The sequence below is a fragment of the Dipodomys merriami genome, unplaced genomic scaffold, assembly GCF_024711535.1.
Source record: "Dipodomys merriami isolate MVZ:Mamm:240054 unplaced genomic scaffold, mDipMer1.0.p SCAF_201, whole genome shotgun sequence".
In the NCBI taxonomy this organism is placed as follows: Eukaryota; Metazoa; Chordata; class Mammalia; order Rodentia; family Heteromyidae; genus Dipodomys; species Dipodomys merriami.
Window position 1 is genome coordinate 1,991,968 of NW_027203394.1, and position 71,381 is coordinate 2,063,348.

Genomic DNA, 71,381 nt, shown 5'->3' on the forward strand with positions numbered 1-71,381 from the left:
AAACTAGAGTGCTTATACAATATTTCTTAAACATGACAAATATTAGGCAATTTGAATATGCAAATGCCAAGTATATCTTCTGAATTTACAAGCAAAAGAGTTTGGATGAAAAAATGGCTGTATAAGTGAAAAATATACTTTGGCCAGTCTAAGCACTAGAATAACTATGTATTATTTTCATTACATTAATTCACAGCTTAATATGTTTTGGTGAAGCTTCAGATTTCTCAAAACATTTAAATTTTATTTTGTTCATGATATACCCATAAACATTGTAAGTTGAATTTTATGTAACTATTTTCAATTGTTTCCTAAAACCACAACAAAAATAACATTTTTAATTAAGTAAAAATCAGCTTTTAAAAATGTGTTTTAAAAAGTCATGTCATCAAAGTGGGAAATATTAGTATTAGCTTTTTACCAAGACATGTCATTTTTTTAATTGAATCTTAAATGGTTTGCTTTTTCTAAGCAAATCCTCATATATATAATTCAGTGCATTTGTAATAGTATTGGACACATATATTGCCATTATTTCTAAAAGTTCCCCTAGGTAAAAACATTTTCATTATTTCACCCAGGAACTGTAGTGATCATAAGTAATAGTTTTTTGATAACAGTAACTTACATCTTTATTACTAACTTCTATGAGATTATTACTGTATCCTACCAGAATTTTAAGATTCTATAATTTTCCTAGATATAAAACAGGCCAGGCCCCGGTGGTTCACAACTCTAATCCTAGCTACTCAGGAGGCTGAGGTCTAAGGATCATAGTTTGAGGCCAGCCCAGGCAGGAAAGTCGGTAAGAATTTTGTCTCCTATGAACTACTAAGAAAAAGCTTGAAGTGGTACTGTGTCTCAGATGGTAGAGTGCTAGCCTTGAACACAAAATGACTAAAGGACAGTGCTCAGGCCCTGAATTCACAAGCACGCCCACACGTGTGTGCGCGCGCGCACACACACACACACACACACATGCATGCACACGGTAGTTAACTTTTACTACACAACCTTAAGCGTATTGTTTGCCTACATGCATACGTTTTGCTTTTTTGTTTTCTTAGTATTATTATAGATAGTGCACTCTGCCAATAGCTCGGAATGCATTCTGACTTTGAGAAAATCAGAGCTACTGAGAAAATTAAACAAGTATACAGATAAATAAAATAAGAAACAGGACCCATAAGGGAGAGGGTTACATATGCTAGGAATCTGCAAGGAAAGACAGGTAGGTTCTGGCTAAGGGGGAAAAACAGGCAAGTCAGAACTCACCTCAGCAGAAATCAGTTGATGAGAAGAACATAAGACATCAAGTTTAAAGAACTCAAACATGGAAAAAAAATTTTTTAATGTACTACAAAAGCTTCATGGTATATACTTGTTATTAAAAGTGTAAATAGCCTTCTTTAAGTGTTACACCAAGCCTTAAAATGAACATTTTCACTTGGCTTTAGAAGGACAAAAACATGGCTTTTCATTTATGCATTGCTTATACAGATGTATCTTGCTTACAGTGGTTACTCAACAAATTACTGCTAATTTAATGAACTGCCCAAGAAACATATATTTCAGGGAACATTTATTTAATGGTATAAATACATAGAACAAGGAATTCTAAAAATGTATGCTTTTAGTGTAGTTATATGTTTATGCTGCCAAAAGCATGTTAGGTGAGTAAAGTAGTTGTCAGTTGTTGTATGATATCTAATAACGGTTCCACACCAATATATAGAATTCCATGTTTAATAAGAAAATTGGAAGCTTAATAATTTGGGCACTGACATTTTATGCTACAATGTGTTTTTTAATGGAACTGTAAGCTCTCATTCCATTTTGGTAAAAAGACAACTAATTTTACTTCAAAACACAGGCTTCCATGTCTCCTTTGTCCCATGTGTCACAAATACAGAAGAATTGCAGATGTGACAAGAATGCTAACATTGAAACAAATAGCAGCAGACCCCAACTCAGAAGGTACTAGACAGATTATAAGAAACTTACACTCAATCACACCAAATTCTCCTATGAAATATAAAGTTTTTTGTTTTTTTTTTTGTCGGTCGTGGGGCTTGAACTCTGGGCCTGGGCGCTGTCCCTCAGCTCTTCAGCTCAAGGCAAGCGCTCTACCACTTGAGCTACAGCGCCACTTCTGGTTTTCTGGTGGTTTATTGGAGATAGGAGTCTCACGGTCTTTCCTGCCCGGGCTGGCTTTGAACCGCGATCCTCAGAGCTCAGCCTCCTGAGTAGCTAGGATGACAGGCGTGAGCCACCAGCGCCCGGCTGAAATATAAAGTTTATGGCAGTCTCTGTATTATTTTTCAAGCACAATAAACCCTTCATGGTGAGTTCAATTTTTACTTTTAAACATTTGCAATTTTCTACTTTTAATAATATTTCAAGAGTAAGAAAAAGGACATCAGTTATTAATTTAGCAATAAGGGAACATTTTACTCCCAATCAACTTTGCTATGAAATAGCCCATTTTTGTGGTAGATGATTTTCCATCTTTATTATTTAAATCACTTGTTTATTTTTCCTGTAATCTGAGAAGTGCTGCATTTTGGACAAATAACCTTTTCATTATCTTTTCCTCAGGACTGAGTACTCAAATTAAAGACTTAGGTACCACAGCTGACTTTCCTACTGAAATAAATTTTCTAATGTGGGTTAAAGCATTAGAAATATTTTTTTAAATATCGATTTAAGACCTTGAAAACCCAAAAGTTGAAAACAAACACTGGGTAGGAATGGGAAAGAGGAACTGTGAATGTAAGCACTCTGCAAGATCATTTGCCACAGGTGGGCTTTGAAATGTGATTGTCTTTGTTCTTATCCCCATTTTAGAGGGCACAAGAAAACAGTAGGACTCCCTTAACATATGGCTATCTAATCTACTTGCCTAGTAAAATGGAGAAAATATTTTTTTAATTTTGTATCATCCCAATTAATTTTCATCAAAGAACTGGTATTAATATCAGTCATTTGAAAACTTAGCTTTTTTGGAACAACTTAGGCAAATCAAAACTGTATAAGTTTTAAAAACTATAAACAGATGTTTTGTCAATAATCAACAATTTATTTTAATTTTCAACTCATAATATGTAGCAAAGGCTTCCATAATTGTTAATAACTATTGAGAAGTCACACTGAGCCATGTAAAGATAACAAGTAAACAGCAAACTAGCTTGTACACTGGAAACTGTGCTTCAACAAAATCTCTACAGAGATCTTGATCCCTGTAAAGCCAGAATAAAAATAAACCAAAACTTTGGAGAGTAAAGCAATGGTTCTAAAACTTTGCTGCACATTATAGTCACCTAGGGAGCTCTTCAGATTCTCAATCCCCAGAAAAAAGCTAATAACAATTAAGTCAGAATGTTGGAAATGAGAATGTAGCTTCAGTGGTGCGACGAAATGTACAGCAAAATATGGAAACCATTGGTGTAAGGTGGTTTTATATTCACCACATCTGCTTAGGAAGCAACTATATAAGAAAGTTGTTTATGAAGAGATTATGAGTGATCTACTGCTACATAGCCCCACTAATTCTAGGACACTCCACAATCTAACCTATCTGTGGTCAAGAGAAAATGAAGACTAGCAGAATACTGAGCGGTTTGTACTCAATCAATATAGTGGGTATTGAGTATTATAAATCAATTGCCTATGGTTTCATCCACAAATTAGTTTATCTTAACACTGTTGTTGGAAACTGGTTCTATCTCCCATTGTCTCTAGGCACAAGAAATCCCATTGAAGTGAAAATGAAAAACTCTAGGGTACCAACTTTGAGCAGCAGGAGAGACTAGAATAACATTGAAAGAAAGGAGCCTGTCAGGCCCTCCCTGCAAGCTTCCAGGGTCTACTATCCCTCTCACTGACTCAGAATCTTAGCTTCATCTTGTCTACAGTTCTTCATTTTGCTGTGGGAATCTCTCTTGTTCTCATTAGCTACTGACAGGAGCTTCCCAAGAAATGCAGAGTGAGTTCCAAGTTTTTGCATCTGAGATCTTTTCTAATTCCTACAGGTTAATTCCTGTTGAACCAGTATGTTTAAAATTATGTATTTAAGAATAAACAAAAAACAACAGGCCTGGGGCTGGGAAGGTGGGTCAGTGGTAAGAGTGCTTGCCTTGAATGCATGAGGCCCTGGGTACAATTCCTCAGCACCACATAAGCAGAAAAAGCCAGAAGTGGCGCTGTGGCTCAAGCAGTAGAGCACTGGCCTTGAGCTGAAGAGCTGAGGGACAGAGCCCAGGCCCACGACTGTCAAAAAACAACAACAAAAAACAGGATCTCCTATCTATTTTACTACTCTATCCTTTTAAACTTTAAGATACAATTTTACCTATGTATTTTGATACGTATCTTTAAAGCATTTGATTCATGATGCCATGTGTGTCTCCATAAAGGCTGAAATGGTTTATGTACCATTTACAAAAATCTATGAGAATACACAGGTCTCTATACACAACACTATGTCTATTTACATTTTGTTTCCAGTTAGGGAACTGGGCAATAATGTAGCTTTGTTTCATGTTTATTGGCTCTTGAAATTCTTTTTGACTATTTTTCCATTACTGTGTCCTAAGTAGTTATAACAATAAAAGTCATAACTATTATTAGAAACATCATTATGTTCAAAGTACTTTCTTTCTCCTTTTTTTTTTTTTTTTTTCAAAGTACTTTCTAACTACATGTATTTAACCATACTCTCCAGGGCAGTTCCAGGAGGAAACATATTACTGTCTCCACTTGACAAATTATTTTTTTCCTTAGGTTTCTGATCCTTTAACAAAAAGCACATTTAACTTTTCTTGAAGCTGGGCGCTGGTGGGTCTCACCTGTAATCCTAGCTACTCAGGAGGCTGAGATTTGAGAATCAAGATAGGAAGCCAGCCGGACTCAAAGGTCTATGGGACTGCTATCTCCAACTCACTACCCCAAAAGCCAGAAATGGAGCTGTGTTCAAGTGGCAGAGTACTAGCCTTGAACAAAGGAACTCAGGGATAGCACCCAAGCCTAGAGTTAAAGTCCAGAACCAACACAAAAAAATAAAAAAATAAGACTTTTTGAGCCCTAACTATCCATCTATTTATTTTGGCTTCTTTCTTAGGCTGATTCTCCTGGATTATATTCACATAGAACATTATTATTTTACTTTTCACTTTTTTTTTTCTTTTTGGTGCTGGTCCTGGAGCTTGAACTCAGGGCTGGGGTGCTGTCCTTGAGCTTTTTTGCTCAAGGCTAGAATGCTACTACTAGCCACAGGCTCCACTCCACTTTCAGCTTTTTGGTAGTTAATTGGAGATAAGAGCCTCAGACTTTCCTGGCCTGACTGGCTTCAAACCACAATTCTGAGAGCTCAGTCTCCGCTGTAGCTGGGATTACAGGCCTGAGCCACTGGCATCGGCTTTCACTTGCACTTTTAATTTGGGCTCAGCAATTGAACACACATATTTTGCCAAGGTCACTTCGAATCCCTTCCAAGAGGATCAACTATGGAAAGGGTACAAAAAAAAGAATGCTGAAGTCTAGAGCAAAACCTTGGTGTTCTGTGATGGTTGTTTACAGAACAAAAGTCAGACATCAAGACATAGGATGTGAGTAAATTAGGGTTAGGAAGTCAGCCCGCAGGAAAACTGAAACAGAACAATTGAAAACTGAGTGTCTTTGGAGCTTGGAAATAAATCCTGAGTTACTTTAGTTTTTATTATGTCCAAGTACTAACCTTTTAAACGGAGAGCGATGCCCCCGGAAGCTACTTTTATGTAATAATAAGGTACAGCGTTTCTTTCAGAAATGTGTAGTCATTGTTTAAAACTCATTTCCACATTAGACTACAATGTGACCTTTATGCTTCTCTATTTCTGGACGGAATTTCTAGCTTGCACGGCTGTTCAGCTTGTTTCCTCTGTTCTTGTGCTATGAATCTGTGATGTTCTTTTTTTTTTTGGTCTGTTCGTGGGGCCTGAACTCTGGGCCTGGGCGCTGTCCCTCAGCTCTCTACCACTTGAGCCACAGCGCCACTTCCAGCTTTTTCTGCTTATGTGGTGTTGAGGAATCGAACCCAGGGCCTCGTGCATGCAAGGCAAGCGCTCTACCGCTGAGCCACCTTCCCAGCCCGCATCTGGGATAATCTGCGAATGCCCGGGCCTTGGACGGTCCTCCTGGAGCCCTGTCTGTCACTTCTCCAGAAAAGCCGGACGCGGGCGCCGGCCAGGGGCGGCTCAGCACCCGCAAACCGCGGCCGGGGCACCCCGAGTTCCCCACGCCGCTGCCGGGGCTCCCCGAGCTCTCCATGCCCCTGTGCCCCCGCCGTGCCCCGCTCACCTCACAGCCCCGCCCACCCCACAGCCCCGCCCCGCTCACCTCACAGCCCCGCCCACCCCACCGCACAGCCCCGCCCACCGCACAGCCCCGCTCACCTCACAACCCCGCTCACCGCACAGCCCCGCTCACCTCACAGCCCCGCCCACCCCACAGCCCCGCCCACCTCACAGCCCCGCCCACCGCACAGCCCCGCCCACCGCACAGCCCCGCTCACCTCACAACCCCGCTCACCGCACAGCCCCGCTCACCTCACAGCCCCGCCCACCTCACAGCCCCGCCCACCTCACAGCCCCGCCCACCTCACAGCCCCGCTCACCGCACAGCCCCGCTCACCTCACAGCCCCGCCCACCTCACAGCCCCGCTCACCTCACAGCCCCGCCCACCTCACAGCCCCGCCCACCTCACAGCCCCGCTCACCGCACAGGCCCGCCCACCTCACAGCCCCGCCCACCGCACAGCCCCGCCCCGCTCACCTCACAGCCCCGCTCACCTCACAACCCCGCGCCGTCGGCCGCGGCCCGCACAGGCCGCGCTCCCTCCCGAAGTCCGGTCACACTGGCGAGGCGGCAGGCTCCGGCCCACGCTGACCACACTCTCCACACGGAAAGAAACAGGGCTCCACAGAGGAGCTGGGGAGACGCACAGGGCGCCCGCAGCGCCCGCGCCCCAAGCACCTTCAGAGCGGCGTCCCCGCCGACCTCCTGCGCATGTGCCCGCGGGCCCTGCCTTCGTCCCGCCCGCCTCCTTCCGGGACCTCGCGCCTTGCTGAGCGCGGATTGGCGGGTCCTGCCTTTGTCCCGCCCACCTCCTTCCGGGACCTCGCGCCTTGCTGAGCGCGGATTGGCGGGCCCTGCCTTCGTCCCGCCCACCTCCTTCCGGGACCTCGCGCCTTGCTGAGCATGTGTTGGCGGGTGTTGCTTTAGGCCCAACCACCTCCGCTCTGGACCGTGCGCCTCCCTCACAAGGGTTACACCGGCCTCCGCGGCCCTCGTGTCTCCCGGCGCACCGAGCCTGTGTTGGAGGGCTTGTGTTTGAGGCCCGCTGGCGCCGGCGCCTCCTTCCGGGGGAGGTCCCGCCTCTGGCGCGCCGGTGGGCGGGCCTTGCATTGAAGACGCCCACCTGGTTCCGGGCCGCGCGGGCTCCCGCGTTCCCCACAGCACCTGCTTCCGAGATGCAGCCACCTGAGGTACACAGGACGACCAGAGGCGCCTGCGGCTCCGTCCTCAGGGCTGTATTCGTGGACACCCGAAGCAGATCCGCAGCTCTTTCCATTTCCCTCTCAAAACAAGGCCTAGAAATTTTAGGTCCCGGGTAATGAATTACCCACCTGTGAGGTGGCCGGTCATGGCCCCGCCCAGCCGGGGCCCGAGCGTGGGCCGAGTCCGGGACAATCTCTAAATCGCCCGCCAAAGGCCCCGGTGGTGAGCGCCAGCCTGGGGCCAGAACCCAGACAAACAGGTAAAGCCGGGCTCAGCGCGGGCCTGCGCCCAGGCCCCGCAGCCGACCACGGGCGAGATAACCCGGTCTACAAACACAAGTGCCCTGAAACCTCTCACTGAGCTGCATTTTCTAAGCTTTAAGCGGTCCACTCCCTAAAAGTACTTCATGCTACTTTTTTCTTCTTTTTACAAGTTTCATGCTGTTGTGTCTTCATCATTTTCCCCCCCTATTCCCAAATAGTTCTGGCGGACAGGCCCTGTGCTGTGTGTCTCTCCAGCGTTAGATGGTAAATGGAACTGAACTTTGTCTTCGGTTGAATTGGACATTTAGAGCAGGATTTAAGTAAATGCCCCAAGTTGTACTCTGAAGATGTAGCAGGTGCCTGTGTTTGAAAAAGCTGTCCTTTTGGTTCCACACCAGAACATTTGTACAAACCTCTGGTGGCTGAGTCCCATAGCCAAACTGTGCAAAACCAATGGAACCACCAAATTCTACAAGCACAGGACATGATTCATGCCTTGCTCAATATCTTCCTGTCTGTTCCTCCGCCTTTTTCCCTCTTACAAGTGTGAGATGCATTAACCCTCACATCAGCAGCAACATCTTATGTGGGTCATGCTACTCTTTCCTTGAGTCCCACATAGTCAAACAAGATGAAAATCTGAGCTGAAAACCATTCCAGTACAGGCTTTAACAATGGAGTCTCACCCTGAAGACAGTTCCTACAACCTGAGGTCATTTTTCTTCCAAACTTAATATAATTCTTACATGCTGTTGGCTATATGTCTCTTACAGTTTTTGTCATTACAAAAATTAGTTTTTGTGCCAGGTGCCAATCGCTCACTCCAGTCATCCTAACTACTCAGGTGGCTGAGATCTGAGGATCGTGGTTCAAAGCCAGCCCAGGCAGGAAAGTCTGTGAGATTTTTTTTTTTTTTGGGTCCGGTCCTGGGGCCTGAACTCTGGGCCTGGGCGCTGTCCCTCAGCTCTTCAGCTCAAGGCTAGCGCTCTACCACTTGAGCCACAGCACCACTTCCGGCTTTTTTCTTGTTGCTTGTGTGGTGCTGAGGAATCTAACCCAGGGTCTCATGCAAGCAAGGCAAGTGCTCTACCACTGAGCCACCTTCCCAACCCCAGTCTGTGAGATTCTTATCTCCAATAAAAACCACTCAGAAAACTGGAAGTGGCATTGTGGCTTGAGTGGTAGAGTGGTAACTTGGAGATGGACAGTGCCCAGGCCCAGAGTTCAAGCCCCATGACAGTCAAAAAAAATTTTTAAAAAAATAATGTATTTGTTCTAAAGGAACATTTGGATACAATTCTGTAGATCATCTTTAAGATAATTTTATGTGTACTTAGATGAAATGTGTCATTAAGAGTATTTATTGTCATCGTTTACATCCCAATCACATCCTTCTTTCTATATATGCTCCTATCCCTGTTTTTCAAGAGTAAGGACATTCTTTCTACAGTATTGGTATAAAAGCATTCACTCCGTAAATGTTGGTATGTTTTTTATAATACACCTTAGTGCCTTGGATAATAAAGGTAGGTTTATCAACAGAATACTGGAGTCATGGTATTATCCAAATGAAAGGGGGATTCAAGAATTATGGAAAAGAGAAACAGAATCATTTGTAATTAGTTTCTTCCTTAAAAAAAAAACAATTCTATACTGTTTTCTATTTTTAAAAAGACTAATATGGGGTTGGGAAGGTGGCTCAGTGGTAGAGCGCTTGCCTTGCAATGCATGAGGCCCTGGGTTCGATTCCTCAGCAACACATAAACAAAAAGAAAAAGCCGGAAGTGGCGCTGTGGCTCAAGTGGTAGAGCACTAGCCTTGAGCTGAAGAGCTGAGGGACAGCGCCCAGGCCCAGGGTTCAGGCCCCAGGTCTGGACCCCACACTCCCCCCAAAAAGACTAATATGCACAATTGAGCCTGAGAGTTGTTTCCACAACAAAAGTATCTTCTGTTCCTAAGCCAGACCAGGAGAGTTGAGAAGGAAAGAAGACTCTTGGTCTGAAAACAGCCTGTAATTACAGCTTCACTTTTTAACTTGGAATATTCATTAACTGGCATGTCCTGTGTGCACGTAAAATAGACTTATGTGAACAAGGATAGGCTGAGGGATTGATTTCTATATGCTCAAATTGTACCTAAACAAGTGCTTTTTGTGAAAGCACATAACTATTCTTCTGTCCTTGCTCCTTGTTGGAAATTACTGTTAAAACTATCTATCCTCATTCTGCATCTTGGAAAGGTTCAAGAAGCTCCTTTAATAAGATATCATAACTCTTCTTCCCATCTATCTCATAGGTAAAAAGCATTTCTAACACAAGTTTTGTTTTCTGAAGTTTCCAAGTTTTTTGGTGGTGGTGGTGATAGTGGTATATGTGTGTGTGTTTAGTTGCTATAATTTTTCTTTTGATCAGAGACTTTCTTCACTGATCATTTCCAAAAACTTACGTAACTTAGTCAGTTTCTCTGATTTGCAAAGCCTAGGTGATTTGCCTAAACCTAGTTGCAAGACAGGTTCCAAAGATGAATTTTTGTAACTTTACCTTCTACAGTGGGAAATAACACTTGGTAATCACATCAAGACTTCAGAGTCTGTGAGGGTGATTCCATAAACACAATGAGTTCCAATGCTGCTTTTCCAGGGAGTAACAACTATCTACAATATAAAGTGGATGAATTTGATCTAGATTTTTACGTTTGTTTCTGAGATTTGTTTCCTGAAATAAGCTGTATGTCACAACTTTCTAATGGAAAGGGTATTTAAAATTGAGCTTTGATTGGGAAGGTATTGTAATTTCCTCGTTTTTTGGTCTTGCCTGTATTTCCTTGCTTAAATTTTCAATGTCATTGCTGTTTTTCTAGGTCAAACCCTTACCTCTTGGATTTTCCCTTTCCATGATATTCTTTTGATGTGTAAGAACTTTGCTGTGAGAAGTCCCCAGTGCTTCCCCAGGGCACTATTAAAAGCCAAGAGCAGCAGGATCTTCTCTGCTCACTCTGAGTCACTCACACGCTCGCTCATTATCTGCGTCATCAGCCTGAACTGTGAAGATAATTCATTGTGACAATGCCACACTAGTGCCAAGAAGTATTTGAGGCAAAGGGAGTTATAAAATATAAAGATTTAAAAAAGAATTGGCTACAAGAAAGTTAATAATGTCATGGAATACGTAAACTAGATGAGTGTATAGTATAAGTATATAGAGCATAATCGAGGAATATAATAGGGGAAATTAACTTTTTTTACTGGGCAAAATGTTGGTGCATATAAAAGCTACTTCTTGAAGTTTGTGAAAGACTTAGACAAGCAAAGTGAAGATGTGCCATGTGTGTTCCAAAGAAACAGGGGTTTTGTCTGTGAATGCTAAGGAAGACTAGTTAGGCCAGAATATTCAATGTACACGTAGAGTAAGAGAGAGGGGAAGAGTATCTTTTGAGTTTGATTACTCCCTGGTGAAAAGCTGTATAGGAACCATGCATAATCCCCAAAGAAAATGTGAGACTAATTGAGTATTATGCTGCCAATATCTCCCTATGTTTAGCAAAGTTTCAGTCCTTTGGCTATTTTTGAGCATTTAACTCAGTAGCTTTAAATAAGAAATTTACTATTTTGTTGTAAGAGATAAAATTATCTTTACATATTTTTCACAGTCAGAGAACTAAAAAGGTATGTAACAACTGTTGAATGGATGTTTTGAATGGATTTTAGTGAACTGAAAAATGGATTTCTCTGTGCTCTAGTCCTAACATCTTCCTGAATATCTTAATTCTGTCGTGACAATTACTTCAGAGCTAATAGGTCAGATAAAACAGCTGTGACAAGGATCAAAGAGGATCACAGCTTTAAGAACAACTGTGGTCTACTCTCTCCCTGATTTCTGAAATAAAAGATTTTTTTCCAGTGGTTAAAACAATGCCATTGTGCCATTTGCAAGAATGACAAACTTTTTAAATTAAGTAACTTAAAACAAGTTTATTCCAAATATATATGCAACCAAATGTGTTTCTCAATTAATTTTATACTACTCTTGTGCAAATTAAAATTTTCATCATAACAAATGTGGTTTGTAAAATAAAAATATACTTGAATTCAGAATTTTTTTTTTTTTGGTCAGTTCTGGAGCTTGAACTCTGGGCCTGGGCACTGTCCCTCAGCTCTTCAGCTCAAAGTGAGCGCTCTACCACTTGAGCTACAGCGCCACTTCTGGTTTTTCTGGTGGTTTATTGGAGATAGGAGTCTCACGGTATCTCCTTCCCCGGGGCTGGCTTTGAACCGCAATCCTCAGATCTCAGCCTCCTGAGTAGCTAGGATTACAGGCGTGAGCCACCAGCGCCCGGCTTGAATTCAGAATTTTTGACAAAGTGAACCATTTGTTTTTAAAATTAAAATCTGCTTATTAAAATTAAAGGGCTTAGCTCCCAAACAAATAATAATCTTAATTTTTAAACAATCTTAAAGACAAAGGAGAAGTGTACATTTCTATTACTTCAGGAGCATCTCTGTGCTTTGGAAAGTATGGATTAGAGAGTATTTTCTTTCAAATAGAACAGAAAGATATTCTCGTTCCCCATTACCTAATCACACATCTTACACACTGAGTCACTTTAGCCTCGTGCTGGAGCTATGTGCTTATTTGCCTGAATTTTATTTTACTTCTTTAAGCCCTTTTAATGATCTTTATTATCTTCACTGTATGAAGGGATTTTAATTTAACAGGTCCATTTATGTGTCCGGTGCACCCTCCATCATTCTCCCTACCTTCCATCTATCCCATCCCACCCATCCCTAAAGTGCCCAAATTCTATTGTTTTTGGCCGTGCATTGTAGGCTTCATGTCATCTAGAAATAGGGCAGAACTCAGTAAGTTTCTGTTTTTCTTGGCCAGATATTCAATTCCTAACATTCATATGCCTCAGAAGACCAGTTACCTACAAGTCACTCTTTGCTACCAAGATCTGCACAAAAATGTGTCATTTTATTGACAAACAGCACAAATTAACAACAAAGTGCAGAGGTAGAAAACTGAAATCAATGGAAATGAAAAAGAGAGGCAAAGAGAAAATTTCTGAAACCTCAGTAAGGGGATAGATGGATCTTTTCCTGGTAGGAAAGGTCCAAATAATGTCTAAGTGTCCAGGCAAGAGATGACAGACCTGAATGTACCAAGTTCTCTCCATAGCCAGCGTGGTAGGACAGAGTCATGAGAGGACACAAGTCAAACCTCACATGTTTGTCTGAGTCACTCTTGTGCAACCAGAATACCTGTATTGTCTACTTTTCTGGAAATTCAGATACTATATTGATCTCTCCTAAAGAATCTTCCAATTATTCTCTATTTCATCTTGGCCAAAATCATGATTCAGTCAGCTATTTAGGTCTTCCTTTTCTGGAATGAGCCACACCTTTTAGCTAATTTACTCACTGTTAAATATTTCAACACATGAAAATCCATCATATATGCATATTACTTGTACATACATAATATTAGATTACAATTTCATTTCATTTCCCTGAAGCTAACTTTGACTTGTCTTTTAAATTTATCACATGTATTAAGAACTGAAAATAATAATCCATTCTCTGAGATAAATATTCAGTTATATGGCTATTTGATTTATTTAGAAAGGATTCTAAAATTCTAAAAATTATGAGATGAAAATGTTTAGGCTAATAAACAGAACCAAAAGAATACAATTCCAGGTAGACACCCAATATCACTTTATACTTGCTCTTCTTTCTCAAGAAGACTGTAAAATGCATGGTGCATTTGTGAAAACTCTCATTTTTATTTGTAATGTAAAGAATGTTCTATTGTCAAAAGAAAAAAGTATTTTGTATCTTGTACAATTGAAACATTCATCATATGAGATCAAATGTCCAGTTGGGCTCCTACATCTTTAAATAGCATTAGTCGGGGGCTGGGAAGGTGGCTCAATGGTAGAGCACTTGCCTTGCATGCATGAGGCCCTGGGTTCAATTCCTCAGCACCACATAAGCAAAAAGAAAAAAACCAAAGTGGTTCTGTGGCTCAAGTGGTAGAGTGCTAGCCTTGAGCTGAAGAGCTGAGGGACAGCACCCAGGCCCAGAGTTCAGGCCCCACGACCGGACCCAAAAAACAAGCAAACAAACAAATGGCATTCGTGTTTTTACATCTTTATCATACTTCCTAGTGTTCATTTGGCTAAACGTGCTCCACAATTTATTTATTTATTTAGTTATTTATTTATTTTTGGTTCGGTCATGGGGCCTGAACTCTGGGCCTGCACGCTGTCCCTCAGCTCTTCAGCTCAAGGTAGTCCATGAGACTCTTGTCTCCAATTAGTGGTACACCAAAAGAGAGGAGGAAGAGGAAGAGAAAGGAAAAGGAGGAAGAGACAGAGGAGGAGGAGGCCAGAGGAGGAGGAGAAGGAAAAGGAGGAAGAGGAGAAGGAAAAGGAGGAGGAGGAGAACTCTGTGTGTGTGTGTGTGTGTGTGTGTGTGTGTGAGAGAGAGAGAGAGAGAGAGAGAGAGAGAGAGAGAGAGAGAGAGAAAGGAAGAAAGAGATGACTTGTCATCAAAAGACACGGAGGAAACGTGGAGGTGTATTATTAAGTGAAAGAAACCATTGTTTATAAGTTACATGAAGCAAGTATGCATCATTCTGTGAGAGCAAAACTGGAGAGAGCAAAAAGGCCAACTTACTAAAGCTGTGAATATCTTTCAAAGACAGTAGTTGCCAGGGGTTAGTGTGGGGATAAGAGATGGACAGGCAGGGCTTGTAGCCATGTTAGGGCATTGAAACCAGGCTGCATGGTGCAGTACCGCGCATGTGAGCTGCCATTGCTCATGTATCACACCAGGGAAACGTGCAACACCAGAAGTGTGTCTTATTGTAAGCCATTGACCCTGGACAGCAGCACTGTGCTCACACAGTTTCATCCCCTGCAACAATGCTCCCAGCCCGGGTTGTGTTACAATCAGAATGGGAGGCTATGTATTGCTGGGGGCAGGATACATGTAGAACATCTCCATACACTGTTCATTTTGTTGTCAACTTAAAGCTGCTCTACGGTGTACTTCTGTTACGCATAGATAGTAAACACTTCCTAAGTGTTTGTTAGTCATATTAATATTCATTTCCATTACACACCAAATTATTATTCTTAAAGTATCAACAATACTTTATAATTGAGCTAGATGCAGTCTTCCACTAACTTTAGAATACACATTTTGCTTCCCAGTGTCCATTAGCTCAGAAGTTAAAAGACAAAGTGAGATATGCTACAAACTTCTGTTCCATGGGTGTTATAAAACCGCTTACTGCTGCTGCTTAACTCCTTTGGGCAAAGGCTTATGTTAACTGATGACATTAGAATGCTTTTGGACAGACGGTGTGTGAGATGCCTTGAATCTCAACAGGCTTCGCTGTATTCATATGTTTGGTAACAAGGAAGAAGAGAATGAGTGTGAGGATTCAACACAAATCCATAAACTATTCTATCACCTCCACAAGCCTTGTTACTACCATATGATTCCTGTGTTACCAGGCCGAGCTCACCCTCCAAGCCAACACTGCTCTGTTGGATCATTATATCTACAGTTTGTACTAGAGACATATGCTTTAACGCTTCTTATAGTTACATTAGGTCTTCATGGGCTTAACATAGAATTATAATTCATGAAGACCTTACTGTACTCCACATAACATTATTAGACCAATGAAAATGTTTAGTTTTTATCTTTTAATTTATACCTAATGAAAATTTGCTTTAAAAAGTCAAATCAGGCTGGGCGCTGGTGGCTCACGCCTGTAACCCTAGCTACTCAGGAGGCTGAGATCTGAGGATTGCGGTTCAAAGCCAGCCCAGGCAAGAAAATCCATGAGACTCTTATCTCCAATAAACCACTAGAAAACCAGAAGTGGTGCTGTAGCTCAAGTGGTAGAGCGCTCACCTTGAGCTGAAGAGCACAGGGACAGTGCCCAGGTCCAGAGTTCAAGCCCCACGACTGACCCCCCAAAAAAATAAATAAATAAAAAATTTAAAAAGTCAAATCAATACAGGTTGTAAAAATCTCAAACCTCTTGAGTGATCTGTCATTTATTGAGGGACATGGCACCTTTTAAAAATATAAATAAGAACTTGAGAGCATTGCAAATTACATTACACATACATATACACAAATTCTGTCAATTCTGTCACAGTCAAAACATAGCTAGCTGCTACTGAGATGTCAAGACAATTAAAATAGCACCAGTAATTTTATGCTACACGGGGTATAAAAATATTTTATGTGGTAAAAGCAAGAATTATATTTAGATGGCTGGGATTTGTGTTCCATATTAAAAGAACAGATGTTCTGAAAGATGAATGTTTGGTGCCATCATGTCTGTGCATAACTAGACACCGCACAGCTTCATTGAACCAGATACCTGCCTTGTCCAACCAGAATTGATGGCCTCCAAGCAGCCTTTGGAGGGCCAGTCATGCCATAGAATACTAAGAAATATTTGGTTAAAACCGAGTTCTATGGTCAAAATAAGATGTGAAAACACTATGTTAAGGCTGCACATTTTTCTGTCCAATGAACTACCAGACTGTAGCATCCTCCCATGAATTACAGTTCTTCCTCAGAATCTTGAAATGCTTCCCCAAAGTATGTAACTATAGACCCAGTACCAGAATAATCATTACGTTTTAGGCAGATAAAACACATGTTCTCTACCAGGGGAATGCTTTATATCAATATTTAGCATATATTTAGAGCATAAAAAAGTTAATACCGAAAGTATTCAGAATTTTACTGGGTTTCACATGTGCTTATTTTGGTTTACACAATAGATGTCAGTGTGATTTTTGCAGTGCTAGAGGCTTTTGCATTACAGTGGAATTCTTTCCGAGGAGCACCCCTGGGGTAAGGTTGCCTGAGTCCTGTTTACCACACAGCGCTGTGAACCTCCACTGCCTCTGAGCCTCTCCCACTAACAGTTTCTTGGACTAATTATGATTCTGATATGGCTGTCACAGGACCCTACAACTAAAGAAGATTAGATCCTTCCTCAGAATATATGGTGAGGTGACATACAATAACCCAGATCCTCTTCACAGGTAAGGTCAGAAGGATTCTGCCTGATGCAGGAATGAAATCCCCCGCTAGGACCAAAGCAAACAAATGGCAGAGCAGGTGATTTGTTTTCAGGCTTCTGCCTTCTTCTCTGCTGTCTAGCCAGCCATGCTCCTGACCCCTGGCACCTTCCGCTCAGAGCCTCAGCCTGCAGCACACACTTAGCTGTGGTTTCAATTTCCTTTCCTGTCAACAATGGGTGTTTCATCTTTCCAAAAACTCAACGAAATGTGAGTAATGAAAGGCTTTGCAACGGTTTTGTCATATTGATGAAAAAAGAATTGGAGAACAAACAGCATAATAGAAGGAGAACCATAAATGATACAACAAAATGAAGACACCAAATTCAAAAGCCTTCAGAGCGAGATGCAAGGCAACGCAGTTTGCCCTGAATAACCTAAGTGCTCGAATCCTGAAGGTACTAAATCTAAAAAATAGGGGAGTTGGTCACAGACAGAGAAATGTTGCCCTTCAAGCCCTCAGGCGTGTTGGTACTGGGGCTTGACTTCAGAGTGGTGAGCTTATGCAGTCTGAGACTCACAAACAAGTGCTCTGATGAAAGAGTGTAAGAGAGACCCTGGCTCCTTCCACTGTGTAAGGAAATGGCTAGGTGGTGGCATTTATGACACAGAAGGGGTCCCCTGAAGCAGACACTGAGTCCAGCAGCATTTCAGTCTGGAATTTCTCAGTCTCTAGCAATGTGAGAAATGCATATCTATTGTTTATGAGCCACTGGTGATAATTAAAAATCATCATATTTTACTATCAGCCCACACAGAGTAGGAATTGAGACAGACCGTGATCAAGGGTGTCATCCTCCACCATAAGAGAGGAAAGCGTGGGGAAGCAGGGGTCAGTCACAACCACCATGGGGGGAGTGGAGACAGAAGGAAGGGCGTGCTGAGCATCCCTGAGGCAGACGCTGAGTTCATAAGACTCAGCTTGTTAGAACTTGGCCGATCCTTTTCTGGTTTTCTCTGTCGTGTAGGAGAGAAGGGAGTTTCTCAGACTGAAAGCGTTTAGAGCTGGAATAGACAAAACTGTCAAAAGAACCAGGCTAGGGACATTTATGGAGATTGCCCAGGGCAATTCTTGCTTTGATTGGTGCGTCTGATTGTCTAATTAGTATAAGGAAAATTACACCAAACATTTACTCTGGCAAACAACTAGTGTGTGTTATCATCTTTGATGTCTGGCAAATATCTAATTTAATTAAGAATACTGAGCAAGTTTATTAATTATGGCTCCAATTACAACCGTCTTATGGAGAGTAAGAAGCCCTTTGGGTAAAACATACCTCATGAATTACTACAGAGGAAAAGTGCTCAAGACTGGCCTCATAGAATTCCTTCCATCTGCTGGCAATCACCCTCAATGGTATTGACTGAAGTTCATATAAATTGCAGTCACTTTTAATTTTTATAAACCAGATTTCATAAATTTATTAGTATGCAGTTTGTTTTGCTTGTTTTGAAAAAGAACCAATATCTGATCACATCTTGTTACTCAAAAAATTGTCCAGTTAAGAGTTTATATGTAAATTTATGTGTATCTATAGTAATGAATTTGAAAAAACAATTCTCATTTAGCTGTTAGTACCTCCAGGGAGCCTCCCTTGATTTTCCAAGGCTCATGAGCCACCTTGCTGTTGGAGACCTCCCTACATTACGTCTACTCCTATACAGAATTAACAAACTAGATAAATACTTTTTCACTTGTCTTTATTTTTTAGACAAAATTTTCTAAGGTCAATATGTGTATTACATGTATTATAATACCCTCATTGTTGGACAAGACCTAGAAAATAATATATATTCAGAAAATATTATGGTCAAATTTAACACACACATATAAACAATAAAAATAAGTCTCAATGGCTTTAAGATGATTATTCCAAGTTAAATTAAAGGGTGACACACAATGGTGAATTGCAGCACTTAATATTTCTGGCACAAATCCAGTAGCTCTTCATTGCAACTACAGAATTTAGGATTCAATGGATGACAAAAAGATCTTTGATCCTGGATCGTGGAGTAATCAAGAGATGTCATCTGTCTCTGAGCACAAAGCCAATATTTTGTTTAAGTAGGCAACATATTTTGGATTGCCTTTATTCTACTTAGGCAAGCAGGCTGTAGTAGCTAGACTCTGTGGAGCCACAGTACATTCTCATGCCTCTCTCTTTAGATATTTATTTAAACTAAAACATTCATCTAGTCCTATCGAAGTTAGGGGTCATTTGAAATGACAGTTTCAGATACGAAATGTATGCAATAAGTACATTGTTCAGCGATTATAAAGGAAGACATCTTTCTTTCCATAGTTTTTAGCCTCGTTGCTCTGTATGCTTGAGGTGAACACTGAAGGATCTCATAATCTGAAAATGAGAATTTAAATTAGATGTATTTCTAAAATAAGATCTTAGACCTCACGTGCAAGTCATACTGCAGTGTCTCTATCACTCTTTTATTTGAAATGACACATTCCTAGAGAGAATCTTCCTGCCTGCCACAGTGATTTGATCTACCCCTCCTCTCTGATCTCCTCCATACATTTGATCTTTTATAGTATTATTCTCACATTCTCCATTATTGTGCCATTTGTATTTTTCATAGTGGAACATAATTTTCCTGAAGGATAAAAAGGTGTGTGTTTTATATATATATGTATCCTTGCTCTCACACAAGGCCTTGCACAGGTTGATTATAAAGTCATCTTAAGGAAGGAATAATGTCAAATAAGTTAGTGTGGGTTAATGTGCAAATGTAGATGATACACAGAGAAAGTTAAATTAGATCCTCTGACAGGAGGAAAAAAATTCCTGGAAGTACTTATGCAAGTAGACAGAACAGGCAACTCAGAGATGATTAACCGGTAAGAGTGTGACTGGCTGTGTGGAAAGAAGAAACCCGTAATGCCAAACGCAGAAGCTGGGGTACTTAGAGGGAGCAAGAGTGTTATCAGCGTCAGGTCCCAGAGGGAGGGCCTGTTGTCCGAGAGCTGAGGAAATGTGCACACAGCCAAAGATCTTCCCAGTATCTCCTCTCACTCCTCATTCTCCTCTTCCAGGAGAACAAATACTTTAATTTCTCCCTGACGTCAACCTCCTACTTTTTACCATCAAAACAGCTGCTGAGAAGCTAGTTGGTAAAACAGTGGCTGGCAGGAAAGTGTAAAACAGAGTGGGGAAAAATGAAGGAAAAGAATTAGTAGAGGGCTATGAAGGTGGCTCAGTGGTAGAGCGCTTGCCTTGCATGCATGAGGCCCTGGGTTCGATTCCTCAGTATCACATAAGCAGAAAAGAAAAACCCGGAAGTGGTACTGTGGCTCAAGTGGTAGAGCGCTAGCCTTGAGCTGAAGAGCTGAGGGTCAGCACCCAGGCCCAGAGTTAAAGCCCCACGACCAGACCGCCCCCCCAACGCCTCCCCCCAAAAGAACTAGTAGAGTTGCAAATACCTACTATAATTGTAGAATTTTTTTTTTTTTTTTTTTTTTTTTTTGGTGGAGGGGCCTCAACTCTGGGCCTGAGCTCTGTCCCTCAGCTCTTCAGCTCAAGGCAAGCGCTCTACCACTTGAGCCACACAGCGGGGGCCACTTCTGGCTTTTCTGCTTAGGTGGTGCTGAGGAATCGAACCCATGACCTCATGCATGCAAGGCAAGTGCTCTACCACTGAGCCGCCTTCCCAGCCCCTGCAGACTGATTTCTGTATGAGCCAGCCTGTGACCAATAGTATGCAATAAGATACAATAGGATGAAGCCTGTGACCAATAGCAGAATCATTCTAGTGGAAATGCTTCCTTGGCATAATTTTTTACAAGGTAGAAAACAATATGTCTTTCAATATGTCTTTTAAAGCTAGCATTAAATCTATGCTTGCTGAAAAGATGTTACTGGCATGGCATATGGGAAAACATATCTTCATTGTTGAGCAATGTAGATCTTACCCACAGACAATGAGAAATGTTATGAGAATAAATCATTTCTGGCATGCAGACCATGCAAGGCTCCTAAAAATACCAAGTGTAAGATGGTCCAGTGTTTACTTTTACATTACCAAGCAGTATGTGTAGCTTTTGGAATATGATAACATGTGATCCTAAGAGATCTGGTGGTTTTCTTCTACTATTTACTTTATGACCCAAGAAATAGGGTTTTTTTTCATACAATGAATTTTATTTTGAAATAAAAAAGAATGACAAACTGACAAACTAATGTACACTAAAATATGGATGAACTCTGAATTAACAGAAAAAAGTGAAAGATATGCCCCCAAAGTATCAGGGACTTTCTATGCACTGGTCAGGTAAGCGACTTACAAAGACACCAGTTTTTAGGAGACCAGATTCAAACTCTTGAGCTGACACGTTCACTCATCGTCTGACCCAAGTAATAGGTCAGACAGAACATTTCACTGTTAAGGGACTAAATGTGAAATTGTTACTATTATTATGAAGTAAACATGGTCTTGTCTATGAGTTCAGGGGCTTTCAGTGCATCTACTGTCTCTCTAAAAGAAAGGCAATTTTACCAGGGTAAGTAAGAGGTGTCCTTACTGTTGAAAGAAGTGTGAAGTCACATCTCCAGTGGTTATGGTGAGACACACCCAGAGAAAAGGCAAAATTACCAATAATTGTTTATTTACCTTTCTTTGAGACACAAAAATGATCTGAATTTGGTTATTCAGATACCATCTGGTGCGCTCCACTTTAATGAAGGATCATGAAGTGAGTGATATATGTAGCATACTGCAGGAAGAAAATAGTTGAATGAAATGTCTTTTATTACAGATAGGAAAAAACAAGACCAAGAAAGAGCAGAGAATATTCCAGTTGCAGTTACATGACAGACAGGAGTTCAGTTCCTTAAGGTTCCTGGCTTTGCCGTCTGTCAGAGCTGGGGCCAGTTCTGGAGCTGCTGCGTCCTCCTCCTCCTCGTGGGAACGCTGGCGAAGAAGAGAGGTTCAAATACACCTGAGTACAGCAGACGCCCCTGACCTGGTTCCACCCCGAGTCCCCGGTTAGCAGCCACCGGAGTGGAGGGGCGGTCTGTCCTGTGGAGCACGGGGGTGGAGGGGCAGTCTGTCCTGTGGAGCACGGGGGTAGGGGCGGCAGTCTGTCCTGTGGAGCACGGGGGTAGGGGCGGCAGTCTGTCCTGTGGAGCACGGGGGGGGGGCGGCAGTCTGTCCTGTGGAGCACGGGGGTAGGGGCGGCAGTCTGTCCTGTGGAGCACGGGGGTAGGGGCGGCAGTCTGTCCTGGCGCCGTTGCCATGGATTTCCCGGCGTCCTCCGTGCCGTCCTCCTCCAGCCGGGTCACTATTGCGAGCACGTGGACAAAGCCCTGGGAGCAGACGGCCCGGCCACCTTCAGGCTGCTGCACGGGGTCACGGCCCGGTGCCCGGACTGCCCGGGCAGCGCGGGTCCCCAGGTCACGGCGGGCCCGCCAAGGCCGTTACAGTGCCCGGCCCCTGCCCCTGGCCCCTGCCCCTGGCCCCGCCCCTGGCCCCGCCCCTGGCCCCGCCCCTGGCCCCTGGCCCCGCCCCCCGGAGGCTGGGGTTGGGGTTCAAAGCCTGCCCCGCGGGAAAGTCCCGTCTCAGCGCCTGGCCCCGCCCCTCCTCGGCCCCGCCCCGCCCTTGGCCCCTGGCCCCGCCCCTCGGAGGCTGGGGTTCGGGTTCAAAGCCTGCCCCTCGGGAAAGTCCCGTCTCAGCGCCTGGCCCCGCCCCGGCCTGGCCCCGCCCCGTCCCTCCTAGGCCCCGCCCCTCCTCGGCCCCGCCCCGCCCTTGGCCCCGCCCCGCCCCTCGGAGGCTGGGGTTCGGGTTCAAAGCCTGCCCCGCGGGAAAGTCCCGTCTCAGCGCCTGGCCCCACCCCGGCCTGGCCCCGCCCCTCCTAGGCCCCGCCCCTCCTCGGCCCCGCCCCGCCCTTGGCCCCGCCCCCGCCCCTCGGAGGCTGGGGTTCGGGTTCAAAGCCTGCCCCGCGGGAAAGTCCCGTCTCAGCGCCTGGCCCCGCCCCGGCCCCTCCTCGGCCCCGCCCCTCCTCGGCCCCGCCCCGCCCTTGGCCCCGCCCCCGCCCCTCGGAAGCTGGGGTTCGGGTTCAAAGCCTGCCCCGCGGGAAAGTCCCGCCTCAGCGCCTGGCCCCGCCCCGGCCCCGCCCCGTCCCTCCTAGGCCCCGCCCCTCCTCGGCCCCGCCCCGCCCTTGGCCCCGCCCCCGCCCCTCGGAGGCTGGGGTTCGGGTTCAAAGCCTGCCCCGCGGGAAAGTCCCGCCTCAGCCCCGTGGGGTGGTGGGGCGCCAGCGGGGGCGGAAGAGCGTGGGATAGATAGCGCCCGGCCCCAGCGCAGGCACTGCACGCTTTTTGCACTCGCACCGCGCACACACACCAGGAAAAAAGAACCCAAGCTAAGGAGCAGTGCAGGCCAGGGTGACCCCTGCTGACCTCTCCCTCCGGGTAATGGTGACCCCTGCTGACCTCCCTCCTGGTCACAGTGACCCCTCTCTGACCTTCCCGGGTCCAGGCGACCCCTGCTGACCTCCCCTCCGGAGTAATGGGGACTCCCCGCTGACCTCCCTGGGGTCATGGTGACCCCTGCTGACCTCCCCTCCGGGGTAACGGTGACTCCCCGCTGACCTCCCTGGGGTCATGGTGACCCCTGCTGACCTCCCCTCCGGGGTAACGGTGACTCCCCGCTGACCTCCCTGGGGTCATGGTGACCCCTGCTGACCTCTTCACTTAGCTCCCCCAGGAGGATCCCGCGAGCCCCGAGCCTGCTCCAAGTGAGACTCAACGCACGGGTGGCGGGAAAGGCAGGGCTCGGCGCGGGGCCGCGGGCGGGGAGGCGCTCGGCGCGGGGCCGCGGGCGGGGAGGCGCTCTTTGCCGGGCGCGGGGCCGCGGGCGGGGAGGCGCTCTTTGCCGGGCGCGGGGCCGCGGGCGCAGGCGGGAAGGCGCTCGGTGGCGGGCGCGGGGCCGCGGGCGCAGGCGGGAAGGCGCTCGGTGGCGGGCGCGGGGCCGCGGGCGCAGGCGGGGAGGCGCTCTTTGCCGGGCGCGGGGCCGCGGGCGCGGGGCGGGGAGGCGCTCGGTGGCGGGCGCGGGGCCGCGGGCGCAGGCGGGGAGGCGCTCTTTGCCGGGCGCGGGGCCGCGGGCGCGGGGCGGGGAGGCGCTGAGTGCCGGCGCTCGGCGCGGGGCCGTGGGCGGGGAGGCGCTCGGTGCCGGGCGCGGGGCCGCGGGCGGGGAGGAGCTCAGTGCTGGGCGCGGGGCGGAGAGGCACTCGGTGCCGGGCGCGGGGCCGCGGGCGGGGAGGCGATCGGCGCGGGGCCGTGGGCGGGGAGGAGCTCGGTGCCGGGCGCTCGGCGCGGGGCCGTGGGCGGGGAGGCGCTCTGTGCTGAGCGCGGGGCCGGGGGCGGGGGCGGGGAGGCGCTCGGGGCCCGGCGCGGGGCCGCTGCGGGGAGGCGCTCGGGGTTCGGCGCGGCCCCGCGTGAGCTGGCCGCGGAGCCCGCCCTCCCTAGGACGCGGGTATCCGGGCGGCGTCCGGGGGCAGTCCGCAGTCGTCCCCTGGCCCCGCGAGGGTGGGGTCGCCGCGGGACCCGTGACGCCCGGGCCGCGGGAAGACCCAGGGCCGGGATGAAGGTCGCTCCAGCTCGCGGGGCGGGGCGGGGCCGGGGCGGGCCGGACTCCCGTGGGCGATACCCGGGTGTTCCGGGAGGGACCCGTGCGGGACGTGCCCGGGGACCGTCCCCGACCGCCGGCGCCCCTCCCGCACCCCGCGCACCTCGGGGAGAGCGCGCGGCGGGCGGCGGGGCGGGGGCTCCGGTGCCCCGAATAGACGGCAGCGCCCCGGGGCGGCGGCCGGGCCCGGCGCCTCCCGCCGCCTCCCGCCGCGGCCCGCGAGCGCCCGAGATGCGGGGAGCCCGGGGTGCGGGCGGCCGCGCGCCGCAGCCTCCGCCCGCCCGCCGGCCCTGAGCGGCCCGCGCGCCCGGGATGTCAGCCGCGGGCGCGGGGCCCCCGACCCCGGCCGCCGCGCTCCCCGGGGCGCGGGTGAAGCAGCAGATCAGGGGCATCGTGGAGGACCTGGAGCTGGTCCTGGGCGACCTCAAGGACGTGGCCCGGGAGCTCAAGGAGGTGAGCGCGGGGCGGGGACGCGGGACGCGGGACGGGGACGGGGACGCGGGGCCGGAGAACGCAGGGCGGACGTGGCCCCGAAGTCGGACTCCGGAGTCCCGCGACTCTTGAAAGAGTTGGCGCGCTGTCTTGTTTTTAATCAGAAGAAATCAACTGGTGCGTGGTCGGCGGCGAGGGGAGGGAGCTGGGGAGGGGGCCGGGGCTCACGGGCCGGTGCGGGGAGGGGGCCGGGGCTCACGGGCCGGGCGCGCGGGCCGGGGAGGGGAGGGGGCCGGGGCGCGCGGGCCGGGGAGGGGAGGGGGCCGGGGCTCACGGGCCGGGGCGGGGAGGGGGCCGGGGCTCACGGGCCGGGGCGGGGAGGGGGCCGGGGCTCACGGGCCGGGCGCGCGGGCCGGGGAGGGGAGGGGGCCGGGGCTCACGGGCCGGGCGCGCGGGCCGGGGAGGGGAGGAGACCAGGGCGCGAGGGCCGGGGCGGGGAGCGGAGTTCGCCCGGCCTGGCCCGGGTTTCCCGCCTCCGGCGGGTCCAGAACTTGCTCCCGAGTGCGCCCCGGGCCGCGCGCGTGCCGGGTTCCCACTAGGTGCTCAGCCGCGGGGGAAGGTGCGCGGCGCGGCGAGTGCTCCGTGTTCGCGGGTGCTCATGTGCGCGGCGAGTGTGCATGCGTGTGCATGTGTGTGCACGCGCGGCGAGTGTGCATGCGTGTGCATGTGTGTGCGCGGCGAGTGTGCATGCGTGTGCATGTGTGTGCGCGGCGCGGCGAGTGTGCATGCGTGTGCATGTGTGTGCGCGGCGAGTGTGCATGCGTGTGCGCGGCGCGGCGAGTGTGCATGCGTGTGCATGTGTGTGCGCGGCGAGTGTGCGGCGAGTGCGCCCCGGGCCGCGCGCGTGCCGGGTCCGCGGCTGTTTCCGAGGCCCCGGGGAGGCGGCGGGGCGGTCTGGGGCTCCCCCGAAGGCGCCGGGCGCCGCCTGCCGCGCGTTCGCTGTCTCCCGCGAGCGCGTGAATGGGCGGCCGCGGCGGCAAAGCGCTATACCCCCCCCCCGCAGGCCCCCCGCCCCCCCTGTTCCCCCGCCCCCCCCTCTCTCACAGCTTTGTACTGGGGCTCGGACTCCCCTGCGGGGGACGGGGGGGTCCTGGACACCCCTTGCCAACGGACAGCGCCCAGACCTCCCCGAGTTCCAACCCCACCCGAGGCCGGCGCGTGCGCGCACGCACTAGCAGTGCAACGGTAGTAGGAATAACGTGCGTTCATGCGTGAGTGGCGATGGAACGGCTCTCAGCCAGGCTTCCGCCCCAGCCCGCGCCACCCGGCACCAAACCGGGACCCGAGAATGAAGAATCCCCCAGGGGCGCCGTGAGGCCCCAGGCCGGCCCCCCACGCGCGGCCGTCTGTGGCGGAAGTTACTTTTCCAAGGATGGAAGTAAGTTCCGAGGTGCGTTACAGGGTTCGGAGTTCCCCAAGCCCGACCACTCCTGGGGGGCGGGACTGTGCGCGTGCGCGGGCTCCTCGTCCTCTGCTTCATGGTGGCGGATCTGGCCTGACTCAGTTGCACGCCTGTGCTCCCTGACTCGCAGCCATTTCTAAGGCTTGGCACACTGTCGATGTCCCGCTGCAGATGGCGTATGCCGCCCTTGGCCGAGCTGCCCACACTTGGCGGTGCTGGCAGGTTCTCTTCTCGAGCACCATCTCAAAGGCGGGCAGGCACACGAGCGTGTTGTTTTTCCCAATACCAACACTGACATCCAGACTTCAAACTGCATGGCATGCGACAGAAATGCCACGTTAACATCGGTCACAGGGACCCTCTGCTCACACCGGTGGCTCCGTCCACACCTCCGTGCCACGCGCAGGGCAGGCTCGGCGTGGGGGTCAGACAGAGACGCACAAGGGCCTGACTGCCCTTGCACGTTGCCCTTGCACTTTTTGCTAGCTTTTCGTTGGCCATCTCCCAAAGTTCCGGTACTTAAATGTCTCAGCTCATAGCAGGGCGCTGGTGGCTCAGGCCTGTAATCCGGAGGCTGAATTCAGAGGACCGAGGTTTGAAGCCAGCCTGGGCAGGATACTCCCTCCGGGGACGCCTCTGAAGAGGACCTTCTTGTGCCTGGCTTCCATAGGCGCACCGAGCCCAGCCAAGCCCTGGGCGCGCACTTGATGATGATGACGTAGTGTCCACTTTTCCTCCACTTGCAATGACAGTTGAGGTTTTAGCACCAGACCATAATAGGGGAGAGTCTTTGAACAGGGTGTTATATTATTTAGTAGTTTAATTTTGTTACCATATACCGAACTTTACTTTGAATACATTGGTTCCAAAATTACTTAAGAAAAAAAAAACAATGCTTTGTAGTTTAATGTAGAATATTAAATATTACTAACCCGTGTTGAAGAGATCATTTTAAAGTGATCATTTAATTTTTACATATTCAGAGACTAGTGTTTAGATTTAATTTTTAAGCCTGTGACTTTTATTTGTTTAGTGCCCTATAAGGTTTTTTTTTTTTGTCTGTCCTGAGGCTTGAACTCTAGGCCTGGGCGCTGTCCCTCAGCTCTTCAGCTCAAGGCTAGCGCTCTACCACTGAGCCACCTTCCCAGCCCCCTGCCCTATAAGTTTTGAGACCATTTGATGCCTGCTATTTCAGCAGCTTGATATTAGAGGAAGTTAAAATATAGAAAGAATAGACTATTCTCGGTGATTTCCCGAGACATTGTTTCCTAACCCTATTCACCCTATATTATGTCACAGTGATTAATGTAGTTTAAAATGGAATTCAAACTCACCATTATATATGTATATATATTTGATACAAAAACCTTATTCATAGCAGGCTGCATTGGGGAAACTCACAAGTTTAACCGTTGCATTTCCTTTATTACCCTCAGAGGACCAGCATTGGGCGCCGTGTGGAGCGTAGTGCGGGTGCCCAGGGAGGGTGTTTCTTGTGAATGGAGGGGGGAGGCCAGTGCACCTCATGTCTCCGTCCCTCAGAGGGTGCCCTGCTGCATCGGACGGAAGGCTCCTTTAAAATAGGTGATAAAGGAGTATTAATGACTTTTAAAAACTAAATCCTGAGCGATTCATTGGTAGCCACATACTAATTGATCTTCCTTTCCTTTTCAAGTAAACTATTTCCTCCTGTACTCAATAGACATTGCTTTTCAAAGTGAAGTAAATACATTTCTAAGTCACTGCAAAACGGAAACATGGTTAATACTGTAGAGGACAAAAACTGCTGGTGGCACAGACCACCTAGCTAGGCCTGGTGTCTTTCCTAGAGATGTCTTGAGCTAAACAGCTAAGGTAGTCCCATTCTGATGACTGTTTCTGCTTAAAACGTTGACTCATTCCAAGAAAAAAGAGCTCAGTAGCTTATTGAGGGTAACAGGTTTGACTGCTGTAAACAGTGTGTTGCAGAAAGAGAAGAATCGTGTTCTCGTGTGGATTAAGGTTCACTGCCTTCATACGTAATAGCATGTATAGCTGAGACCTATACTTTTTCAGTTGAAAAGTATTTCTTTATTATACTGATTTCCACATTGTTCCTATAGCATTTCTTTCTTTAAGGATATCTAGTTCAAGAAATCCTGACATAAAAGGTCTCTTAAAATCTATAGTATTTCTCTCCATATTGAGAATTTTTGGAGAACAATTCTCGTTTTCCTGAATTTTCTCTTCTTTGGGCAGCTGCTTCCCAAGATTGTCCCCCATATCACAATTGCAAACACAAACTGTTCTATTTGAAAGTGAAAACCTTTCAGGAGGGAAGTAAAAACATTAATAATTACTGTGATATTGACATGCATTTCAATCACCCTTTTATGACATTAGGGTTGGCAGAATATTAATTTTGCTAAACAACATAGTTTATGGATGCTTTAAAAAATTTTCTCTTCTTCCAAAATGTCATTGTCTCAGGAACTAATAAAAAAGTAACGAGTAAATCAGCAAGATTGGGAACTGCGTCCACAGCGCTGTTATCCACCATGGGCTGCAGGCACTTGAGAGGCAGGGAATTGTGTGCCCTAGATGAATGTCCACTCCAAGGCCGGGGCAGCTGCCACTTCATCTCCAGAGTTAGCAGCTTCCCCATGGCTCACGTGATACCTGCCAACAGGCGCTTCCAGGCAGCACTGCGTGCCGTGGCATTGAGCATCGCGTGCTGGGTCTGTGGCCTAACCCCAAACAGTTTCTATTAGCAGTTTCTGTGCGAAAGCCCGAAGGGAAGGCGGATCTGGGCGCTCACCGTCAGAGTTAAACACAGGTAGGATGAAATTCTGATATCAGGAGCTTCATGTGCCCGCATAACAGTCTGGAGAGGTGTTAGGATAGAGAACCCACTCAGGTCGAGTCCTTTTGGAAATCTTATTTTATTTCCTCATTTTCATTTTTTTTTTTTTTTTACTTTTTAGAGCCATGTCACCAGTACACAAATTCAATACGTAGTCCTAAAATACACCAGAGCATTTCAATCAAGGTAGAAATCTGCTCTATCACCAAGCACCGAGTCTCTCTCTCTTTTCCTGCCTCTCTTCTATCCTCCCACAAACCTGCAATAGCCATTCTTCAGACCTTTGTTTGTATTTCTTCAGACTTAAAAACATTCACATAAATAGTAGATTCCCATGGGAAATATATCATTTTCTTTAAAAAAAAAAAAGTTGGAAAGAAAGTTTCCAATGAATGGAAAAGTTCCCTGAGAAATCCCAGTGCTTAGAAAAAGCAATTTTAATAATTGTTTTTCTTTTTAAAAGTCACTAAATGTCTGTAAAGTATTCTAGAATATTCATAGTTAATACTTCGTTGGTAATAAAAGGATAGTTCTAAGTGAACCTTGGCTTTGGCTTTGTCTCTAAGTGAAGGGCGCTGGGAAAGGATGGCTGGACTCTGTTCTGAGAACCAGGAAAATCATGAGACCTAGCTTCTATTTTCTCTTTGTTGTAACCTTTTCACGTCAGCCTCCACGAGATGTGCAAGGATTTTTTTCATCTCTAACGTTCTGAGTTTCTCTGTAATGCGTTAGCATGTTTGCAACCTGAGTTAAAAATCGTGGTTGGTAGAAAGGATCCGTGTGTCAGCACAATGAGAGATGTGTAGCTTCTGAACAAAGAATTTGGAGCCCATTCCCCAGGTTTGGATTTCTCTCCTCTGTTTTTAGATACATATGACCAAAGCAACTGATCTTCTCTATTTACCTTTTATTTTTTCAGCTAGAAAAAGTGTGAAAATAATTCATATTTCACAGGCAGTTTAGGGGTTGTATGAAGTTATACAAAATACTCATTAAAACAGGAAGGTTAGTACATGTTAATTTTTGTTAATTAGTACGTGTTAATTTTGTTAATTATTACAGATATCTCTTTACGGTGGCTTTTTTTTTTTTTTTTTTTTTTTTTTTTTTTTTGTTGGTCATGGGGCTTGAACTCTGGGCCTGGGCGCTGTCCCTCAGCTCTTCAGCTCAAGGCAAGCACTCTACCACTTGAGCTACAGCGCTACTTCCCGTTTTCTAGTGGTTTATCGGAGATACGAGTCCCATGGACTTTCCAGCCAGGGCTGGCTTTGAACTGTGATCCTCAGACCTCAGCCTCCTGAGTAGCTACGATCACAGGTGTGAGCCACCAGTGCCCGGCTACGGTGGAAATTTACATGTAACCAAGTAAACTTCTTGAGACGTAATCATTTCACCTTTAATAATTTTGTTCATTTAAAATATAGATATTTATAAAAGAATAGAGTGACTCTGATGAACAAATTATGAGGCTAGTTTTCATCTTGAGAATTATTCGTGTAACATTACATACAGTGTGTAACTCCATACAACAGAAGCTAGAAACAAAATGCCTCACAGTTGCCACAAAATAATTGAGATGTAGATGAAATGCTCTGATAGAATTCTTCAGATCAGTTGGGCACTAGCTTCATTTACTCTGCCTTCCAAAGACATGGCTAGAACAACCAGGTAGTTTAAGAATCACATACAAGCTTTTCCCTTTCTACATCGTATAGGAAGGGAAACTGCTGAAAGAGAACATTTCCAGGATACAAACACCTATTTTTATCTTCTATACTGGTAGCTGGGTGGCCAATGATAAACTGTGATATTTGACACCAGTTTTAGTATAAAAGTTCTTTGGGAGGAGCAGTGTGTGGGGGGGAGGGAGGAAGCTGAGGCTCCAGTCCTAGCGTGATCTCTGCACCGCTTATGTCTGCCCCTGAAGCAATCACTGTGCTATAGGGTTTCTTTTCGTTCATTTTATTGTCATGCCCACCCAAACTGTTGACAGTGGGAATGAAGTAAATGTCTAAAGTTTTGGCACTGATGGGAGAAGAGAGAAATAGTGAAAAGCAGCCATCGGTGGCCTTACAAATGTGGTATGAGGAATCCCGGACAGCTTCCGGTGAAGGTAGAAAAGTAATGGGAAAATGTAGGACAAAAATGGTAGTTCGGTTAAGGGAGACTCTTGTACATGTGGAGTAGAAGACAGATATAATAATGTCTTCTGTAGCTCTAATCTAGTAGCAAATGTGAAAATCAGCAAAGCGTAAGTCAGAACAAAGGTATAAAGACTGTACTGTATATTCATAAAATAATACCTCAAGCAGTTTGATAAAACTATAAAATATACAACAATATAGATAAATCTTAATAAGTTGAATAAAAACTGGATCCCCAAAGACTATCAGGAAGGTGGCTCAGTGGTAGCGTGCTTGCCTAGCACGCATGAAGCCTGGGTTCGATTCCTCAGTACCACATACACAGAAAAAGCCAGAAGTGGCACTGTGGCTTAAGTAGTAGAGCACTAGCCTTGACCAAAAGAAGTTCAGGGACAGCGCCCAGGCCCCGAGTTCAAGCCCCAGGACTGGCAACAAAAAAGAATGCAGATAGCAACATTCAGTGTTTTGGGGAAATGGAATATGCTGGGAATGTTGGGGTATTATCCATAATGACCTTGACCTCTCTTGACTTCTCTTGGGAGGTGGCATTTAAACAAAGAATGGGTGGAAATGAAGGAGTGTGCTATGTCAGTGGCTAGGGATTGGATTTTTTCTGGACTACAGGAGTAGAAAAATCAAATTCATTAGCAAATGCTGTGGCAGTGTGCTTATGTGTTCTGGGATCTTTGTGAAGCCAGCATAGCCTCAGTGGAGTGGTAGAAGACACACTTAAAGTGTGAGAGAGGGCAGTGTCATGTGGCCAGTGAAGGCCTGGTGGACCTCACTGCTGTGTCCATCACTACAAGGCTGCGAGCAGAGAAATGGTGCAGACAGTTTCAAAAACTGTAGTACAAAGGGCCAGTACATGCACGAAGAAATGTTCAACTTCTAGCAACAAAGGAAACGCAAATAACAACTGTGTTGATTCCATCTTAGTTGGAATGGCAATTAAGAACACACACAAACCAACAAATGCTCAAACAATCTAGGCAAAAGGATCCGTCTTCTACTGCTGATGGTAATGTAAATTAGTAGTCACTATGAAAATCTAAAAATGGAGCTGCTGTATGATAATACTAGCTCTGAGCACATACCTACAGCACAATCTAATTCTGCACACCACAGAGATGACTGCACACCAGGTTCCATTAATTCACATGATTGAAAGCACAACTGTTTGAACGCTCTGTGAAGACAGGGATGAAGATCAAGTGTGGAATTAGGAGGACCAACTCATTTAGGTGGATTTAAAGTCATCCAGAGGAAGGATGATGGCGCCCTGCGAGAGGAAGGTCTAGTGATCTTCTACTCTGGAAAACATGTTATAGATCTACAACTTGTGTCCAATTCTGTATTTTTACACTAGTTGATTGAAGAACTTGTCAAGTGTGGATCAATTATGTGTCAGACATACATGTTCTTGTCACATGACTCATCATCTGGATCTTTACACACTTTTTCTGCTATGTTGAGTAACTTAAATTTAAACATTTTTCCTAATACTTAAAATTGTATTAGAATCTATTAGTTGATCAAGGGAGTTTTTTTTTTAACATCTCCACATTTGCTTACAATTTACCCAGATTAAATTCATTTTCTATCACTCTCCCTTCTAAAAAATCCCATAGGTTTTATTGTTGTTTTTATACATGTTCATAGAGTACTTCATCAAGGTTTGTGCGCTCCCACAGTTCGGCTGAGTAAATTCCCTTGCACTATGAACATATGGTCCCTGATTAAATGCTGAACATGACTGGTCCCTGATTAAATGCTGAACATGACTGGTCCAGCATGAAGTAAACATGAGAACCCTAACCGTTCTGGCCTCAGCCCGTGTGCCTTAGGATGGTGAGAGGGTCCGGGGTGGCTTTGAACCAGGGTTGCTGGTGCCAGCTACTGATGCCTCCCTTTGGTTGGTGAATTTCTGATCAGTCACCTAATGCATAGTCACAATCAAAAGTGGACCAAGTGCTTTATAAACAAGAAACATTAGGTTTTACAGTTGGAATGTATGATTGCCTAAATGGTTGTACTTAAGTAGAAATTAAACTTGAATGTATATAAACTGCTATTTTTTCTTCTTTAAATCTTTTAATCCTTTCGTTTGTTCTGTGGGATACTATTCCTTGTTAGTTTTCAATAGTTTCTTAAGCATATTCCTAGAAATCATGGCTTAATTTCTATCAGGACAGTGTCAAATAATTTAAATGCAAGTGACTGTTTAGGTTTTGTAGGCTTTCCTGGGCTGCTTCATTAAATTTCAGCAGCATAGCGGAAGCTGGTACTTGATAGATTTTTGTTTTCTTATTTAAGGCCAGTAACACAGCATTCAAGTGACAAAATAGCATTTCAATGGTTTATAAGCAAGCACCTGGCTCACTTGAGATACCTAGACTGAGATTCCAGTACTCCTTGCTTAGTCTAAGAGCTTCGCTTTAATTAAGTGTGCTTAGCCAATAAGTAGATATCCTTTGATTCTCCCCCGTGCAGTTCCCCTGTTGCCAGTGCACAGATTGTCACTTGAATAGAATTTGCCTTCGCAAAGCATTTCACACACAGATTCAACTGATGGATATTTGGAGCTCCAGGGTTATTGGCAGTGAAGGTTGGGTTATCAGATAAACCCGATATCTTCATTAGAGACGTTTTTCTTGCATAACCAGACTGTGACCCTACTCGCATGATACATTTAACTGGGTTTTGTCACTGATCACTGGGGAAACAAGGTAAAAGGCAAGCTTCATGTAAAATACCTGTCAGGATTCTTCAGAAATCTACTGCACATTCTGTTCTTGCATTCTGGGCTTCTGTGTGTCTTGTTTTTTGAAAGATAAGCAAAAGCAAGAGTGGACTTACCAAAACAGATTGTGGATGCTGATTAGTTCTGCCAAGGCCAAAAATGTAAATGTCAAGAATTCAGCTGGTAGCTGGGCGCTGGTGGCTCACGCCTGTAATCCTAGCTACTCAGGAGGCTGAGATCTGAGGATCGCGGTTCAAAGCCAGCCCGGGCAGGAGAGACCGTGAGACTCCTATCTCCAATAAACCACCAGAAAACCGGAAGTGGCGCTGTAGCTCAAGTGGTAGAGCGCTCTCCTTGAGCTTAAGAGCTGAGGGACAGCGCCCAAGCCCAGAGTTCAAGCCCCACGACCGACAAAAAAAAAAAAAAAAAAAAAAGAATTCAGCTGGTGCTCTCCCCTCGGACAAATTCAGATCTGCCTCTGCTGTTTCCTGGTAGCTGGGGCCACGCATGAACACTGGATATTTTCCTTCCAAAATGGACAATAATCTTCCGGGTAATTGGAATCCAGTTCAGTGATTCAGTTCAAACAGATGCCAGGAAATTCTCAAACCTCTTCCACTTTAGTTTTGTTCATCCTATCTGGGAGTGTCTAATACCTGAGGGGAGTGAAGGGAGACATGGTTCAGCTCCTAGCTGGCAGGAAAGTTCTATTGATGGGTAAAATGACAAGCGATGGCTGGAATGGCGTGGTGATAGGTTTTTCCACTGGGTAAAGCCAGGCACTCCAAGGCAAGCACCAGAACTGAATGCACAGGGTCAGAATGGAGAAAGGGGGTAATAACACAGCCGGGCAGCACCCTTGGCGGTTGGAGGAATTTGTGGTCCCAACTATTGCACCTTGTTCTGCTGCACGTGTTGCAGAGAACGCCTTGGTTCTTTTCATTCCACGAAGTCACAGCGTGAGAGGGAGAAATGGGGAGGCAGAGGCCCTGCTCCCCAGGCCTGGCCCCACCACACCCCACGTTCTTGTGTTGCTTTCAGCACTCAGATGGTTTTGGCTAATATTTCTCTACTTATTATGATGGTTGCTGTTTGAGGCAAGCCTAGATTGGCTGTGAGTTCACAAACTTCTTTTATTATATTATTTTCAGCAAATATTAAAATCACTTTGGAGGAGTTGAGATACATTCTTATAGATTTGCAGCCAAATTAACTGCTAGGAATGCTGAAATCATTAGTTTTCATTGTACTACTCTTGGAAAACAACAGGTTTTGCTTCAGACATTACTATCTAGTCATTTAATCCAGCATCTGTGCTTTTCATGAACTCAGAATAAACAAATGGGTGACATTTCTCATTTTAAGTGAATTTTTTTTTTTTTGGGTCCGGTTGTGGGGCCTGAACTCTGGGCCTGGGCGCTGTCCCTCAGCTCTTCAGCTCAAGGCTTGTGCTCTACCACTTGAGCCACAGTGCTACTTCCGGCTTTTTTCTTTTTTGCTTATGTGGTGCTGAGGAATCGAACCCAGGGCCTCAGGCATGCAAGGCAAGCGCTCTACCACTGAGCCACCTTCCCAGCCCTTAAGTGAATTTTTTTGCATATTTGGGCTACATTATACATCATGGTTCCTTCTTAACTGATATTAATCAATGGTGAATTTGGATCTAGTCAGTGAATTTTAATGTTAAATATTTTTTGTCTTTTAGTTATTAGTTTTTTTCTCCTATAATTGGGAAAAAAGTAAATCTTAACTGCAGTTCAATTTATAGCAAAGAGATAATAAAAATGCAAATATAGTTCTGATGAGTTAGAAAAATATTATATATTAATTTCATGGTGTATTCATCATTGTCATTTTTCTGCAGTTTGGCTGGTTAGCTTAGGCTTATTAAAATTCCATAGAAAGTATTTTTATTTTTCCTTGCCTGGTTGTCATTTTTAAATTGATCCAGCTCTCTGAGCTCTACATGAAACCACAAGGATTTTTGCACTGAGGATGCCAAGATCCCTTCCAAGTGGAAAGACAGAGCTGCAAGGCACCCATCACGGTGGCAAAGGCAATTCTAATGGCTCAAGTAGATCTGCAGTCCCCTCCAAGAGAAACAGGATGGAAGACAGTATGCTCTTAGGAGATGTGGTGGTTTTTATGCCTTCCCTGCACAAGGGTTAGGAATTGCCTTTGCGTTTTGGATTGTCGTGTGTGCTGAAGGAGTGGATGGAGCCCTAGGTGTGAAGTCAACACGAAACACGAATTTCTCAGCTATTTTACTACTTTTAAACTCGTATTAAAAACCTAGTGAGGATGAATGATCTCACCACTTCTAAAAAGGAAACAAAGACACATGGAAGGAAAGCCACTCTTCCTTGTGTGCCTGCGTGCCAGCACCGCACAGCTCGGCTGGGCACTGTCCACACTGGCAGGTGTCTGACTTGGCTGACTGCCTGAGGCACCCAGGCGCAGACTGACACATACCCCTCTGCCTGAAGTTGGAAACGAGGCCGCTCTAAGGCTGAGGCTCTGTGAGCAGCCACAGGCAGAGAATGCACAGGCCGAGGGGCTACCAGACTTGTGCTGAGCGCAGAGTAGACTGCGACCTGCCTTCTGAGCGAGAAACAGTTTATTAATCCAGCACCTGTACAGTGAGGACGGAGGTGCCAGCTGGGTGAAAGGAAGGGAAGAGACCGGTTAAAATTCCCGGCCTGGTGGAGTAAACCAATTAATGAGGAAGGAAGATGAATCAACGACCACAAGAAATGCCCCGTGCTGCTAGATGAAGTGCAAGGGTGTGGAAAGGGAAGAAAATGTTCTCCTCTTCCTTCCCTTTAAAGTGTCCAGCTTTCTACAGGAAAGGAAAACCTCACATCCCGTAGCATTGTCCATGTCCTGATGTCATGGGGCAGAGGCCAGGAAAACAGTGCTAGTCCTGTGTGCAAGCATGGTATATGCCTGCAAAAGCGAGAAGACATCCATTCATCCGCCCGTGGCTGTGGAAATACCCAGCCTTCCTTCCTTTCTGGCTGGGTTTTATTTCTTCACCAGAGCCTGGGTAAGAACACAGCACTCTAGCTGTTAGGCCGCAGCTCCATGGACCAAGGCTGGCTTTGAACGGTGATCCTTAGATCTCAGTCTCCTGAATAGCTAGGATTACAGGTGTGAGCCACCAGTGCCCACCTCAGATCACCTTTTTATTGTCATTTAATAATGCCTTTTGAGTGAAAATATTTCATCAACATTTTGTTTTGGGTGCCGGTCCCGGGGCTTGAATTCAGAAGCTGGACACTGTCTCTGAGCTTTTTAGCTCAAGGATAGTAATCTACCACATGAGCCACAGCTAAACTTCCACTGTTTTGGTGCATAACTGGAGAGAAGAGTCTCACAGACTCTTCCGCCTGGGCTGGCTCCCAATTATGATCCTCAGATCTCACCCTCCTGAGTAGCTAGGATTTTAGGCATGAGCCACTGGTGCCTGGCAATTTCATAAACTGTTGAGGTTTGTGAAAAACTCAAAACTTCATTTTATAAAATGACAATATAGATTCTTCATTGACTGGTCCTTGGAAAGGCATTTCTTTTCCTTGACAGTGGAGGGCGATGCTGGATTTCTGACAGAGCATGGTTACTTGGTCATACGTGTGGGGAAGTGGTGTGCTGGGTTTTGTACTGCAGTGTGTTTATATAGACCGTTCCTACTCCATGTGGATTCACGTAACCTGAAATGAGGATTTTGAAGGAAAGTCTTCTTACCCAGCTTGTACTAGCAATAGAAAGATTCATTTGTACCACCAACTCATCCAAGTTAGCTGGTGACTAAATCAAATATTTATCCCTGTGTCTCTCTTCTTGCTGTGTGATGTGCCAGTATGCTGTCATCTCTGAGAGGGGTGGCCATTTTTTAACTTCTCTGACATTCCTACCTTCCTTATTCTTTTTAAAATAGCAGATTAATTGAATTTAATGATCTACTTTGGAGGCAAGACATGAAGCTTATATTTACTAAACCATTAAAAATGAGAAAAATAGGGGCTGGGAAGGTGGCTCAGTGGTAGAGCGCTTGCCTTGCATGCATGAGGCCCTGAGTTCGATTCCTCAGCACCACATAAGCAGGAAGAAAAAAAGCCAGAAGTGGCAATGTGGCTCACAAGTGGTAGAGCGCTAGCCTTGAGCTGAAGAGCTGAGGGACAGCGCCCAGGCCACAGTTCAGGCCCCATGACCGGACCCGAAAAATAGTGTAAAGGTTTTCCTTATTACCTCTGCCATCTTTGATGCTCAGCCTATATATAACAGCATCATTTTGAAACATTCTAATGGAGCTCTAATCTAATGGACTAGCACTGCTAACTAGTACTGGATTTTAAGCCTAGTATTAACTATTCTAAGCACAAAACACTGGACATACACACATAGAAGATATACACAGAAAAGGAGAGCACACCTTATTTTACATGAATTAAAACTTTAATTTTCCCCAATTGCTCTTTTTTGAGCAAACAATAAGAGTAAAAATCATGTCAGATACTGTGGAAATAGTAGTGATAAAAAGACATATCCCAGCCTGGTGTAGATGTCTCATGCCTGAAATCCTAGCTACTCAGGAGGCTGAGGTCTGAGAATCGTGGCTCAAAGCCAGCCTGGGCAGGAAATGTACGAATAAACCACTCAGAAAACTGGAAATGGCGCTGTGGCTCAAGTGGTGGAGCGCTTGCCTTGAGCTGAAGAGCTGAGGGACAGCGCCCAGGCCCAGAGTTCAAGCCCTACAACCACCACCATCACCAACAAACACATATCCCTCATCTTCATAGTGTTCACAGTCTATTAATATAGCATATAGACCGTCATTTGTGCAAATTACTGATTTAAGCAAAAAATGAAGTTCAGTGTGATTTACTAAGTGGTTTAAACAAGATTGTTAAATCTGTAGCATAACAGTATTTTCAGGAGTCAAGGTTTTTGTTACTCCATTTCAGTCTTCTTTCTGTGTAGTGCTTGTTCTAGTGGCCACGTGTCTGCACCACTTCAGACATTGCATCTTGAACACCAGTAACAAGAATAAAATAAGTATATGCCACATGATCTTGTTGTTTTCTTAAGACTGGAAATGTCCTCAGGAAGAAGCCAGCTGCTCCTCCTTATTTACTTACTGCCTTGTGTAAGGAACATAGTTAATTAAACTGGTCATGTGACCCATAATCCTTCAAAGAGAAAGATAAATCCATGAACACACATGTATACGTGTGTGTGATTTCAGACACACGTCAGCATTTAGGAGCATTTATGGAGTTCTTTCACTGGTCTTGAAATACAAAAATGTCCTAGATTCCAGAGCTAGGGGAGACACGGTATCAACCCCTCAGTTGTCAGGGATCGATGGAGAACATGCCAGAAGGTACAGTTACTTCACCTTATGGTCACCTTATTGCTAACTTGTTCATAACTTCCGGCATGTATTTGTAAGATTTTTTTGTGGTTTATTTTCTGCTGTTGCTTTTATACTAGAACTTTCTTAGGTCAGCAATAATGGCTATACCTGCTAAATGAGAAAGTGAAAATTAACTAAAGCAAAAAGGAAGAATGGCTCAAATGGGAGATTCTAAGACCTTGGGTTCAAACCCAGTGGGACCCCCCCACAAAAAAAAAGAAAGAAAAAAGAACCAAGCGAAGAAGGAGAAAAAAATAAAACCAGTAGAACAAGGCCAGAACAGAAAAAAAATAATGAGGATTTAGAATATATTGAACTATACTGACAAATTTTGTATAACAGATTAGTCTTTTTTTATGGTCGGTCATGGGTCTTGAACTCTGGGCCTGGGCTCTGTCCCTCAGCTCTTCAGCTCAAAGCGAGTGCTCTACCACTTGAGCCACAGTGCCACTTCTGGCTTTTTCTGCTTATGTGGTACTGAGGAATCGAACCCAGGGCCTCATGCATGCAAGGCAAGCGCTCTACCACTGAGCCATCTTCCCAGCCCCAGATTAGTCTTTAAAAAAAACAAACAAACAAAAAAAAAGCATTTGTGCCAGACTGAACTCAGGGCCTTTTTGCTTAAGGCTAGGCCACAACTCCACTTGCAGATTTTTTGGGTAATCAGCTAGAGATAAGAGTCTCAAGAACTTTCCTAGCCAGACTGGCTTTGAACTTCAGTCCTCAGATCTCAGCCTCCTGAGTAGCTAGGATTACAGGTGTGAGCCAACAGCATCCAGCCAGATTAGTCTTTATAATGCTTTCTAATCTTCCTTCTTCCTTTAAAGTGTTGAAATACTATAGATACATGAAAGTCTGAATGTATGTGTGTGTGTGTGTGTATGCTGGTCCTAGGGCTCAAACCCAGGGCCTGGGTACTGTTGCTGAGCTTTTTCACACAAGCCTAGCACTCACTCTACTATCTGAGCCACAGCTCCACTTCTGGCACTTCTTTTTGGTCGGTTGTGGGGCTTGAACTCAGGGACTGGGCACTGTTCTTGCGCTCTTCAGCTCAAGGCGAGCACTCTATCGCTTGAGCCACAGCGCCACTTCCATTTTCTAGTGGTTTATTGGAGATAAGAATCTCATGGACTTTCCTGCCCATGCTGGCTTTGAACCTCGATCCTCAGATCCCAGTGTCCTGAGTGGTTAGGATTACAAGCATGAGCCATAGGTGCCTGGCTTAATTTTAAAGAGATTTCAGAAAAAGATTTCATCAACACCTTTGAGTGATAAATTTTAGTCTCTGCTAATAAATTATTTGTAACTACAATTATTAGTAATTATATATTATTAAATGTAAGCTTATTTATTTTTGCTTTGTGTTTTGATAGATTACATTTGACCATTTCTTTTGACTAAACCTTAATTGAAGTATATTATATCACTTTCAATTTTTTTTACTAATTAGTTTTTAGAAGAGTTACTGATAGATACAATTTAAAAACTCTTATAGCTTTAAGCTAACCTCTGACCGCTTTATAATAATTTGTAATCCTTTAAATTCTAGAGTATGTTGCAGACCTTCTTTTTTTTTTTTTTTTTTTTTGTTAGTCATGGGGCTCGAACTCTGGGCCTGGGCTCTGTCCCTCAGCTCTTCAGCTAAAGGTGAGCGCTCTACCACTTGAGCCACAGCACCACTTCCGGTTTCCTGGTGGTTCATTAGAGATCAGAGTCTCACAGACTTTCCTGCCCAGACTGGCTTTGAACTGTGACCCTCAGATCTCAGCCTCCTGAGTAGCTAGGATTACAGGCTTGAGCCACTGGTGCCTGGCTGCAGACCTTCTTAAAGGTATCTTAGTGTTGTGCTTCATCTTAATAGAATTTCCAAAAGTCAGTCTTTTCAAGTGTTAAGAAAAAATTACCAGTTTACACAATTTTGTTTGGAAAAGAGAGGAACTGAAGCTCTGGTTTAGGGATTATCAGGGTAATAGAGCAGCAATAAATTTTTATTTACGTAGGCAGCTGAGATAGAACTGAGAGGACTTATTACACTATTAGATGGAATTTCTTTTCTTTTCCCCCAAGGTGCTGGCAATCGAATCCAGGTATTTGCAAATGCTAAGCAAGTCCTCTACCACTGAGCTACACCCCTAGCCCTTACACTGTTAGCACTGTGGAGATGTGTGGGTTAGCAATGAACTGAAATTGGAAGACCAAGGAAAATATGAGAAGTTTTAGGAACCCTGGTAAGTATATTCACTTAGTTTTCTTGTGTGTAGAACTTCTATGAAGTTTGATATGCTAATATCCAATGTAAATATACAACAAGTTGCTCTGCTGTGTGGTCATTAGGAGATTTTTGAGTCATGGGTTCTGTTTTCACAGTGGTGATGGATTGCTGAATGTAGGTATGCATTAGAAAAACAGCTAATATTTACTTAATATCTACAGTAGTTTTGTGCTTATTGTCTCATTTACCAATCAAAACAACTCAGTAATGTAGTTTTTTTTTAAACTAAAGATTCAAACCTAGGAGAGATTATGTCCTTCTTGCAGCAAGTAGCATAATCAGGTTTGAATCAGGTGTAGTCTAGCACAAGTGTGTCCACATCCTTCCCTTGCATTCAGAATGGTCAAATTCAACCTGAAAGCAAGATGGTTGTCTGGGAAATAATGTGGCGTTGTTTACATTGAACAATGGGGGATTGTTTACCTTGAGCAATGGGGGATTGTTTACATTGAGCAATGGGGGGTTGTTTACACTGAGCAATGTGTTTGGGAGTGATACAAGGAGATTGACAGTGTGCTGGCAAATATTTAATATTTTGGAACAGAAAAGCAGTGGTTTATAGAAGTTTTCCTATTTTAATGTAAATATTTTGCTTATGTCTTATTTCAAGCCACCAATTTGATCTTACTAAATATGAACTGGGAAGAGATGCACAGGAACTCATGAGATCGAATTTTCAGCATAGACAGACAGTACCTGAAAACACCCTCAACACGTGGATAAGAAAGAGGCATCACAATGAAGTGTTGAATATTCATTACCGTATTTTAGTGCGATTCATTACACATTTATGTATTTAATTTTTAATAACAGCTCTGATTAATAGTCATCTCACAAATTTCTGAAATGTTAACAAATTGCTCTTGAGAGCCAGTCTGAGGGGGTCTGGCGCACTGGGACGCACTGGAAGATGTAATTTTCATCGTGTAAGATAAAAACTGGCTGGGGCCCGTTCTGGCCGTTGACTTCCCTACTCTTAGAAGTTTAGTACGTTTTTTCCCTTTGTTTGCATTTATTTTATGCTAACTGTATTCCTGTGCCCTGGGTGCTGTTTCCTCCGTCTCTTCTGGGTGACCCCTTTCTTCTGAGCAGCCTCTTCTTCTGGTCAGGAGTTGGCTCCTTTCCAGCCAGGGTCATCTCTAGGTGGCAGGGGAGCTGGTGTGGGAGTTCTTATGGTTGAGCATGGTGGAGGTACAGGGATATTGGGTTTTCTAGAAAGCTTACAGGGTATCGCTTGCTGATTAGATTTATCATTCAGATTTTGTGTATGTCAGAGCAGCCGACATGATTCATTACCAACATAAAGATCAAGGTAGCTTTTCCTTGGGATGAAAGAAGGTAGCAGGATCGATTTCTGAGGACTGCAGTCATTTCTGTCACTACTTCCTATATAGAGTGCATGAGATACCCAGCCTCTCACTTCAATTTAGACAAGAGGGTGAGAACTGTATTTCAGCATCCAATGAATGTAGTAACTCCAGCCTATGGCTATATATAACATAGATCATATTACTGAATAGCATTGAAAAGGTGAGAGTAGATGTTAAGATTTTCAATATGGAAAATATACTATGTTATTTTCTAGGTTGCTAGATAAATAAAATATTGTATAAATTAAACTAGAGCAATGACTAGTACATACTCTTATATTTATGCTTGTTTTCTGTTGATATCCATCATAAAATGCTGTCAAACTTACAAGTTTGTGTTGATAGTCACTTCAACATTTTTCTTACAACTTCAAGTATTATGAATTTTAAATCAATATGTATACGTGGGTATGTGTGTGTATGAAAGAAAAATAGAAAAGGTAGTATTATTACAGTTTTGTAAGTCAGATGTATTACCTCAAGAGTTTCTAGACATGCAATGGCAATCTTATGTAAAAGATATGTGGTTCTAGCATTATTTTGGTTTATTGATTGATTATTGATGTATTCAGTATATTTTCCTGGTTTAGCCATAAAAGAAGAGGATTCTTTGACACCTGGGAAGTTAAACTCTCACCAAAGAGAAAAACCTTAAAGGATGAATTAAATAATGAATACTCTCTCATGATAGAGAGGGTGGGAGGCAAAGCCGGAAGCCAGTTGTATAATGCAGGAAGATGTTTTGAAGAGGAGATCCTAGAGGTAATTCTGAAGGAGACAAGAGTTAGCAAGCAAGTATGCGTGCCTGTGTGTGCGTGTTGTGCCAGCAAACAGGCCTAGGAAGAGGATGACTGTACAAGAACCCACAGTGGGAGCTGTGGGAGGTTGGCATCCTCTGAGCAGCAGAAGGAATGACAAGAGCATGTGAACATGAATGGCAGGTGTCAAAGGCAGCACCTAGGTCATGCTGTTACTGCAGTCTTCTTTCAGTACTTGGACTTTATCTTAAGAGAAATGAGAAATTGCTTAAAGGATTTTAATAATATACTTTAATAAATATGTATCCAATAAATACACATTAAAGAATGTTTTCTAAGCTGGGCACCAGTGGCTCACGCCTGTCATCCTAGCTACTCAGGATCGCAGTTCAAAGCCAGCCTGGGCAGGAAAGTCCGTGAGACTCTCATCTCCAATAAACCACTAGAAAACCGGAAGTGGCGCTGTGGCTTCAGTGGTAGAGTGCTCACCTTGAGCTGAAGAGTGCAAGGACAGCACCCAAGCCCAGAGTTCAAGTCCCACAGCCAGCCAAAAAAAAAAAAAAAGTTTTCTAAAAGCATTGCAACAGACTGAAGAAAATGTATTGAATACAGAATTTCACTTTGCTACCTTGCCAGTGATGTTTTTAGAATATATGTGTGTATATATATATATTTGCTATTTTAATACTGATTGGAAAAGAAAGAGACAATCTAGGGGACTTTCCATTTGTATTTATATAAAGGCAAGAAGATAGATTGAGAGCTATATCATTATATTAAAGCATACAATTTCATTCTTTTGAGTTATAGCCTCCTCTTGAACATGATTAGCATAATGGAATCATTTTGATATATGTTCACAAAATGCTACTACATGGACTGTGTCCATTGATTAGGCTGCTAAGGCAATTATGATGGAGTATGTTTCTTTCCCCACACTGCAGGAAACTTTTGAGTTAAACACACTGCTTATTAAGACAAGAAATCCCAGGAAAAGAGAAATTAAAGTTATCAATGACAGAATAACAAGTGAAAGCGAATTAGGGGAAATGAATAATACTCAAATACTTTGTATTTACAGATGAAGATGGCATAAGAAAACTCACTGAAAGCTGTTAAACAATAGGAAGATGGAGGGAACAGACAAAGAAAAAGAAATAGAACATGTTTACTGTGAAAGATAGTGAAACCCTTTTGAACAATTATTAAAAACATTAGGAAAACATGTCATCTCTGTTGTAGGGAGTACCCGTGGGAGGGTAGGTTCAGTAGAGAGGATGGATGATGCTGAGTATGTCAAAGTTCTCTGCAGGCATTATGAACATACAACAGTGAATCCTGCTGGACCTTGGTGTGTGTGCCAGTCCTCAGGCTTGAACTCGGTGCCTGGGCTCGCTCTGTCACTGACCTTTTGTGCTCAAGGCTAGCACTCTATCACTTGAGCCACAGCTCCACTTCCAGCTTTTTGGCGGTTAATTGGCCGATAAGAGTCTCATGCACTTTTCTGCCTGGGCTGGTTTCAAACTGCAATTCTCAGATCTCAGCCAGGCTGAAGTTAACAGGTGCTCCCCATTGGGACATTGAACCCTGGGCCTCTCCGTGACAGGCATGGATACCTGCCAAGGAGCCAGTTACTGAACTGGCAAAAATGAGAGGGAAATGAGGGAGAAGTGATGGAAGAGGTGAGTGTGATGTGGCACCTTATATACATGCATGGAAATGTCACAGTGACCCCCTGGCACAACAAATATATGCTAACAGAAATGATGTCAAATACTTATAGTTCAAAAAATTAGGTCCCCCAGAAACAAATCCTCAAAGAAACAACCAACCCATTAACAAGTGGGCTAAAGATTTAAAGAGAGACTTCTCTGAAGAGGAAAAATGGCCAATGGAAACTTGAAGAAATGCTCAACATCTCTGGCCATAAAATAAATGCAAATCAAAACAACATTGAGATTCTACCTCACCCCAGTTAGAATGGCCATAATCAAGAAATCTAATAATAACAGATGCCTGGGCAGGAAAGTCTGTGAGACTTTTATCTCCAATAAGCTACCCAGAAAACTGGAAGTGGTGCTGTGGCTCAAGTGGTAGAGCACTCCCCTTGAAGAGGTGAGGGACAGCGCCCACGACCAGAAAACAAAACAAAAAAACCCAGAAATGTTATGTTTTAGATCATTTTATGTTAAAAGTAATGAACTATGTAAATGTGTATTATTTTTTTAAGACTGCCTAGGGATATTAATGTTCTTGAACTTTTATCTAGACCTGAGCTATCTGTATTCTTTGTTGTGGTTGTACAATAGAATTTATAAGAAGTCCACTAAAGTAACTATATGCACCTGCATCCTTTTGAAGGTGGTGAATTTCAGAAACATTGTCCCATCAACCAATGCTGAACTCCAGAGTGTCCCTGCAGGTCTCTGCCACCCAACCCTTGGCTCCCGTTCTTTATATCAACCCCTGCTGCATTCTCTCTCTCTCTCTGCTTTTGTGATGTATTTGAGGGGAATTTTCACTTACAGTGAACATTTTCTTATAAATGCACTGCTACTTGAAAGCTGACATGATTTTAGCCTGGCGCTTTTGGAGTTACTGGGAAGTGCCCTTGGTCAGCACGCCGTTTTGGTGATGGTGGTGGCGGTGGTGGTGGTGGTGGAGGTGGTGATGGTGGTGGTGGTGGTAGCGGCACGGTGGTGGTGGTGGTGGTGGTGGTGGTGGTTGTGGTGGTGCTGGTGGTGATGGTGGTGGTGGTGATGGTGGTGGTGGTGATGGTGGTGGTTGTGGTGGTGGTGGTGGTGGTGATGGCGGTGGTGGTGGCGGTGATGGTGGTGATGATGGTGCTGGTGGTGGTGGTGGTGGTGATGGTGGTGGTGATGGTGGTGGTGGTGGCGATGGTGGTGATGGTGGTGGTGGTGGCGATGGTGGCGATGGTGGTGGTGGTGATGGTGGTGGTGGTGGTTGTGGTGGTGCTGGTGGTGGTGGTGGTGATGGCGGTGGTGGTGGCGGTGATGGTGGTGATGATGGTGGTGCTGGTGGTGGTGGTGGTGGTGATGGTGGTGATGGTGGTGGTGGTGGCGATGGTGGTGATGGTGGTGGTGATGGTGGTGGTGGTGGCGATGGTGGTGATGGTGGTGGTGGTGGCGATGGTGGTGATGGTGATGGTGGTGATGATGGCGGTGGTGGTGGTGGTGGTGATGGTGGTGGTGGTGATGGTGGTGGTGGTGATGGTGGTGATGATGGCGATGGTGATGGTGGTGGTGGTGGTGGTGGCGATGGTGGTGATGGTGGTGGTGGTGATGATGGCGGTGGTGGTGGTGATGGTGGTTGTGGTGGTGGTGGCGATGGTGGTGATGGTGGTGGTGGTGATGATGGCGGTGGTGGTGGTGGTGGTGATGGTGGTGATGGTGGTGGTGGTGATGGTGGTGGTGGTGGTGGCGATGGTGGTGGTGGTGGTGGTGGTGGTGGCGATGATGGTGATGGCGGTGGTGGTGGTGGTGATGGTGGTGGTGATGGTGGTGGTGGTGGCGATGGTGGTGATGGTGGTGGTGATGGTGGTGGTGGTGGCGATGGTGGTGGTGATGGTGGTGGTGGTGATGGTGGTGGTGGTGATGGTGGTGGTGGTGATGATGGTGGTGGTGGTGGTGGTGGTGGTGGTGGTGGTGGTGATGGCGGTGGTGGTGGTGGTGATGGTGGTGGTGGTGATGGTGATGGTGGTGGTGGTGGTGGTGGTGGTGGTGATGGTGATGGCGGTGGTGGTGGCGGTGGTGGTGGTGGTGGTGATGGTGATGGTGGTGGTGGTGATGGTGGTGGTGATGGTGGTGGCGGTGGTGGTGGTGGTGGTGGTGGTGATGGTGGTGGTGATGGTGGTGGTGGTGGTGGTGATGGTGGTGATGGTGGTGGTGATGGTGGTGGTGGTGGTGGTGGTGGTGGTGATGGTGGTGGTGATGATGGTGGTGGTGATGGTGGTGGTGGTGATGGTGGTGGTGGTGGTGATGGTGGTGGTGGTGGTGGTGATGGCGGTGGTGGTGGTGATGGCGGTGGTGGTGGTGGTGGTGGTGATGGTGGTGATGGTGGTGGTGGTGGTGGTGATGATGGTGGTGGTGATGGTGGTGGTGGTGATGGTGGTGGTGGTGATGATGGTGGTGGTGATGGTGGTGGTGATGGTGGTGGTGATGGCGGTGGTGGTGGTGGTGATGGTGGTGGTGGTGATGGTGGTGGTGGTGGTGATGGTGGTGGTGATGGCGGTGGTGGTGGTGGTGATGGTGGTGATGGTGATGGTGGTGGTGGTGATGGTGGTGGTGGTGGTGATGGTGGTGGTGGTGATGGTGGTGGTGGTGGTGGTGATGGTGATGGTGGTGGTGGTGATGGTGGTGGTGGTGGTGGTGGTGGTGGTGGTGGTGGTAGTGATGGTGGTGGTGGTGGTGGCGGGCGGCCCTCCGGTCCACGCGGCCCGGCCCGCGGTCAGCTCCATCGGTCACGGGCCCGGGGCCTGACTCGAGTGCCTGGGTCTTCGGTTTTGTTTTGTGGCATTTAGTCAGCACGCAAGAACGACAAGGTGGGGACCAGGCCGCGGGGCCTGGGGCGGCCATCCCTCCCCCGCACCTCCAGGGCCGGCGAGCGCTTTCCCGTGGTGCGGGGGTGAAGTAGGTCAGTGCGCACTAAGTGTGTGCAGGCGCGTAATAAGACAATGTGTGCACCTGTGTGCGGGTGTGGGCCGGGCCGCGGGGCTCTCGCTCCGTGCTCCGCAGTCACAGCAGCCTCGGGGGACACGGCGCTAACACCCCCCCCACCAAGAAGCAGCGTTCACCACCGAGGCGCCCCGCCCCGCAGCCCCGGCCACACCCCGAGGCCCCGGCCACAGCCCCAGCCGAGGCCCCGCCCACAGCCCCGGCCACACCCCGAGGCCCCGCCCACAGCCCCGGCCACACCCCGAGGCCCCGCCCACAGCCCCGGCCACACCCCGAGGCCCCGCCCCGCAGCCACGGCCACACCCCGAGGCCCCGGCCACAGCCCCAGCCGAGGCCCCGCCCACAGCCCCGGCCACACCCCGAGGCCCCGCCCCGCAGCCCCGGCCACACCCCGAGGCCCCGCCCACAGCCCCAGCCGAGGCCCCGCCCACAGCCCCGGCCACACCCCGAGGCCCCGCCCCGCAGCCCCGGCCACACCCCGAGGCCCCGCCCCGCAGCCCCGGCCACACCCCCGAGGCCCCGGCCACAGCCCCAGCCGAGGCCCCGCCCACAGCCCCGGCCACACCCCGAGGCCCCGCCCACAGCCCCAGCCGAGGCCCCGCCCCGCAGCCCCGGCCACACCCCGAGGCCCCGCCCACACCCCGAGGCCCCGCCCACAGCCCCAGCCGAGGCCCCGGCCGCACCCCGAGGCCCCGCCCACAGCCCCAGCCGAGGCCCCGCCCCGCAGCCCCGGCCACACCCCGAGGCCCCGCCCCGCAGCCCCGGCCACACCCCCGAGGCCCCGGCCACAGCCCCAGCCGAGGCCCCGCCCACAGCCCCGGCCACACCCCGAGGCCCCGCCCACAGCCCCAGCCGAGGCCCCGCCCCGCAGCCCCGGCCACACCCCGAGGCCCCGCCCACAGCCCGAGGCCCCGCCCACAGCCCCAGCCGAGGCCCCGGCCGCACCCCGAGGCCCCGCCCCGCAGCCCCGGCCACACCCCGAGGCCCCGGCCGCACCCCGAGGCCCCGCCCCGCAGCCCCGGCCGCACCCCGAGGCCCCGCCCCGCAGCCCCGGCCGCACCCCGAGGCCCCGCCCCGCAGCCCCGGCCGCACCCCGAGGCCCCGCCCCGCAGCCCCGGCCGCACCCCGCGGCCTCACAGACCCGTCCACATCCTCGCGGTGTCCGCTCTGAGGCGGCGCCTGCGCGGGAGCTCGGATGCACAGACACGCACGACGGACGTGAAAGGGGTGTTTGCGGTGCGGGCTGGGCCAAGGCGGGAGCTCGGGCGGCGTGGGGGGGGGGCACGAACTCGTCCCAGCCCGGAGGCGCAGCCCCGCCGTGCCCGGCCCGGTCCCCGCGAAGTGCGGAGGGGCGGCGCCGCGCAGAGACCGGCCGGCGGGAGCGGGAGCCGGGGCCGGTGCGGGGTCGGTGCGGGCGGGCCGGGCGCTCTCCTCACCGCAGCCGCCGCTCCCCCGCCAGGTGGTCGCCCGGATTGACACCCTGACCTCCGACCTGCGGCTGGAGGACGAGGGCACCGGCAGCTCGCCGACCGGCTCGCCGGACAGCGGCGCCAGCGCGGAGAAGACGCGGGAGCCGGACTTCCCGCGGCCCGGGGCGGCCCCCGCGCGCCCCCGCGCCATCCTCACCGTCCCGCGCAGGCGCAGCCCGCCGCCGCCGCCGCCCCCGCGGCGCGCCCCCGCCGCGCTGCCGGTGAAGACCAACGGCTCCCTGCTGCGGGCCGCGGGCCTGGCGGGGACCCTGACCCCGGCCCTGACCCCGGCCCTGACCCAGACCCTGACCCCGGCCCTGACCCAGACCCTGACCCCGGCCCTGACCCAGACCCTGACCCCGGCCCCGGCCCTCACCCCGGCCCTGACCCCGGCCCCGATCCCGGTCCCGAACGGGGTCGCCCGCGGCCTCCCCGTCCTGTGCGGCGGCCTCGCGGGGACCCTGACCCCGGCCTCGGCCCTCACCCCGGCCCTGACCCCGGTCCCGAACGGGGTCGCCCGCGGCCTCCCCGTCCTGTGCGGCGGCCTCGCGGGGACCCTGACCCCGGCCTCGGCCCTGACCCCGGCCCTCACGCCGACCCCGACCCCAGACGCCTGCGGCCTCCCCGTTCTCGCGGGGACCCTGACCCCGGCCCCGATCCCGACCCCGGCCCTGACCCCGACCCCGATCCCGACCCTGACCCCGGCCCCGGCCCTGACCCCGGCCCTGACCCCGACCCCGGCCCTGACCCCGGCCCTGACCCCGACCCCGGTCCCGAACGGGGTCGCCCGCGGCCTCCCCGTCCTGTGCGGCGGCCCCGCGGCCCGGGCGGGGCGGGAGCGCGTGCGCTTCAGCGAGACGGTGCGGTACCTCGGCGGCCTGCGGGGCGGCGACCCCCGCGACCCCCGCCGCGCCGCGGGCCCCGCCGCCCGCCCCGCCCCGCAGAGGCCGCCAGCACCGCCGTGTGACCGCCGCCCGCCCCGCCCCGCCCCGCAGACGCCGGCCAGCACCGCCGTGTGACCGCCGCCCGCCCCGCCCCGCCCCGCAGACGCCGGCCAGCACCGCCGTGTGACCGCCGCCCGCCCCGCCCCGCCCCGCAGACGCCGGCCAGCACCGCCGTGTGACCGCCCCGCCCCGCAGAGGCCGGCCAGCACCGCCGTGTGACCGCCGCCCGCCCCGCCCCGCAGACGCCGGCCAGCACCGCCGTGTGACCGCCGCCCGCTTCTGGCTCTCTGGTGCTGACCGGAGGGAAGAGTCTGAGGAGCCGCCCTGGGCCCGCGGGCGCCGACGGAGGGACGCGCGGGGCCCCGGATGCCGACGGAGGGACGCACGAGGCCCCGGATGCCGACGGAGGGACGCGCGGGGCCCCGGATGCCGGCTGAGGAGGGACGCGCGGGGCCCCGGATGCCGGCTGAGGAGGGACGCGCGGGGCCGCGCCGCTGTCCCCGGAGGCGGAGCGTCCAAGGGCGGCTCGGCTCCCCGCCGCCTCCTCGGCTCCCCGCCGCCTCCTCGGCTCCCCGCCGCCTCCCCGTCCTCCCACTGCGGTTGGTTGTGATGAGGCCCGAGCGTCCGTGGGGAGATGGTTTTGAGCGCTGAGGCGCTGCCAGGCCCGGCCGAGGCCGGGGTCGTGCGCTGACTCACGCGGCCCCTTCCGGGTCGAGGGGCAGCTGCGGCCAAGGCGGGCGTTAGAGCCTGTCAGCGGCCATCGGCGGGACGCGGCGGGGAGCCCGTCACCGCACGGCACAGGAGCGGGGAGCCCCGCACAGCACGGCGGGACGCGGCGGGGAGCCCCGCACAGCGCAGCACAGGGGGCGGGGAGCCCCGCACAGCACGGCGGCGGGGAGCCCGCGCCCTCTCTCTCCGGCCCGCAGCGGGGAGCCCGTCAGCGCGCGGCGGGGAGCCCGCGCCCTCTCTCTCTCTCTCTCCCGGGGCTGCCCCACTGTGGGGACCACGCACAGGCCGAACCGAAGGTTTGCCGGCGACGCGCTCTAACCCGCGCCCGGCCCGCAACACACACAGCGCGCGGCCTTACTGTACTGTATCGTCAGGCGGGGCCCGAACCCGGGTCAGAGCCTCGGGGCGCCCCTGCCCGGGCTGGCTTCGAACCGCGACCGCAGCCTCCCGGGCACCGGCGCCGGCCTCGCGGTACACCCGGAAGAGGCCAAAGAGGGCAGCGGGGAGCGCGGACCCCGCCAAGGGATGGGACGCTCCCCGCGGCGCAGCGCACGCGCCCGGCACGGGCCGCACGGCGGCTCCACGCAGCGGGGTCCGCGCAGGGCCGGACGGCAGGCAGCCCACGGGGACACCGTCACTATAACCCGGGTTAACCACCAGCAACTTCCTGCCGGGCGCTGGCATCCACCAGACTCGCTGATGCTGACCCGTGTCTGGGCATGGCTGACAAGAATGAAGCTATCAAGAGACAGAGCTTCACCATTGCCCCCAAATCACCTCCTCACTCCAGCGACAGCTCGACCCCAGAACCTCCCAAAGGACCACTGCCTGTATCTCCCCGAGCGCCAAAGGCTGCACTTGATGGATTTTTTCCCTTAGGGTTATTTCGGTGCTAGAAGAGGGTCACTCAAGATTCTGAAACGCTTACTGTGTGGATGCCAGGCAGTGTCCCCACCACGTAACGCGAGCGTGTGCTGGTTAAATCACATGTTCTCAAGTTTCTTCCTTCTGGTTTCTTCCGCTAAGTTCAAACATGGCTGTTTTAGGTTTGTGTCTTTGCTCCTAAGAAATTCCCGCTGTATGACACTCTGCGGTAGGCGCCAATGCCAGGGTGGAAGGTCAGCGGATGCCCCTCCGCCATCGTTGTTTTATATTGGTTATCTTCTAATTTAGCCTTCTATGTCCCTCAGAAGCAGGAAAGAGAGACATTCTTCCTTGCCGATTGAACTTCAAAAGGATAGCCCTTCACATGAGACACAATTAAAGCTTTTCTCAAGTACAAGAGAAGATGCACAACGGTCTGGAAGAAGCTGTGTGGGGCCCTGGTCAGCCCACCTTCCTCATCTCCTGCAGTAAGTAGCTTGTTACTCCTATCACTGCTAAGGGGCTGGGTGTGGAGAACCGAAGTTTGCCTCCACGAGGTTTTTCAGCCATCAGATGACCGAATTGGGACTTCATATTTATTCTGATCTGCTTTCCAAGACCTAAGTCTGTGAAAAATCAGAGGCTAAAGGAAACTGCCGATGCATGTCCGAGAGATTGTTCAAGTGGCCTCTTCAATAATCTCCCAAAACCCTTTCAGCAATTTTAAGGGAAAAGAAACCTCACGGAAGAAATTCTTTCTGTCTAAAAGCATTATTTGACACGTTCCATAATTTTTACAATTGGAGTATTGCATTGAGTAAGAAGAGCCAATAAAGTTTTCTTAAAAAAAATACTGAAGTTTCTTTTAAGATATTGTGAAGTAGCTCTAACACACTTCCATATACCTTCTTAAAGTTTGTTCTGTAGTGCCTGTGAGGCACATTTTGATATGGAGGGGGAAAGAAAAAATTGCTAAAGATAACTTCAACTATTAGTCAAAGAGTTTTTCCTCATTAAAACCAATCAGGAGATAATGTGCAAAAAGTTGTGAGCGAGCCCAAGGCTGAGCGTGGCTTCCTTGCGTGTGACGTTGGGCATTGGGCAGCTCACAGCTACATCCACGTGGGAGGTTACAACAGTACACTGTTCCTCCGAGTTGGTTACTGTCTACACATGTATGTAACACACATGTATATAGAGACATACAGTGTTTCTGGGCACAGCTTCTATGAAAACATTTAGTGTTTTAACTTTAACAATGTATTGATTTTCACATGAACAATACTATAATTTTCTGCAGTGTTTCCATTGACACTTCCAGCTCCAGTAAAGCCTCTCCTTGAATTCAATGGTTATGAGATGCAGCTTTCCACGGTATGCATTTACTGTATAAAAATGTAGTCAGTGCCATCCATTATTTTTTTGCTTTGAATTTTAGAATTCATGAAATGCTAAGAGATCCTGTTTTTGTTAATGCATTTATCAAAAGCTTTTAAAAATCCAATCACTGCTGTAGATGTGGTTCTCAGTTATTTATCTCAAATTTTCCATAGAATGGTGATTACTTGCTTTCCTCCCATTATTCTTTTATAATGTCTTTAATGAGGTATGGGTTGGATTTTAATTCTCAGAAAATCATTTCATTTAAGATTCCTAGCAGGAAATTATCTCAAACTAGGTTTGCTTCAATATGCCCATGTTGAATCTCATTTAGGGAAAGCTAAGAATATTATAGTTAAAGAAATAGAAAGGAAATGTAAAGGAGACCTGGCTGTTTTATGAGAATGAGGAGAGCTTATCCAATATTTTCAGCACTGCAGGGAAGTAAAGAAGTGATTTGGTAGACAGCAGCTAGCTCAGCACAAAGCAATGGCAACTTCACTTTTTTTTGTTCCATCGTGAAGCTGAACTCTGGGCCTGGGCGCTGTCCCTCAGCTCTTCAGCTCAAGGCGAGCGCTCTACCACTTGAGCCACAGCGCCACTTCCGGTTTTCTGGTGGTTTATTGGAGGTAGGAGTCTCACGGCCTTTCCTGCCCGGGCTGGCTTTGAACTGTGATCCTCAGATCTCAGCCTCCTGAGTAGCTGGGATTACAGGCGTGAGCCACTCGTGCCCAGCAACTTAAAATCTTTTACTTACAAAAAGTCATTCCCAGAATGTTGGCAGGTAATTAAACACGGGGTCAAAGCCTCCGCTGTGCCCGGGGAAGAGGCTGGTAATGAAGCAATGTGAGGCCTTTATTTAAAGTGCAGGCAATTGAGAAAACCAAGACTCTCTGGGGCCACGTGACCTAACCTTCGGGGCCTTTCAATAAAACTGGAAATTGTTCTTATTTTAGGCCTCATAAGATCTAGTTTTATTGGCAAATATTTAAATGGTCTATCATTTCTTCTACTTCAAATCAGAAATGAATAGGAATATTTTCCACCTGGGAATATTTTCTAAAATGTGATAAACGTAACACGAATGCCGCATTACGATGAGTGAAGTAAGCGATGTACAAGCAGTCCGTGCTGGGTGTGGGCTCAGGGCCTTCTCCCGCCCTCCAGCGGTGCGCGGGCTCCTGCGCATGCGCAGGTCAGCCTGGACGGTGACCCCCCGACGACGTCGCTGAGACGACGCCGGCTTTTGGTTGAGATTGAGGAATCGCTCACCAGGATCTGCCTGCGGATGTGACTGTGACGGGTCTGCACCTGGCCTTGACGATCCGACGGGCCGGAAAGCGCGGCCCCAGCTTCCCGAGGGGAGCGGCTCCACGCCATCGCGGCCGCTCAGTTCTCGCAGAAGCTCCAGCTCCTGCGCCACAAGCGTCCCGCACGGGCGGCGTCCCGCACGGCGGGCTGGGGCCTGGCCGGCCCCGCAGCCCCGGCGCCGCTCCCCTGCCACGTCCCACCACAACCACAACCACAGCCGCAGCGAGGAGAGGCCGGAACGCGCGGCCTCCAGGTCCAGCACCCAGCAGGGCCCTGCAGGAAGCTCCCGAGAGCGACCTTCCCTTCCTTTGGTCCTCTTTGAATGGCAGCCACCATTCTTTGGCTCCTCGCCTCAGGACAGGGTGCAGTGACCGCCGACGCGCACCAGAGGGCGCGCTAGGCACATGCGCACTGTCCTCTGCTCAGGACAGGGTGCAGTGACCGCCGACTCCCACCAGAGGGCGCGCTAGGCACATGCGCACTGTCCTCTGCTCAGGACAGGGTGCAGTGACCGCCGACTCCCACCAGAGGGCGCGCCAGGCACATGCGCACTGTCCCCTCCTCAGGACAGGGTGCAGTGACCGCCGATGCGCACCAGAGGGCGCGCTAGGCACATGCGCACTGTCCCCTCCTCAGGACAGGGTGCAGTGACCGCCGACGCCCACCAGAGGGCGCGCTAGGCACATGCGCACTGTCCTCTGCTCAGGACAGGGTGCAGTGACCGCCGACTCCCACCAGAGGGCGCGCTAGGCACATGCGCACTGTCCTCTGCTCAGGACAGGGTGCAGTGACCGCCGACTCCCACCAGAGGGCGCGCTAGGCACATGCGCACTGTCCTCTCCTCAGGACAGGGTGCAGTGACCGCCGACTCGCACCAGAGGGCGCGCTAGGCACATGCGCACTGTCCCCTCCTCAGGACAGGGTGCAGTGACCGCCGACGCGCACCAGAGGGCGCGCTAGGCACATGCGCACTGTCCCCTCCTCAGGACAGGGTGCAGTGACCACCGTGGGCGAGCGGCCCGGACCGTCGGGCTGCGGCCGAGGGCAGGGCGCGGCCGCACGACCTGCCCAGCGGACCCTCCACCTTCATCCTCACAGGGAGCGCTGTCGCCGCTTCGCCAGTATTTGACAGGTTCTGTCATGCGAAGGTGTTTAGCGATCCTCTGATCGGCCCGTTTGGCAGAACTCCACCCAGCTAATGCCATTACACGTGTGATTGCATATTCCTCCTTAGCATCAGAAGCTCTGAGGAGCGACAAACCTTCTGAATACACTTTTAGCCAGAGGTCAACATAGGTCTGAAAGGAAATAGTGTGCATTCATACACGATGGAATCATTACTCTTGGTATTTCCTAATTCCTCTGATCATTTCCTTTGAAAACCTCTGTGGACGCTAATGGCTTAGTGAAAACGATGCCTAAAACTCCTGCAGGAAGGAGGGGCATGAAAATAGTAAAGCCATTTCTTACACCTATGTGTTTTCTACACAATGATTGCCTAAAGGCAAAATGACAAAGCATCGCATCGCGTATACAGGCTCTTCCAACCTGGTAGTAATCTAGACTAAGGATGAAAAGGCCTGCTAGGAACATAGGGTCGTATTTTCTTAGTGAAGCAGCCAGAGTCGCTCCCATCTGCTGTTCTTCCTGACCCTTTATCAACCAGAATCTGAAAATGAAGCATACCAAGGAGAATCCAGACAGGACTAATTAAATCTGAGTGTCATAAAGGAAAGTTTATTAAAGGCTTTATCAAAGACACGTCAAAATAGAAATGTGTGTGACGTTTGCTGTAAATGCTGAACTGTGCCTTACATTCACGATTGCAAATTTAGAGTCATAGCAATTCAGTAATCTGCATGTTCCCCTTCGGTCTAGAAATCCATTGTTCAAAGATGAAAGAGAAATACCTTGTGTATCCAACTCATCCTTTTTATAATACATTTCACGTGAAAAAACTTTGTAACTGTCAGAAGTCCATAGTGCACACAATGTTTCTGGAATCCTGTTATTCACTTCTCAGATGCATAGGAGAATGGTTTTTCCCAATGTTCACATTTTTTCATTGATACACAATGTTCATTATTAGTCTAACATATTTGAGTTCCTGCTCAATGCAGTGGGGAAAATACCCATGTCATTTAGGTTACCTTTGAATTAAAGTATCAGAAACTCCAACATAATTTTTATAAACTTAAAAAGAATAAATTTTTTTATACCAAAAGGATGTATGTCTTCAGTACCTTAATGATATAAAGGACATATTATTTTCTTTTTAGTGGGCTGTTTGGATATGTGAGGTGAACTGAGTATAATTATTATAATTATTAAATGTAGGAAAAGTCAGGCTAATAGGGTTAGAATGAAGTAAAGAGAAAACCAGTGAAAAATAAGCAATTTTCATGATATTAAGGATAAACAGCCATTCCATACTAATTAGTAGGTGAAGATAGTTTAATTTCAGATCATATGACTTTTGGAATATCAAGTTATAGAGATTTGTATGTCTGTGGGGAGAATAGTTTTTAGCAGTGTCAGAGATTAAGGCTTTGCAGGTAATGACTGCTGCAGTTATTTGACATTATAAGAATAATGCCAGGATCTACTCTGAGCAACAGGAACCAGGATACAAGGACAAATGCTCCTCACGTTCATAGCAGCACTGTTCACAATAGCCAAGATATGGAAACAACCCAGATGCCCCACCACAGATGAATGGATTGAAAAATTGTGGTACCTATGTTGGAATATTGTGCAGCCATTCGAAGGGACAAAATAATGCCATTTGCGGGGAAATGGATGGAACTAGAACAAATCATTTTGAGCGAGGTAAGCCAAGATCAGAGAGACAAACGGCACGTGGTCTCCCTGATAGGTGCCTAATAAATCCAAAACGTAAGGAGACATCACAACGTACACAGGACTCAAGAAACAAAGGATCTCTGCTTAGTCACATCATTTCTACATGACCTCATGTTTTTGACCCCATAGATGGTATGCAGGTGTGCACATGTGAGGGAGGCTTGCAGGAAGGCACAGAATCAGAGGGAAACGGGAAAAAATACACCGGAGGGGCACCCGCCACACTGGACACGGCTGACACGAGGCGGCGCTGGGAGGGAGGGGCGGCGACGCTGGGCGGAGGGCAGGAGAGCCGAGCACCGAGCACCGGCCTGCAGCCGGTCGGGTCCCCTGCGAGCGCGGCTGCCCGCGCGCGGCCCGGAGGGGCTGGAGCTGCCCTGGCCCGAGACGATCCGAGCCGCCACCCAGGACCGGGTTCCAGCGCTGCCCGGGTGCGCTGCCGGGTAAGGCCGCATTCACAGAGCGTCCACCTGGGAACCGGAACGGAGCCCGCCACAGGCTCCTGCCTGGCCCGCGGCCTCTCCCCGCGCTGACCCCGCGGCCTCTCCCCCCGCTGACCCCGCAGCCTCTCCCCGCGCTGACCCCGCGGCCCCCGCGGCCTCTCCCCGCGCTGACCCCGCGGCCCCCGCAGCCTCTCCCCGCGCTGACCCCGCAGCCTCTCCCCGCGCTGACCCCGCGGCCTCTCCCCGCGCTGACCCCGCGGCCTCTCCCCGCGCTGACCCCGCAGCCTCTCCCCGCGCTGACCCCGCGGCCCCCGCAGCCTCTCCCCCCCGCGGCCCCCGCAGCCTCTCCCCGCGGCCCCCGCAGCCTCTCCCCGCGGCCCCCGCAGCCTCTCCCCGCGGCCCCCGCAGCCTCTCCCCGCGGCCCCCGCAGCCTCTCCCCGCGCTGACCCCGCAGCCTCTCCCCGCGCTGACCCCGCGGCCTCTCCCCGCGCTGACCCCGCAGCCTCTCCCCGCGCTGACCCCGCGGCTCCTCGGGGCGCTCTCCTCGCGGGCACCCAGCAGATCCCCGCGGGCCCCGAGCTGACACCGAGTTCAGTGAGAGCCGGACCAGACCGCTCTGGGCGGGGCAGGGCGCGGGAGCAGGCCCGCACGGAGGCGCTGGGCCTTCACGCGTTCCTGTGTCCCGGGCAGAGGACGGAGCTGCAGCTACAGCGGGGAGGAGGGCGGAGCGCTGCAGGGGCGGGGCCTAGCGCTGCAGGGGCGGGGGGAGCGCTGCAGGGGCGGGGCCTAGCGCTGCAGGGGCGGGGGGAGCGCTGCAGGGGCGGGCGGAGCGCTGCAGGGGCGGGGGGAGCGCTGCAGGGGCGGGGGGAGCGCTGCAGGGGCGGGCGGAGCGCTGCAGGGGCGGGGGGAGCGCTGCAGGGGCGGGGGGAGCGCTGCAGGGGCGGGGGGAGCGCTGCAGGGGCGGGGGGAGCGCTGCAGGGGCGGGGCCTAGCGCTGCAGGGGCGGGGGGAGCGCTGCAGGGGCGGGGGGAGCGCTGCAGGGGCGGGCGGAGCGCTGCAGGGGCGGGGGGAGCGCTGCAGGGGCGGGGGGAGCGCTGCAGGGGCGGGCGGAGCGCTGCAGGGGCGGGGGGAGCGCTGCAGGGGCGGGGGGAGCGCTGCAGGGGCGGGCGGAGCGCTGCAGGGGCGGGGGGAGCGCTGCAGGGGCGGGGGGAGCGCTGCAGGGGCGGGGGGAGCGCTGCAGGGGAGGGCGGAGCGCTGCAGGGGCGGGGGGAGCGCTGCAGGGGCGGGGGGAGCGCTGCAGGGGCGGGGGGGGGGAGCGCTGCAGGGGCGGGGGGGGGGAGCGCTGCAGGGGCGGGGGGGCGGAGCGCTGCAGGGGCGGGGGGAGCGCTGCAGGGGCGGGGCCTAGCGCTGCAGGGGCGGGGCCTAGCGCTGCAGGGGCGGGGGGAGCGCTGCAGGGGCGGGGGAGCGCTGCAGGGGCGGGGCGGAGCGCTGCAGGGGCGGGGCCTAGCGCTGCAGGGGCGGGGGGGGGAGCGCTGCAGGGGCGGGGGGAGCGCTGCAGGGGCGGGGGGAGCGCTGCAGGGGCGGGGCCTAGCGCTGCAGGGGCGGGGGGAGCGCTGCAGGGGCGGGGCCTAGCGCTGCAGGGGCGGGGGGAGCGCTGCAGGGGCGGGGGGGAGCGCTGCAGGGGCGGGGGGAGCGCTGCAGGGGCGGGGGGGAGCGCTGCAGGGGCGGGGGAGCGCTGCAGGGGCGGGGGGAGCGCTGCAGGGGCGGGGCCTAGCGCTGCAGGGGCGGGGGGAGCGCTGCAGGGGCGGGGCCTAGCGCTGCAGGGGCGGGGGGAGCGCTGCAGGGGCGGGGGGAGCGCTGCAGGGGCGGGGCGGGGCGCTGCAGGGGCGGGGGGAGCGCTGCAGGGGCGGGGGGAGCGCTGCAGGGGCGGGGGGAGCGCTGCAGGGGCGGGGGGGAGCGCTGCAGGGGCGGGGCGCTGCAGGGGCGGGGGGAGCGCTGCAGGGGCGGGGGGGAGCGCTGCAGGGGCGGGGGGAGCGCTGCAGGGGCGGGGCCTAGCGCTGCAGGGGCGGGGCCTAGCGCTGCAGGGGCGGGGGGAGCGCTGCAGGGGCGGGGCCTAGCGCTGCAGGGGCGGGGGGAGCGCTGCAGGGGCGGGGCCTAGCGCTGCAGGGGCGGGGGGGAGCGCTGCAGGGGCGGGGGAGGGGCAGGAAGTGAGCAGCGCGGGGGCGGGGCTTGTGGGAGGACCCGGAGTCCGGAGGAGGACAGTGGGTGCATCTAGAGCTCCATCCGGGGGAACGCAGCGCTCACGGGAACCTGAGGGGGACACAGCACGAGAGGGGCGGGGCAAGAGCCAGGAAGTGAGTGGAGCAGGGGCGGGGCTTGTGGGGCAGAGCACGGGAGGGGCGGGGCAAGAGGGAGGAAGTGAGTGGAGCAGGGGCGGTGCTTGTGGGGCAGAGCATGGGAGGGGCGGGGCAAGAGGGAGGAAGTGAGCCATCCAGGGGCGGGGCTTGTGGGGCAGAGCACGGGAGGGGCGGGGTTCGGGAGAGGAGCTGCGCTAAGGTACGGGGCCCAGCGTGCGGAGGGCCGGCGGGGGGTGTCTGAGGGGGGGGGGTGTCTGAGGCGGGGGGGTGTCTGGGGGGTGTCTGGGGGGTGTCTGGGGGGGTGTCTGGGGGGGGTGTCTGGGGGGTGTCTGGGGGGTGTCTGGGGGGTGTCTGGGGGGGTGTCTGAGGTGGGGTGTCTGGGGGGGTGTCTGGGGGGTGTCTGGGGGGGTGTCTGGGGGGTGTCTGAGGGGGGGTGTCTGGGGGGTGTCTGGGGGGTGTCTGGGGGGGTGTCTGGGGGGGTGTCTGGGGGGGTGTCTGGGGGGTGTCGGGGGTGTCTGGGGGGGTGTCTGGGGGGTGTCTGGGGGGTGTCTGGGGGGGTGTCTGGGGGTGTCTGGGGGGTGTCTGGGGGGGTGTCTGAGGCCGGCGGGAGCTGCGGCCCCCCGCAGAGCTGACGCTGGGCAGGAGGGTGAAGGGGACAGCCGGTTCCCGGCCTCGCGGGCGCCGCTCCGGGTCCGAGGGAGCTGGGGCCGGGCCGTGGGGACGCTGGTCCAGCTCTCGGTGCCCGCGGGAGGCCGGGCCGTGGGGACGCTGGTCCAGCTCTCGGTGCCCGCGGGAGGCTCTCTCTGGCAGCGTGGTTAGGAGCCACCTCGGGCCTGGGCCGGCGGAGGCTGCCTCCTCAGGAGCTGGCCGGCGGCAGAAGCCGGTCAGGACGGCCTGTTCTTTTTCTCCTCCGCCGCACTCCAGATCCCGCCCCGCAGCGCAGGGCCTGCGGGACGCTGACCCCTTGTGCTACAGCGGCTGCCCTCGACCCCAGGGGCTGCAGTGAGAGAATGGAGCGTTCAGAAGCTTGCGGTGGTGAGTGCCGGGTCTGCGTGTACGGCCTAGTGTAGCATGGGCCGGGGGGGGCTTTGGAGAACACAGAGGACCAGGGTGTGAGGGGTCTGTGGGGTCTCAGTGGTTCCTGCCTGTTTTCCTAGCTGAGGGTTGCAGTTTGAACCCAGCCCAGGTAGAAACGTCCTTGAGGCTCTTTATCTTTAATAATAGGCCCTGAGTTCAAGCCCCAGGACCAGCACAAAAAGTTTTGTTTTCATCATACAGGCTTGACAGACATTTTATTAGGCATACAAAGGGATTCTATTTCTATTTGGTGAATTCTAGTGGTATTGTGTCTCATGGCCTCCCACAAGCTAGGCAAGCACTTCAGCTCTTAGCTCTGGCCGTTTTTATCCAGACTTTGATGCATGTTGTTGTCCTCTCACTGCCGGTACTTTGAGAAGAAAACACACAGTGTCAGGATAAAATGTGGACAGCCTGGAAGCTTGGAATCATGAATACAGGTTCATGGTGTACAGACAAATGTGGGATGGTCTGGATGGACCCCATCAGAACTTGCTCTCAGGACCTCATACCTTGCCCAGGCAGCTGGCCTTTCTCCAAGTCTGTATCAAGTTTTCCTCTATACTTTCATGTCTATCCTGGGGTCTGCAGAAGGGGGTGAAGGCATGTGAGGAAGGGCAGCCTATCCCTTCCTGCTTGGTAAGTTTGTCAGAACAACTTCAGTGACCCTAGGCTCCTACCCTGGTCTCTGAGTCTTCACTGCACTTTCAGCTCTGCTTTTGGTCATGTGCTGTTCAGGGTTGGGAGCTGAGGGATGTATAGAAAAAGTTGGTAATTAATTTGCCAGTCCTGGGGCTTGAACTCAGGGCCTGGGCACTGTCCCTGAGCTCTTTCACTCAATACTAGCACTCTACAATGCCACTTCTAGTATTCTGGTGGTTCATTGAAGATGAGAATGGCACAGACCTTCCTGCCTCGGCAGGCTTTGAACCATGATCTTCTGATCTCAGCCTTCTGAATATCTAGTATTACAAGTGTGAGCCATTTGTGCCCAGCAGTTTTATTAATTACATAGGCATACCAAACTATTTATTTTTTTATTTATTTTTTGGGTCCGGTCATGGGGCCTGAACTCTGGGCCTGGGTGCTGTCCTTCAGGCTCAACTCAAGGCTAGCGCTCTACCATTTGAGCCACAGCCCCACTTCTGGCTTTTTTCTTTTTGCTTATGTGGTGCTGAGGAATCGAACCCAGGGCCTCATGCATGCAAGCCAAGCACTCTACCACTGAGCCACCTTCCCAGCCCCCACAGTATTTATTTTTGGTCAGTTTAAATTCTAATGTGTTTCAGGGTCTCCCACAATCTAGGCAAGCACCTCAACACTGAGCCTCACCCCTTTATGTCTCATAACCCAATCAGTTCCTTTAGGCTGGCATTATGTCATTTTTCTAGAAATGAGCTTCTGTGTGACTGTTTTGTCCTTTTCCTATCAGCTATACAGGATCCCATTTACCTGAGAAGCGGTTCCAGCATGCCTGCCCTTTTCCTCTGACTGTAAGTACTGTGAGGGAAAATGTTCGGAGTATCACAAGAAAACATGTGTAGTCCATGCACTTGGAATTGTGAATGTAGAAGCTGGGTGTATGGCCCAGTGTAGAAGCGGCTTCACTGACACCCCCTTCATGAACTTGCTTTCATGGGTTCACCTCCTCCTTAGGTCTCCAGCTTCATCTGTAGGTCTATACAAAGTTTTCATCTGTGCTTTCAGTCACGTTCATCCCATATGTGTGAGGAAGGGCAGCCTATGCATTCCTGCTTGGTACCTTGGTACCTGTCAGAACAGCTTTGGTCACTTTAGGCCCACTCCAGGCCTGTATTCTTAGTTCTGAGTCTCTACTGAGTTTTTGGCTATGTCCTGTCTAGGGCCATGGGGGTTAGGGGGATGAGGGGATGTGTGACACATGTTTATGTTTTCATTATATACATCTCACAGACATCAGGCATTCATAAGGTATATTCAATTGGCTTTGGTGAATTTCAATGTATTATGTTCAGGGCTCTCCACAGGCTAGGGCAACATCTCAACACTAAGCTCTCCATTTCATGCCTCAAAAGCCAGTCAGTTCCTATAGACCGGAATTATGGCAACATTCTGATAAGGATCTTCCGAGGGAAGCAGAAGACATAACCTAGCCTGTCAGACATACCAGGTCCCACTTATCTTTGGCAAGGCTTCTGAATGCCTGGCCTTTGTTGCCTCTTGCCTGCCTCTGCCTGCAGACACTTCCAGGAGAAAAATGTACTGAGTGTCAGGAGAAACTGGGGAGAGTCCACTTTGAATTATGCATGTAGAATCTCGGTCTACAACTCAGTGTATGCTTTGGCAGACTGAGGCCCAACTTAGGCCTCCATACTCATCTCTACCATGCTTTCATCTCTGCTTTCAGTACCTGGAAAAGGGGGTTAAGGCATTTGTGACAAGGGAGGCCTACTTCTTCCTGCTTTGTAAGTTGTTACTTTTCAGAACAACTTTGATGACTCTAGGCCCCAATCCTGCCCTCTATCCTCAGCTCTGAGCTAACTCAAATCCATACATTGTGTACCTAACACATTCAGTAACTCTGACCAAGTCCCTTAAGCTAGGGGAAGAATAGGCATAAGGTAGAGATGTTGAGGAACTGGGTATAGATGTAGGGTTGTTGATGTTAAGGACAGGGTTAAGTTTGGGTGTTTTTAGGACTACTCAGGGTGGGAGTTAGAATTAAGTTTTTAGTTCAGGTTCAGAAATAGGTTAGATCAGGTGCTGGGTTTTCCATTAGCCATAAAGAGCAGGTTTGTATGAAGAGCTAAGTTAGTGTTAGGGTTACAGAAAGATAATGGATTATGGTTAGTGAATGAGTTAGGGATCAGGTGAAGTTAGGAGTTATGGAAATGATTAGTATATGGATTATAGAATGGGTCAGGCTAAGGTTATAGAGTACATGTTTGGGTGCTTGTTATACATTTAGGGTATATGTAAGGTTACCTGTTTTGTGCATACTTTTGGGTACATGTAAGACTTGAAATACATGTTAGAGCACGTTATATGATGCATGTAAATGTTTAGAGTTTGTATTAGAGTACATGTTTTGGTATGTGTTAGGGTTACAGTTTTTTTTGAGTACCTGTCAGGGTACTTGTTAGAGTACATGATAGGGTATTGTTAAGGTCAGGGTTAGAGTATATTAGGTTACATACCTGTATGTAGAGCATGTTTTAGGGTATTTGTTGCCATATGTGTTAGTGTCTAGAGTATGTGTAATGTGTTAGAGTACTATTGGGAAATCTGTTAGGGTTAAAATACATATTAAAGTTAGATTCTGTGTTAGTGGGGGAACGTGTCAGGAAGAACTTTGTGGGACAGGCTAGGATTATGGGTATGTTATGGAGCGTTCTTCAGAGTTGTTATGGCACAAGTGAGGCTTAGGTAACTTGTTAGTAAAGGTTAATGTAGGTTTGGGGAGTGGGTTAGGATTGTAGAAAGTGTTAGTTATGCAGTTACGTATGGATTTGGGTCAGCGGCTTGTTTGGGGTGAGGCATATGATTGCTGAGTGGCTTAGGGTATGTCTTAGGGTATGAGTTTTGGTTCGGACACATGTTAGGTTGTGAGTATGGGTCAGAGTTAGGGTGTATGGTGGAGTACATGTTAGGGAACAAGTTAAGATAGTGTTTGGATTTAAGGTACATTAGGGTACATGTTAGGGCGTGCATTGGGGGTAGGTTTGGAGTACATGTTAGGGTGCACATAAACCATTATGATTTAGAATACATGTTATGGTACTTGATTCTGTACATATTAGTGGTTAGGGTATACATTAGGGTACATGGTACGGTTATGGTATGTGTTTGGGATTGTTAGGGTTAAGGTACATGTTAGGGTTAGGGCACATATTAGAGTATGTGTTAGGGTACATTTTGGGTGCATATTAGGGTACATGTAAGGATCACTTAGAGTATATGTTAGGGTACTTGTTAGGATACTTGTTAAGTTTGCCATAAATTTTAGGGTTAAGGTACATTTTAAGGTACATAAGGTGTTAGAGTTGGGGTGCATGTTGGCGTATGGATTTCTGTCAGGGTACATGTTAGGGTGTGAGTATGGGCCAGAGTTAGGGTGTATGATGGGGTATATGTTAGGGAACATTTTAGGGTAGATGTTAGGGTTAAAGTATGTGTTAGGACTAGGGCCAGTGCTAGGGCATGTGTCAGGTTATACATTTGGGGTACATGTAAGGTTACCTATATGGTTTAGACAACATATTAGTATTAGTAATAAATATTAGGGTGTTTATAAGGATATGTGTTAAAGTAAGTGTTTGGGTTAGGACATGGGTTAGGACATCTATTAGGGTATTGATTAGGGTTAAGGTTATTTTTAGGGCATGTGTTAGGGTATGTGGGGTTATATTTGGGGTACATGTTTGGGTGCTTGTAAGGGTACCTAGGCTTAGAGGACATGCTGGGAACTATTCAGGCTGTGGGTTAATGTTGAGATTATGTGTTGGGGTTCATGTCAAGGTATGTGTTAGGGTTAGGACATGTATTAGGGTATTGCTTAGGGTTAGGGATTGGGTTAATGTTAGGGTACATTTGGGGTACATGTAAAGGTGCTTGTAAGAGTGAGTACCTGTATTTGCTAGGGTACTTGGTACTGTGTGTTAGTGGTTGGGGCACGTGTTAGGATTAGGGTATGTCTCAGGCTATTAAGGTTTGGATTAGTTTTTTGTTGGGTCTTCGTCTGTCCCACGAAAGACGGATGGGGTCTGAGGAAAGGTAAGTGTGGCACTTGCCCATTCCCCAGCCTCCCTCAGCCTGGGAGACAATCAGACACAGCGGGGAGCCAAATCCAGCAGGTAGAAAACTCATTTATTAACATAGAGCAGCCCTTTTTAAAGCTAAAAAGGGCGAGTGGCATGGCAAGGGAGGAAGAGGAACCAATCACTGTCAAGGTCACACCCTATCATGCACCTAAGCCTTCACGGGCTGGTTAGGCACTGATCGGAAGGCAAATTGGGCTCTGCCCACTCTACTCTCTCCCAGTGCCATCTTTGCTGCCCATGTGCTCTACAGTAAATTGGGCTCTGCCCACTCAACCCCCTCTCAGTGCCATCTTTGCTGCCCATGTGCTCTACAGTTTTTGAAGGTAGGAGTTAGAGTACATAACTATGGTTTAGAGTACATGTTAGGGTCCTTGTTTACCATATTTGCTAGTAGAGATGTGTTATAGTTCGTTAGGGTACATTCAGGGTACACATATGGTTTATAGAGTACACGTTTCGATACTTGTTACCAGATGGATAGTGTTCAGAGCATGTTTAGTGTGTTACAGTATTATTGGGAAATCTGTTAGGTTTAACATACATGTTAAAGTAATGGCACATATTAGGGTATGTGTTTGGTTCCATGTTAGCACATGTGGGTACTTGATAGGGGATTTGTTAAGGTTATGGTATGTGTTAGGGCACATGTTAGAGTATGTGTTAGTGTACTTCATAGGGGATCTGTTAGGATTAGGGCACAAGTTAGGCTGTGTTAGGGAACATTGAGGGTACATGTTAGGGTGCATGTAAAATACCTGTATGGTTTAGAGTATATGTTTGGGTGTGTGTTCAGGTATGTTTGGGGTAGATGTTAGGTACTTGTATAGTGTAGACTATGTTATAATACTTGTTATCATAGTGATTAGAGTACCTGTTAGGGTTAGGATATGTATGTGTATGGTGCATGTAAGGGTACATGTATGGTTTAGAGGATGTGTTAGCATACTTGTTACCTTATATGTTAGGATTTAGAGTATACATTAGGGCATGTGTTAGGGGGAGGGTATGTGTTAGAGAATGTGTTAGGGTTTCGGTTAAGGTTAAAGCATGTGTTAGGGTATGCATTGGGGTATATTAAGGGACACATTAGAGTGCATGTAAGGTTTAGAGTACATGTTCAGGTACTTGTTGCTGTACATGTTGGTTGTTAGGGTATGTGTTAGGATATATGTGAAGAGTGATGCTATGTGTTAGGGTTATGTGTTAGGGTGCAGTTTAGGATTAAGCTGCGTGTTATGGTATGGTTCCATGCATATGAGGTACTTGTTAGGGTGCATGTGAGGTGAGTACATGGTAGTGCTTAAGATATGTGTTATGGTTAGGATATGTGTTAGGATATTTGTTAGGGTTTGGCTTAGGGTTAGAGCATATGTTAATGTATGTGTACATATGTTTGGGTACTTGTTAGGGTGCATGTAAAGTTTGGAATACATGGTAGTACTAGAATACGTCTTTGGATACATGTTATGGTTTGGATACATGGTTAGGCTTTGGCTTACGGTACATGTTAGGGTAATGTACCTGTGTAGTTTTGAGTACATATGAGGATACTTATTATGGTACATGCTAGTGTTTAGAAAGTGTGTTAGAGTAGGCATGTATTAGGGTGTGACATAGATTTATTTGGGGTACATATAAGGGTTCCTGTATGGTTTAGAGTACTTGTTAGGCTACTTGCGAGGTTGCATTAGTGCTTAGAGTACATGCTATGTTCATATTAGGGTACATGTATGTTTAAATGTATTCATTAGCGTACTTGTTAGGCTATGTGTTAATGGTTAGACTTTGTGTTAGAGTATGTGTTTGGGTACACATTAGAATGTATGTTAGAGTTTAGGCAAAAGGTTAGAGTATTTGGTAGAGTACATTTGAGGGTACATGTTAGTGTGCATGGGAGGATAGTTGTGTGGCTTACAGTACATGTTAGGGTTTGGGTACATGTTAGTGTTAAGGTATGTGTTAGATTAGCATGCATGTTATGGTATCTCTTAGGGTTATGATTTGGGTTTGAGTTAGGGAATGTTTGGGGTACATGTCATTTTTCATGTATGGTTTAGAGTATGTGTTAGGGTACAGGTATGGCTTAAGTATGTGGTACTTGTTAGGGTTTGGGTATATGTTAGTGTAAGGTATGTGTTAGGATTAGCACACATGTTAGGGTATCTCAGGATTATTAGTTGGGTTAGAGTTAGGGCACATTTGAAATACGTGTTAGTATTCACGATTCCAAACCTGTATGGTTTACAGTGTGTGTCTGGTCAGTCTAATGACTTTCAGCAGTTGTGGGGTTGGTTTTCTCAGAGTCTTTGCCCTACCATGCTTGATGGTGTGGGCCCTGCTATGCCTAACTTTGGGGGAGACTAAAGACTGGAATGAGCAGTCAACTGTGCTTTCACTCTGTTCACACACCTGCCATGCGTACACATGTGAGGATATGGGTGGGGATTGAGGGCTATGTATCTCTGGAAACTTGGACCTACTTTAAGCATGTTTTGTTAGGGTTGTTGTATGTGTTAGGGTATGTTAGATGCATGTAATGGAACCTGTGTGGATTAGAGTATTTGTTGGGGGGTAGATTAGGGTTCATGTTAAAGCTACATGTCAGGGTTAGGTACATGTTTGAGTTAGTGCATGTTAGATGGATATATGTAAGGATATGTAAGGATATATGTATGGGTTCTTGTATTTTTTAGAGTATGTATTAGGGACCCCATTACAGGACATGGATGTGGTTAGTGTACATGTTAGCATATATGTTAAGGTCAAGGTTAGGGTACGTTAGAGCACATTCAGGGTGCATGTAAGGGTTTACCTGTACGGTTTATAGAGCACTCATTAAGGTAGTTGTTTCCATGTGTGTCAGTGTCTAGAGCATGTTTTAGTGTGTTAGAGTGAAAATACCATTGGAAAATGTGTTATGGTAGAGATTTCTGTTCAATTTAGGGCACGTATTAGGGTGCATATTAGGTTATTTTGGGGTACAAGTTACTGTGCATGAAAGGGTACTTCTGTGGTTTTGAGTACATGTTAGGGTGCTTGTTAGGATAAGCGTACAGAACATGTTATGGCATGCTTGGTGCACATTATTGTACATATAATGGTACTTTCATGACTTGCAGTACATGTTAGAGTACTTGTTAGGGCATGTGTTAGATTTAGGGTACATGTTAAGGTTATCGTTAGGGTTTGGGTTAGACAACATGTTAGTATGTGTGTTGGGATAAGTTTAGGGTGTATGTAAGGTTTAGAACATGTGATAGTGTTTAGGATACATGCTATGGTTAGGGTTGATGTTAGGGTATCTGCCAAGGTTTATCTTAGGGTTAGGGCATACATTAGTGTATGCTTGTGGTACATGCCAAGGTACATGTAAGAGTACCTGAATGGTTCAAAGTGCATGTAAGAGTAATTGTTACCATACATGTGAGTGCTTAGAGTATATGTTATGGTGTGTATTATGATAAGAGTAAGGCTTATGGTACACCACAGAGGCTTTGTGTTAGACTTAGGACATATGTTAAGGTATGTGTTAAGGTATGTGCTAGGATACATATTAAGGGCACAGGTTAGGGCATGTGTCAATGGGTATGTTTGGGCATATGTAAGGATACTTGAATGGTTTACAGTACTTAGATAATTGATAGGATGTTAGTGTTTGCACTTTTGCCAGAATACTTCTTACAGGTATATGTTAGAGTTAGGGGGTTAGGGTAAGGGTGCATGTTAGGGTATGTGTTTGAGTATGTGTTATGTGTTAGGATATATGTTAGGATACATGGCATGTAGGGGTTAGGTTATGGTTTGTGTTTTGGTCAGGATACGTGTTAGGGTGAGGGCACATGTTAAGCTATGTGTTATGGTTAGGAGTTAGGGAACCTGATAGGGCTAGGGACTTTATCAAGGGTAGGGTGATGGATTGTGTTAGGCTTAGGGTTAGGGAACATGTTAGGATTGGGGTTAGGGATAGGGAACCTGTCAGATCAGGGTGAGGGAACTAGTTAATGTTTGGGAATGTGTTATAGTTAGGGTTAAGGTTAGGGTTAGGGAACATGTTAGGGTTGGGGTTAGGGAATATTCTAGGGTTAGGAAACCTGTTAGTGTTAGGGAAGTAGTTAGAGTTTGGGAATGTGTTCTTGTTAAGGTGAGGAAACTAGTTTTGGTTTGGGAATGTGTTCCTGTTGGGGTTAGGGAACGAGTTAAAGTTTTGGAACATGTTACAGTGTAATGTGTGAGGGTTAGGGAACATTATAGGGTTAGGAAACCTGTTAGGGTTATAGAACTAGGGTTTGGGAATATGTTAGGATTAGGGAATGTGTTATGGTCAGGGTTCGGGTTAGGGAACCTGTTAGGATGAGGGTTAGTGAACATTCTAGGGTTAGGAAACCTGTTAGGGTGAGAGAACTAGTTAGGATTTGGGAATATGTTAAGGTTAGGGTATGTGTTAGGATTAGGGAATGTGTTAG

The 71,381-nt window shown here is 49.1% G+C and overlaps 1 protein-coding gene and 1 long non-coding RNA gene across 2 annotated transcripts; both read left to right on the forward strand.

Annotated features, from left to right (window-relative positions):
- The first annotated feature begins 24,866 nt into the window (after nucleotides 1-24,866).
- On the forward strand, nucleotides 24,867-51,172 carry Prr16 (proline rich 16). The gene is made up of 2 exons (XM_070031544.1): nucleotides 24,867-25,007; nucleotides 50,144-51,172. The coding sequence occupies exons 1-2, from the start codon at nucleotides 24,867-24,869 to the stop codon at nucleotides 51,170-51,172; spliced, it is 1,170 nt and encodes a 389-aa protein (XP_069887645.1).
- LOC138833144 (uncharacterized) lies at nucleotides 26,163-43,472 on the forward strand. The gene is made up of 3 exons (XR_011373820.1): nucleotides 26,163-26,436; nucleotides 41,658-41,818; nucleotides 42,473-43,472. It is a non-coding gene; the product is annotated as an uncharacterized lncRNA (long non-coding RNA).
- Nucleotides 51,173-71,381: the final 20,209 nt, after the last annotated feature.

Coding starts and splice junctions, on each gene's coding strand:
- Prr16 (XM_070031544.1), top strand. CDS start 24,867: ATGTCAGCCGCGGGCGCGGGGCCCCCGACCCCGGCCGCCGCGCTCCCC. Junction 25,008..50,143: donor TGGCCCGGGAGCTCAAGGAG/GTGAGCGCGGGG, acceptor CTCCCCCGCCAG/GTGGTCGCCCGGATTGACAC.